The following is a 68,658-nucleotide window of genomic DNA, read 5'->3' as shown; positions in this document are numbered from 1 at the left end:
TTCCCAACACCTGTCCTGTTTCATTCCCCAAGTCAGCCTTATTTTTCCATGTTAGCACTCCTCACTACAAGCCATGGTAGTTATTCACTTGTTTACCTGGTTTGCTATGTTTATTGACCTATTTATCTTGTTTATTGCCTGCTTATCAACCTATTTATCTTATTGTCTGTTGATTTATGACATACAGTATCTCTTTTTGCCCTCTGCTCATCCTAAGAGCCAGGAACAGTGCCTGGAACATAGCAGGTGCTCGACAAGTCTGTTGAGTGAATATATATGGAGGCAGGTGGCGTGGGGAGGAGCTCACCTCCATGCGGTCAAGGGTAGTGCGGCTGCTGCGGACGATGCTGTTGCTATAGGCACGAGCACTGCCTGGCTCAGAGAGGGGCCCGTAGCGCTGGCCCAGCAGCTGCCCACGCAGCCTCAGGTACTGCCGACGCAATGCTGGAGGGTGCCCAGCCTTGGCATTCTCCCGCAGTAGCTGGCTGCGCCGTCGGATATATTGTGTCCGAAACTGTGGAAACGTTGGTGTGCGGTACGCATTGTACCTGCGATGGCAGGAGGCAAGGCGGGCAGCAGGCACAGGACAGAGGGAATCAATCAGCTCAGGGGATAGGGAAGGAGAATGAGGTGTGTGGCAGTGATAGGTCAGGATGGCAAGTGATCAGCAGTGGTGATGGGGGTCACTCTAGTGTTGTGATAAGGGTGTGTCCGCAGTAATAATGGGCATGGCAATGAGGGCAGTGTGGGCACAATGGAGGCAGTCTGCAGTTCTGCTGGAATTGGTATGGGGTGACTGAGTCAGTGTAGACAATAGGGACCAATCTGACATGGTGACGGAGGTTAGCATGGGGCAATGGTGGGTCAGTATGGCGATTGGGTCAGACTGGGGAAGTGATGGTAAGAGAAGTCTGGGGGCAAAAGTGGGGAACAGGATGTCACCAGCATGGGCTCTATCACCCCCCCCACCGACAAAGGCTCCAATACCACAGACTCTGCGCATGCCCACATGTGACTGCATTAACCTAGCATGCTGTTTAACAACCCTCGCTTGCCAGTCATTCCCTGCGGGCAAGCCCCACACCCTGCTACTGCGCATGCTCACCTCCAGCAAGCCCACTCAGCTGCATAAGGCAAGTTCTCCGCCCAGCCTCATTTATCGCCATTGCGCATGCACCACGTAACTTCCGCTCCCGCGAGCTTCGACCCCACGCCTCACCTCGCGTCTACTGCTAAGACCTGCTGCCACACCGCCGCCATTCCCCGGCCTCCTCTTCCGGCGCGTCCGCCCGCGGGAGCCTGCGGGACAAGGGCCTGGAATGTCAGCGTCTCAAGTGAAGAGATCTAGATCCGCCCCTTCCGCCAGGCGATCGTTGCCATAGACACGGAGTCCCTCCAGTCCAGGATGTCACGATATCCCACCCGGCTCTTAGCATGGTCACCACCCCAGTCCTGCCCTTCCCAGGCAGCGCCCAGATGATTCACAGCAGACCTGGCCCCGCCCCTCCCCGGTCACCATAGCAACGCCCCTCCTCCCGCCGCCTAGCAATCCTTGTTGGCATTCTCCACCCATCTTGCCCCCACCGCCCCCCGCCTTCCCTTCTCGGGTCCAAGAGCAGGACCCGGGATTAGGGACCACCTCCGGGGCTGCCTCCCGCTCTTGAGGCTCCCGGGGCGGCCCTGAAACCAGTGTCACCCTTCTCTCCTCTCTCAAGCTCCAGCAAGATGGCCGCCTGCTGCCAGGAAGAACTTCCGAGCGCAGAACAGATCGATAGGAATCCTCCCCAGGGCGTGGGAGAACCACGCAAGCGCATTAAGGGACAGTAGCTTCTGACACAAGGATGGAGGCTCCGCCCTTTTAAGTTCTATCCAGCCTCAGTCCCTAATGGCATTTTTTTGTGTACACAAGAACAATGTCCAGGGACCACAGGGACAGGGGCTAGTATGCGAATCACTCACTGAAAATCAGAACTATGACTTTCAAAAAAAAAAAAAAACGAAAGGACTTTTTTTGAAAGAGTGGTATAAGCTGCTTTTTAGCAGCACCATCTTGGCCAAGCAAGATTTGAAGTGCAGAATAAAAAATAATCAAACATGCAGAGGCCCCCAGAAAATTCTCCAGTTCCTAGGTGACTGATGGGCCTTCAGGCACGCCCAGAGTAAGAAGAGTCCTTTCTGTGTGTCTGTGTTGGGGTGGGTGGCTTGGATACTCCCAGGGAGCTTGGTCTGGGCGTGAGTCTCTGAAGCCAGAAGATATAAATAGGTACAACAAGCTTTGGGGTTTGGATCCCAGGAGGCTATCTGAAATCATCCTTATTTCAACTCCAACAAGAAGCTGCATCTCTATTCATCTTAAGGTGACCAGGATATACAATGTACGAAGTTGGAACACAATGTTTAGTAGCTTCCTTTCGGATCTTGACTTTGACACAATTCTCATTATTGTTCAGATTATTGTATGTGTTATAAAAAGTGTTATTTTCACACTATTTTTATTTTTATTTATTTTTAAAATAAATTTATTTTTTGGCTGCGTTGGGTCTTTGTTGCCTTGCGTGGGCTTTTCTCTAGTTGCGGCGAGCGGGGCTACTCTTTGCTGCGGTGTGCGGGCTTCTCATTGCGGTGGCTTCTCTTTGTTGCAGAGCACAGGCTCTAGGCATGTGGGCTCCACGGCATGTGGGATCTTCCCGGACCAGGACTCAAACCCGTGTCCCCTGCATTGGCAGGTGGATTCTTAACCAATGCACCACCAGGGAAGTCCCCACACTATTTTTATAATACAATAATCTGAACAGTATTTTTTAAAGCAACCTTAAATGAGACACGGCCAAAAACGTATTGCCCTTTGTATTCTAACAAAAATAGACCACACTGTACTGTACTAATGCAGCAACCTCCCTTGTCCATGTAACTAAGCTATGGGTGGTCTTTTCAGGATATTGAACACTCTTTTGTTTCACGATTGCTAAAGAATAAACTTTGCACAAACGTGTAACCACTAACATTTATAGGACAATGTGCTGGACACTGTTTAAGGTGATTTACATGTATTATCCACTTAATCCTAATAGCTGAATGTTGTGGGTCCATTACTACCTCCTTTTTACAGATAAGGAAACCTGAAGCCCAGGAAGTTCAAGGGTGACATTTTGTTGAACTGGACCCCTATCTGTGACCAGCATTGGGTTTACAGTTGGCCCTTGAACAACACAGGTTTGAACTCCACGGGTCCACTTACACACAGATTTTTTTCAATAAATATTACAGTATTACACCATCTGTGGTTGGTTGAATCCGCATATGCATAACTGCGGATACGGAGGACCAATTATGGGATTTGAGCATCTGCGGATTCTGGTATCCATGGTAGGTCCTAAAACCCATCGGCCACAGACACTGATGAACAACTGTATTTCTTTTTTTTTTTTTTTTTTGCCGTAAAGGATGATACAATCAATGCCTTTCCCATTCACCTTGACCCTCCCAGGACAGAACCCCACCCCTTCACCCCACCATTCAGCTTCCAAAGAAACGTGGTGAGGGGACTTTTCTGGTGGTCCAATGGTTAAGACTCCACGCTCCCAATGCAGAGGGCCCGGGTTCGATCCCTGGTCAGGGAACTAGATCCTGCATGCTGCAACTAAGAGCCCACATGCCACAACTAAAAGATCCCGCGTGCCACAACTAAGACCCGGTGCAGCCAAAAAACAAACAAACAAAACAAAGAAACGTAGTGGGAAGAAATCACAGGAGTCAGCAATACCAAGGAGATCTACTGTCTCACTGCCAGAATTGATTTTTTGTTCTTGTTTTTACAATATTCATGTTAAAATTTCAAAAATTATTTTAAAAACCTCATTCCTAGAAGACTATATATAAGATACTATATATAAGATACTAATGACAGGGTTGTTATAAATATGAATTAGCTATTAATGCAGAGAAAGTGTTCAGAACGACACCTGTTGCGAGAACATTTGCTGTCATTCCAGGAAGTAGTACAGTACTTTTCAGAAGGCAGTATAACCTGGCCACTGCCACAGGCTCTGACAACTATGTGGTCTTGGGCAGGTCACTTAACCCCTTTGTGACTCAGCCTCCTCATCTGAAAAAAACTGCCTCATAGACTTAGTGTGAGGACTAAATGAGTTAATATTTTTAAAGTTTAGACAAGCATCTGGAACAGAGAAGATATCCACTAAATGCTGACTACTGTTAGTTGTTTTAATAACTTTTCCCAATAACAGATCCATCTGCCAGAGGTAAATCTGGTACAGAATAATGTGAATGAGAATGACCACAGCCACCTCTTACATTTATGTGCTCTGCATTTTTTCAATTTTTGTTTTTAAACATTTACACACTCTTACTGGATTAAAAATGGGTTTTGAACAACAAGCTGATGACAGAAGGCACTTTGTTTGTTGGGAGCCTGGAGAGAAAGGGGCAGAATTTATGTACATGAATGGCAGGTCAGTGGGTGGGGAAAGAAGGGTCTCAGGCCTGGGAGTATCAAGTCACCAGAAGCAGCTCCTGGAGGTTGTGAGTGACCTTGGTTACAATCATGATATCTGAAAAAGCTCAAGTCCATGGGGGACCACAAGTCCCACCCACTCTAACAGAGTCTGGGGTTATTTTACTGTCAGAGTGATGGTTGAGGGTCCTAGCTGAATGAACAAACAAAAACACATTTGGACAGAAAAGACAGGTAAGCCAGAGCAGTTTAAAGATAATGCCACATCACAATAGTAACTTAAGTGACGGCAGAAACAGGCAGGGGCCATGTCTTTTTTAGGACTCCTTTCTTCATGTGCCTCCTGCCTATTTGGCCTCCAGAGTTTATAACTGCAAAGGCGAGCATTGGACCCCACCGGCTGTGTCTGCTTTTCATTACTATCACAGGCTGAAATGAAACCTGAAGTTGGGCCTCATCCTCAGGAACTAAAAGGAGCACCATTTGAGGGAAAGCTCAGGTGGCTTGGGGTGACAGGGGTGTGCTAAGAATCAAGGCCAGAGAGCAAAGTGGGAGGACACACGGAGCTGAGGCGTAACTGGCGTGTAGACCCTGAGTCCTTATTCACTTATCTCATCCCTGAGGTTTCTTCCCAAACTGGAGAAGTGGGGGTTGGGACACAAGATCATAATTTAAATCTGACCATTTCCTGATAGGAAAATGTTTGCCTCTGAAGCCAAAGTTCTCACAATCCCCAAAGTCTTAATGGTGACAACTTTCCATGGTCTGAGTCAGAAACCAGATTCCTACACTTGGGAAAAGCCTCACAGACCATTTGAGCAGCCTCCAGCAAGCTGCAATAGCAAGCCAGCTTTCCGACAAATATTTATCAAGCCCCTATTAGGTGCCAGGTACTGGAAAAACAGCAGTAACTCAGACAAAAGGTCCCCACTCTCATGGTACTGCCATTTTAGCTAGAAAGATAATTGATAAATAAGATCACTTTTTTAAATTGGTGCTATCATTAAAATAGTAGTTTGGTTAGCATTGCTGAGCGGTGGGTGAAGGGGGCAGGGATGAGAAATAAATTCAAGCTGGTCACAACACTGTAAATCAACTACACTTCAATAAAATAAAATTTTTTAAAATAAAACAATTTAAGCTGGAACCTGAATGAAAAGGAGCCAAATACGCAAAGCTCTGGACAGTGAATGTGTGGATAAGGCCAGTGAGGCCAGGAAGTGATTGATGCAGAAGAGAAATCACTTCACAGGGCTAGAACTGGAGTCACACTTCTCTTTTCCTTTTTTTTTTAAAAAAATTTATTTATTTATGGCTGCATTGGGTCTTTGTTGCTGCGCGGTGCTTTCTCTAGTTGCAGGGAGCAGGGGCTACTTTTTCCTGCGGTGCGTGGACTTCTCATTGCAGTGGCTTCCCTTGTTGCGGAGCACAGGCTCTAGGTGCGTGGGCTTCAGTAGTTGTGGCACACAGGCTCAGCACTTGTGGCACACGAGCTTAGTTGCTCCGCGGCATGTGGGATCTTCCCGGACCAGGTCTTGAACCCGTGTCCCCTACATTGGCAGACGGATTCTTAACCACTGCACCACCAGGGAAGCCCCACTCTACTCTTAAGATCTCAATTGCATTTACCCAGTGAGTGATTCAGGGCCAAACTGAGGGCCTGAGCAAGACTGGACCCTGGGGGCTTCCCTGGTGGCGCAGTGGCTGAGAGTCCGCCTGCTGATGCAGGGGACGAGGGTTTGTGCCCCGGTCCAGGAGGATCCCACATGCCGCGGAGCGGCTGGGCCCGTGAGCCATGGCCGCTGAGCCTGCGAGTCCAGGGCCTGTGCTCTGCAACGGGAGAGGCCACAACAGTGAGAGGCCCGCGTATCGCAAAAAACAAAACAAAACAAAACAAAACTGGACCCTGGGTTTGGTACCTCAGTCTCAGGTGATATAGCTACATGGGCACAGCCCTTGATTCGTCTCATTTTTTTCTGTTAATACACTGACCTACATCTGGTTGCTTTTTAAATATTAAGCCATCCTTGCTTTCTTGGGGTACGTTTCACTTGGTTTTGGTGACCGCCTGCATTTACCAAGCTCTTACAATATCCATCTTATAGAACTGTCACAACAGCCCTAATGAGGTAGGTGCAACATTTAGCCCCACTTTGAAGATGAGGAAAGTGAACCCTGGAGGGGTTTACTGTCCATGGCCACAGACATAGAAAATATTAAAACTAGCATTTGGACCCAGGCAGGAAGTAGAACTGGACTGTTTCTTATCCTGGATACCAGAAACTACCACCTCCGATAACTAGCCAGGAGTGTTGACAACAGTACCCTATCCCTCTCTCACCTCTCTGTATGTGCCCCCACCCACCCCCCATCCCCGCATCAAGTCCCAAATCAATTTCCACTCCTGTCTCTCTTCTGACCTTCTGCACTGGTAGATCGGCCCTGAAATCTACAACAGCTTCCAGTTGCTGTGAGAAGCCGACCTCTTTAGGCCTCCTCTCCAACTTCATCCCCTGTTGCTCTTACTCTATCTGGTTATGTTCCAGTTACACTGGCTTTCTTGCACATCCTTTTCAAACTGCACAAATTGTTCCTGAGATCTGGAACACTCTCTTCTGTGCCTGCAAACAAATACTTCTACTCATCCTACGCTAACATTACTGATAACAAAGCACTTTGTGCCAGACACTGTTCGAAATATTTTACATAGAAAACCTTCTTTAGTACTCACAACAACCCTATGAAGTTGGTACTATTATCCCATGTCACAAATCAGGAAATGAAGACAAAAAGATGAAGTAACCTGCCCAATGCTGCACAGCCAGTAAACAATGGAGTTGGATTTACACCCAGGCCACCTGGTTCCAGAATCCTTGCTCTTAACCACTACACTATTTAACACCAATTCCCAAGTTAGTGTGAGGTTCTCCAGTGTGGATTCCTAACAATTTCTCTCTCATCCCACCCCCTTTGCTTTTGATCTGTCAGCAAATCCTGTCGGTTCTACCTTCAGAACGTAACCAGAATCCAACCTCTCCTCTCCACATCCACTGCCGCCACCACCACTGCTGGCCTGGACTACTGTGGTGGCCTCCTCACTGCTTCTGCCCTTGCCCCCCTCCCCTAGTCTGTCCTCACAGTTGCCAGAGGGTCCTGTTACAACCCAAGTCAGCCCATGGCCCTCCCTCCTCTGCTCAGACCCCTGCTCCATCTCTCTCAGAGAAAAAGCCAAAGTCCTCCCCGTGGCCAGAGAGGCCCTACAGAAGCAGGCCCCGTCACCTCTCCGACCTCACCTCCTGTCACTAGTCCCCTCACTCACTCTGCTCTGGCTGCACTGACCTTCTTGCTGTTCCTCACACACACCAAGCAAGCTCCCAACTCAGGGCCTTTGCACTTACTTGCTTTTTCTTCTGCCTCTAATTCTCCTCTTCCAGATGTCAAGGAAAGGCAAGGCTGAGATATTTGGCTGGTAAAGAAACATACCCTGGTTCGATTCAGATGTTTGCTACTTACATAGCAGAAACAAGAAGAGCCACAGATGCCAGCTCATGTCCCTCATGCAGGGTAACGCAGAAATAAAAAGGGGCCAGATGACTGCAGCACGGGTGGTAGGATACTGTGTTGCCAAGAAGCTAGTACATGCTAAGCAGTTCTATAACCTTAAATTGGGGGAGAGAAGGAACAGAAAGCCTCATACCTCACCAGAACCTCGGGAGATGAGAAACCGTCTCATGGCAGTCTCCTTGGTAGAGAGGGTGTTAATGAGAAATGGCCACGTAGCCTCTCATGCTCTGTGTTCCAAGGATCACAGGGCGTTCTCCCAATACTTAGATCAGCTTGCCTACGTGGCCTATGAGGAGACATGTTAGGGAGCCAGAGCACCGTGGCGGACCCATTCCCCTACCATTCTCCCTCTTAATTTCAAGTCTCTGTTGTAAGGTCACCTCCTTCGAGTCGCCTTCCCTAAACCATCTTGTGTAAGACCCCCACACTCTTCATTCCCTCTGCTTTATTCTCCTTAATGCTTGTCACTTTTTAACATTACATCACATACCAATTTATTACTTTATCATCCGTAGACCCCAATATGTGATCCCTAAGCAAAGAAATTTGTCATTATGTTGCTGTGTTCCTACTATTATTATCTGGCACACATAACAAATGCTTGGTAACATTTATTGACTACACGTAACTACCAGACACTGTTCTAGGTATTTCCCATGTCTTGACTCATTCAATGGGTATGATCCCCATTTTACCCTTAAGGAGAAAGGTTTCTAAGTGGTCCTGGGTTTTGAAGGAAGGCAGGACCTCTGGTGCTGGGCAAAGAATGATCCATCTGCCTGGAGAAGCCAGAGGGGTCCTGAGGGCTGTGATTGGTGGGGAGAGGCAGGAAGGGGTTCTAAGACCTGTATCTGGTTTTGTTTTTTTGGCCATGCAGCATGGCATACAGGATCTTAGTTCCCTGACCAGGGATTGAACCCGTGACCTCTGAAGTGGAAGTGCAGAGTCCCAACCACTGGACCACCAGGGAATTCCCTAGGACCAGCATCTGGAAAGTATTGTCAGATGTCAAGAAATACAAGCTAGCATTGCAGGGTTTCTTGAGGCCCTTGGAATAGAGATTCCTGTAACAATGGAGAAGGCTTTGGGGAACAGGGGCAAGCCAGCCAAAAATAGCTGACAGCCATCCACTTCCCATGCCAACGCAAAGGTCTAACAAACCACACCCCTAACAGTTTTCTTTTGAACTTTTTATTATGGAAAGTCTCAAACTTACAATAGTAGTGATTTAATATACTTCCATGTACCTATCACCCAGGTTCAACAATTATAATAAACACACTGCATTTTCTAAACTGCAGGCTCCATAAGCATTTCAGTGGTTTGGAGCCAACTGTTTTTGTTAACAAAAATATAACTAGAAAACATCAGGGCATTTTGCACATTTAATTCATTAAACCTTTCTTCCACTTAAATAGACAAATGGGTAGACTGTATCCCAATTTAAAAAAATGTACTTCTTACTAAGGATTGCAGTCAAAGTTTAAAATGGAGACCACAAGTACTGTGCTTGAATGACTATTAAGTAGACAGAGTAAAGAAAACTTTCTGAATTTTACTTGAAGGAAGCTTAAAACTGAATTTAGAACAGCATATTAGAAATGTTTACGCAGAACAATGCCACAGATTGTTTTCAACAACTTAGAAGCCTTAGGTTTCTTTGTGCCTTCACTGGTTATGTTAGAACCCATGTCCCATAGACTCCAGGGCAGTTCTCCATAACCTAACACTAATACTTCTGCAGTGTATTGCATACATATTCACACTAAGTGGGAAAAATAAAGATTATGAAAAGCTTCAGGTCTTGTCACTGAATTTGAAATAAAATGACTTTTAGTTTTGCAGATATCTGTGCACTTCGAATTATAAGGGATCATGCTAGCCTGGAGTGGGGTGAGAGGTGGAAGAGGAATGCAGCTAGGCAGGAACTGTGGCATGCTTTGTCTCCAAAAGCAGGAGTGGAAGGAACACTGCCCACTGTTACCCGATATGCTTTCTTACATACCTAAGTATTTACAGCAACTTATTTTAAAAAGCTTTTTGAAAGTTTACATCCCTCAAAACAGAATGTAGGGCAAGGTTTGGGGGTAGCATCACAGACCTACCTTGTTCTAAATGTCACCTCCAGTACCGCTCTGTGAGGTGGCACTATTATTCCCATTTTGCACGTTGAACCTGAGGCAGATAAAAAAACTAAGCTAGGAAGCAGGGTCTGTGAGATGTTCGTATCAAGTTTGGTGGGGGGTAGGCAAGATAAATACAAATACCTGTAGGCCAGGAGTCTGGTCTTCACAGGCTTTGGGACACAGGTTCTCAAAGAACCTTTGAATGTGCTTGTGGTCTCAGTGGGTTCTCGGGAAACATGCACACTAGTGAGATGCTGGTCAAAGTGAAGAGGACTAAGAAGCTTTTAATAAGGGTTTTCAATCTCAAGTCCAGAAATTGTATTGCTGAGTATGTGCCAAAGAAAACTGTGTCTTCTAGGCCCCTTCCTTAGAGCAGGTAAACAAGAGACTGGGCCTCCGAAGGCTGGATTACTAAACAGCACCTTCTGAAAGGACGTTTATGGTTTTTGTTGATGTCACTTGGGGGATCATTTTGTTGCAGAACTTTGTGATTATGGGATCCTGTCTCAGGCCACATTGTGAGACGGACATTTTACTTCCTGAGAGGTAGGATGCAGAGGTGCCCCCCGCCCTAGACAGTAACAGTGGTGGTCCTGCCAGATCCCACAGCCTTAACTCCCTGGAGGCCCAGCACAGAATGCCTTAGACTGAGTACTCAACCAGTAAGGAGTAGCCACAATGTCCCTTTACCTGGGCCTGGATCAGCAGTCCAGGCAGGTCTCTGAAGTTCTCGTCTCCATCCACCTGGCAAAACAAATTCATGACTGGATGGGAGGAATGGTCCTGGGGCCTGTCTCAACTAGCTGGGAGGCACAGGCCATCAATACTGGAACTCTCACAATACAGGGACCCACGTAACCTATCAGCTCTGGTTGCCATTTAACAGCACCATACACTGGGTGGTTTATAAACAGAAATCTCCCGTACTTCTCGAGGCTGGAGTCCTAGATCAGGGTGCCAGCATGTCCAAGCTCTCCTGGGGGAGAACTTTCTAGATTGCAGACTGCCAACTTCTTGTTGCATCCTCACATGGCGGAGAGCAGGAGACTGAAGCAAGCTTTCTTAGTGACTATTATAAGGGCACTAATCCCATCATGACAGTGGAGCCTTCATGACCTCATCTAACCCTAATAACTCCCCACAAAGGCCTCATCTCCTAATACCATCACATTGGGGAGTACACTATCAGTCCATTAACACCTGCCCCATGAATGAGTGAATAAGGCAGTTTAGGATGTCCTGAAACTTACAATCTGGTGGTACTTGGCTCAGTATCTGCCAATTAGAAGCAATGGACATAACTGATCAGAAACTCTAAAGAGAGACAGAGCCCATGGGACTCCAATGCAGGCACCAGAACCATGACTAAAGGGAGTTAAAACTGAGGAACTACCACTTTACCACTGAAGACCCTCACACCACCATGGAAGACTGAACGCCTGTGGTTGATGCCTTTGCCAACTGTTTTTAACAGCTATAAACATGCTTATTAAATGCACTTGACCCCCCCCCCCAACAGAAAATGTAAATTGTCCATGAGGCTGAAAGACATGTTAAATGACCCACCGAAGGTCAAATAAGTGGAAAGCAGCAGAGCCTGGATTTGAATCCTGGAATCAGAAGCCAGAGGCTGTGCTCCTAGAACCCTGTTTTCAAACCAGGATTCTCCTGTGTCCCTCACACCAAGGTGAGTTTACTATACCTGCCCCCACCCCCAGTATTTCAGGAGGAGGAGCTGGCACCACTGTTTACAGCAGGATTTAGCCTACATTCTCAGAACAATCTTGTGAGAAGGGCACCTACCTGATGCTCAAAGACAGGGAGATTCAAACCCAAGCAGTCATTCCAAAGGTGACACCGAGATGATCACAACAGGACCAAGAGACCATCTCAGGAAACCCAATTCCAGCCATGAGGGGATTTCACCTGGACTCCCCACCCTTCCCACAAGCCTTATGTATACCAAAACCAATCCCAAACTCAACCAAACTTTGAACTCAAGGTCTCTACCCCTTCGGCAGTCCCTGCCCACCCCCTAACTAAATCCTCTTCTCAGTCTCCCTCTTGAACTTCTTCTATTTTTAATTTGTAATAAGCCTCTATACCTTAATTTGAGTAAGGAAAAAGCACTATCAATATCGATTTGTTTTCATCTTTTTAATCAACTCGTTGAAAGACATCCTAAACACTACATGAAACACAACAGAATATTTTTTTCTTCCAGTATTAAAAAAAATGACACAAATATTTTTAAGAAACTTCTATATAATCAAGGCAGAGATCTGGAGTAAAAAACACCTCTAAGTAATCATGTTCTTCGTTTCTTATAGTTACAGAGATTGCTTCCTAATCATAATTAAACATTGTGTTCAAAATGTTCCTAAATGCACATTATTAAAAAAAAAAATCAGTCTGGCCAAACATTTTTTTGCCAGAACCAACATTCCTGAGAGCCTGAACTAAAAAACTGGTAAAAAAAAAAAAAGGAAAATATATCCAGACTCCACAAATGTCTCAGAATTTGTCTTTAAATGGGAGAAAAATTTAACAAAAAAACACACGGAACTTTCTGAAAGGTCTTTAACAAGCTACCTTGGGAGCTCTACTCAAAAAAAGAAGTTGACGTAACTAAAACAGATGTTTCAGTGCAGCTCCAAAAATCTTTATAAATACAGCCATATGGAGGGATGGTCCTGGATCAGAAGAAGTTTTATTCCTTGTGTATCTGAGAACAGTAAGAAGGGGGAGAATTGTGATGTTGGGAATAGGCCAACATGCTCACTTCCCAGGGCTGATGAGGATGCTGAAAGGCTAGACAACAGGGACACCCCTCCACCTCTTCCATGCTCAATAGGAGTAGATGATTATAGACAAGACAGGTTTGAACACCCCCACCCCCCCCCACCCCCCGCCAAAGCAGACTAGCCTTTAACAGGCACCTGAGAGCAAGGGAGGCCTAGGAATGGTGCCAGGTGGGCTTGTTGAGGTATGCATAGGCAGGAGAAAAGTGAGAGGGACAGGACTGGTACATAGAAGTCTGCTCGGTGGCAACACAGAAGCCTCACCTACATTAGGTGTGCATGCCTCATCTCAGTTGTCATAATTATCCCTGTAATTTCCTCCTGAGTAGCGGTCATAACCACCCTGGCTTCTGGGAAAAAACACATAGTATCACAGGAACATCTTATATACACCTTCTGATAATACTAAAAACCATGTATACTTACAAATCCTGTCACATTTTTATGTACTATAATATAAACTTTAACGTGTAAAATGAGATGTTAAACGTGAACACCAAGTAAACATCAAATAATCACATTATGTATAACTTACGTACAGCATTTTAAACCATGTTAAACATTAATAGAATACACACAATTAACCAAGACAGTACAATAAACGTGTGTCACTATCTACTGCACACTGCAATTATATGACCTAATATCTTATTGTTATATTTAACCCAAATTATCGTTTCACACTTATTTTGTAGTTTCATTATAATGTGTAAAAACAAACACTAGTATAGCACCACAGTAAGAAATGTATGAATACTCAGGCAGCCGAGCTGAGATCTTGGGGAGAGGGAAGAGCACCACCAGAGTACCCCAACCCCTTGGCTACCCACCTGCCGCCATAGTCTCTGGACCTTCCATATCCATATCCATATCCTCCAGGTCGGCTATCATACCTGCCACTTCCATAGCCCTGGTCCCCACCACCTACAGCAGATAAAAAATATTCAAGTGACAATTGTCCAGACATAGGCTAACAGGCAACTCTCCTCCATATCCCATTATCAAACTTACCACTGCACTTACCTCTAGAGTAGCTGCGACCACGCCCATAGGCCCCAAAGGCACCCCCTCTTGTTCCCCGGGCCGACTTGCCCGCGTGGTCCACACGGATCTGACGACCGTCCAGAGACTAGGTGTGGGGAGACACAAGGAGGATGGATGGGTTGGTGGTCAAACAGAGCAGGGATGAGGTAAGAGCGGGCTGGGCAGGTGGGCAAAAGAGCCCAGAAATTCCTGCTGGGCACCAGGTTCTGGGTACCACATTCCAGAACAAGCTCCTTTGACCAGAATGGCTTTATCAGGAGCTACAGAATCCCACAAAATGACCTGAATCCACCGTGTTCCCCCTGCTACTACTTACATCTTGACTGAACTCAGGTTGAGTTCTCCTCCCCACTCCTCTAAGCTGCCCGACTATTAGGGCTAGATAGACACCTCTCTTGGTTTGAGGCTTCAGAGTCCATCCCAGAAGACTCACGAGGTCCTCTCCGGGCCAGGCCCGCAGGTCTGCAGACTCTACTACCTAAGCCCAGAGCAGGTCAACCATCCACAGGTGGCTTCTCGGCCTCATGCAGGACCAGTCGTCGCCTCCCAGGCAGCCCGGCTCTGTCTGCCGCTGCCCTCCACCCCCTAGAACAGAAGGCAGTCACGCTCCTGTGAGTGGGCACTGCGGAGCTTGGTGGCCGCGCTGCCCCTAGCAGACACAGAGGGAAAAACAGAAAGAATGGTCGAAGTGACAGATAGGAGCAGGGCCCCTATGCAGGTAGGCGGCCTCACCTCTCCATTCATGGCTCTCATGGCATCTGAGGCATGCTCTGGATTGGTGAAGGTGATGAAGCCAAAACCCCGGGATCGCTGAGTGTCCCGGTCCTTGACAACAACCACTGGAAAAGGGAGAGGGGAGAGAGGTAAGAGGACAAGTGGCAAAGGGTGTTGGACCCTCCTCCCACCAATCCTGAATGGAAAGTTATCGAGTTCTCAGTCTTATACCTAGGAACAAAAGCAGGAGGAGTAATGTAAAGGCCTGGGGTCCTGACCCTTTTCTCCCGTTTCCTGAAATGCATGGGCCCCAAACTTCCTTCCACACCCCCCCATCACGTGTCTGGCCCATGTCTCACCCTCAGAAATAGGTCCGAAGCTGCTGAAGTGGTCTTCCAGAGCCTGCTCATCAGTGTTGAAGTTGAGCCCTCCCACGAAGAGCTTCCCTTCTTCAGAGGACATGGCGGTAAATTCAAGTCCTGTGGAGAGAATATGGAAAAGAGTAGAAGAAGCAGCGTAGTTGGGAGAAAGAGATTGGAGAAATGAGAAAAGATAAAGAGAAGAGAAAACACAGAAGAGACAAAAGGAACAAAATAAGGGGTAACTATGGAGAAACACAGAAAGGCCAAACCGGCGGGAATCTACGGGGCGAACTCAGCGAGGTAGCCATTTGGGGGCCGCCTTCGCGCATGCCCACAACATCCCCCGCCACCGCGCCCGTCATTTTGTGCGGCCGCGCATGCCCAGAACACCCTTGCGCTCCCTCCTCACCCGCAAAACAAGATGGCGGCGGTAACGTAAGAAAACCCCCCCACCCCCACCCAGGCCTCCGCTGTCGCGCGGTCACTGCCACCAGCCACGCCGCCAGCCCTCCCGGCATTCCTCGCAATTAGATAGAGCGCGCCAACCTCACACCAAACAAAGTGTCACCTCCGAACACGGGACCCACTCGCCCCGGAGAAGCCCAAGCCTACGTGTCAAAAGCCGGTACTCTCCCCACTCGCGCACCTCGCTCTTGCCCGGCGTGGCACACGTCAGTGGGGCGAGAAGCGGTTGCTCCGCAAAACATGCTGCTTACCTGGAAATTAAGTAAAAGGCCGACGACACAGCTACCGCCAAGAAGCCGAGAGACTGGGAAGGGCGCCGCGCGGGAAGACTCCTGATAAAGCGTACGTAGCGGTACGTCACGGGTCGTCCGTCACGCGTGCCGGCGTGCGCGCTCATTGGCTGACGCCAGTGAGGGGGCGGGGTGGGAGGAAGGGACGGCGATGCAAAGGGATCGATGCGCTCAGTACGCTTCCGGAAATGGAGGCGTGGCTTGTGTAGTTGTTTCCGCCTGGCATCAGCGTCTTTCCACTGGCCCCAGCCGTCTTCATCCCTTACACGCACGAGCGTTTTTCCTGTCACACCCATTTCCGTCCCGGACATCACCCTCACCATCTTTGACGTCGTCTCCCCCATTGGTTTTGACGTCTTCCTCTAGGTCCCTGAGGACATAATTACCGTCCTCTGATAACTTCTGTCACCTTCTAGTCCTCCAACCTCATACCTCTCGAGGCCTCGATGTTTTATCTCCCCACTGTCCCTGACGTCATCGCCCTTCACAGTCCTTAACATCAGACCCTTTGTTTCTTAGTCCCTGACCCTGACCCCTACGTTTCCTTCTCTGTGCCCAACATCTAGCCACTTGTTATGGGACCCTTTTCCCTGGCATCGTTCCTTCTCATTTATAACTTCAGCCCTCATCCTTATCTGACAGCCTCCTGAAGCCAGTTTCTCGAATTCCCTACCATTGGACCACCTGAGGTGCCTTCTACAGAAGAGGATGCTTCAATCTTCAGAAGGAGTAAATCCCAATCCAACAGAACGATTATTTGCTGTCACTCAGAGTTGCTGAACCCTTGATCCACAGAAAGGACTTTCACAAAACATAATGGACTTATCCAAAGCAAAGAGTGTCTGAGCCCACTCCCCACAGTTTGTTCTTGTTCAGCCTTCTGAGTGTCTGAGCTACTTTTACAATGAATGGATTTGACAGACTTTTCGTTTCTGAACTCCCCATCAAGGAAGAATGGGTTAGTTTTCCCTCAGAGACTCTAAATATGTCATCCATAGAATGGACTTGTCCAGCCTGCTAAGGGTGAGCACCCCAAACACAGACTAGATTTAACTTTTGGAGTACAGTATGGCATGCATCCACAAAATGGACTTGTCTGGCTTTTGCCATATCCAGACTTCTATGCCCAGGATGGACGTGAAGAGATTTCACATTGTCCACACATGTGCTAGTCTTAGCCCTCTGATAATCTGAGCCCCCATGCAAAAATTAGAGGTACTTATTTACCTCTCAAGGTGTCTGCGCTCTGATCATATTTCACAGTTCGTGACACATCGTCATGGTTGTTCTATGCAAAGCCTCTCATTTTATTTATTCTTTTATTCCTGCACCCAACTATCATTCTCTTCCTCCCACCGTTAACTATTTTATTGGGTTTAATGTTATCTCTTGGTGTGATTTCATATAAAATGTGCATTTTTGTGTATGCTTTTTTAAAAATGTATTTATTTAGGCTGTGCTGGGTCTTAGTTGTGGCATACAGGATCTTAGTTGCAGCATGCAGACTTCTTGGTTGGGGCATGCGAACTCTTTAGTTGCAGCATGCATGCAGGATCTAGTTCCCTGACCAGGGATCGGACCCAGGCCCCCTGAATTGGGAGCACAGAGTCTTACCCATTGGACCACCACGGAAGTCCCTTGGTATGCTTTTAATTTAAATGGTAGTGTCATTTGTTTTTGTTTTTTTTTACTCTTTTTTTCAACCAGCATTATATTTTTATTCCATCTGTGGGAATTCCCTGGTGGTCCAGTGGTTAATACTCTGTGCTTTCATTCCTGGGGCCCAGGTTCGATCCCTGGTCGGGGAACTAAGATCCCACAAGCTGTGCAGTGTGGCCAAAACAAAAAACAAACAAAAGAACAAACAAAAAAAAACATTAATGGGAGTTTTGTTGGGATTGCATTGAATTAATAGATTTGGGGCAAAATAATATCTTAATAATATTACCTGTGGAGGTTTTAAAATATGTTCACAAACTCTTTGAGAATGCCCCCTTCAAGAGTTGGAGCCTAGTTCCCTTTCCCTTGAGGGTAGGCTGGACTTTTGACTCACTTGTAATGCACAGAATGAGCACATCACTTCCAAAACTAGGTCATAAAAGGCACTTCGGGGCTTCCCTGGTGGCGCAGTGGTTGAGAGTCTGCCTGCCAATGCAGGGGACACGGGTTCATGCCCCAGTCCAGGAGGATCCCACATGCCCGGAGTGGCTGGGCCTGTGAGCCATGGCCGCTGAGCCTGCGCGTCCGGAGCCTGTGCTCCACAACGGGAGTGGCCGCAATAGTGAGAGGCCTGCGTACCGTAAAAAAAAAAAGAAAAGGCACTTCAGTTTCCTGCTTTCACACAGACTGCTTTCTCTATGGGACGGTACCTGGTACTTCATGCAGCAGCCCTATGGAGGAACTGAAGCCTCCTGCTAACAGCTATGTGAGTGGGCCTTCTTGGAAGTGGAGTCAAGCCTTCAGATGACTGCAGGCCCCTTCCGCATCCTGACTGCAACCTCATAAGAGACTCAGCTTCAGAACCACCCAGCTAAGCCACTCCCAGAATTCTGACCCTCTGAAACTGAGATAATGATTATTGTTTTAAGTCTGGGAGTAATTTGTTGCCAATACATAGCTAATACATCACGAAATCTTCCCAGCAAAGAGCATGAGATGTCTCTCCTTTTATTCAGATCACCTACAATATTTGTTATTAGAGTTAAAAAAATTTTTTAATAGATTTTATTATTTTTTGGCTGCGTTGGGTCTTCGTTGCTGCGCGCGGGCTTTCTCTAGTTGCGGCGAGTGGGGGCTACTCTTCGTTGCGGTGCGAGGGCTTCTCACAGCGGTGGCTTCTCTTGTTGCGGAGCACAGGCCCTAGGCGCGCAGGCTTCCGTAGTTGTGGCACGCGGGCTTCAGTAGTTGTGGCTCACGGGCTCTAGAGCGCAGGCTCAGTAGTTGTGGTGCACGGGCTTAGTTGCTCCGCGGCCTGTGGGATCTTCCCGGAGCAGGGCTCGAACCTGTGTCCCGTGTTGACAGGTGGATTCTTAACCACTGCGCCACCAGGGAAGCCCCCCAATTTTTTTTCTTATAGAAGTCTTTTGTATTGGTTAAATTCTTTCCTAGATACTTTATTTTCTTATTGTAGAGAAATGGTTTTTATAGGTTGATCTGGAAACCTTGCCGAACTGTCTTATTGGTCCTAACAGTTTTTCTGGTCATTGTTAGTTCCTTAAGGTAGTCAGTCATATCATTTACAAATGGGTTTTTATCAATTCCTTCCAAAACTTACATCTCATTTCTTTTTCTTTCCTTACAGCACTGGCCAGCTGTATGTTAAGTAGCAATATTGAGAGGGAACATCATTGCCTTATTCCTGATCTTAGAGGGAAAATGTGTTTAAATTTTCTCTGTTAGGCATTTTGTTTGTTGTTTTCTTTCTTTTAAAAAAATTTGGTTTTGTTTTTTACTATTGGGCATTTTTGCTCTTTTTGCCACATAACCTTTATCAAGTCAAAGATGTTCTCTTCTACTCTTATTTTGTTTGCTCAGTTATTTTTTTAATATCATAAACAAGTGCTGAATTTTATCAAATTTTTTTTCTGCTTTGTGACTATCATATGATTTCTCCTCCTTATTAATGTGGTAGTTCACTCATTAATTTTCTAATTTGGATTATGTTTGAATTCCTGTGATAAGCCCTACTTATGATTTTTTTTAAACTAACACTGTTGAACTCAGGTAGCTAATATTTTATTAGAATTTTTGCATCTATATTCATAAGTGAAATGGGTCTATAACTTTATTGTCTTGTATGTTCCTTATCTGGTTTTAGAATCAAGACTATACTAGCCTCAAAAAATGAGTTGGGCAGCTTTTGCTTTTTTCCTAGTTTCTGGAACGATTTGCATATTTGGGAATTAACAGTTCCTTGGAAGTTTGATGAACTACATCTGCAAAACCATCTGGGTCTGGGCCTGAAGCTTTTTGTTACAATGAGATGGAGTGTCTTTTTTTTTTTTTTTTTTTTTTTTAGCGGTACACGGGCCTCTCACTGTTGTGGAGCACAGGCTCCGGATGCGCAGGCCCAGCGGCCATGGCTCACGGGCCCAGCTGCTCCGCGGCATGTGGGATCTTCCTGGACTGGGGCACGAACCCGTGTCCCCTGCATCGGCAGGTGGACTCTCAACCACTGCGCCACCAGGGAAGCCCGAGATGGAGTATCTTTAACTATCATTTCAAATTTTCTTAAAACTTGTTATATTTCTCAATTTCTTTTTGCATCAGTCTGAGCACATTTTAATTTTTCCAGAAACTTAAGCCTTTCATCAAGGTTTTCGAATGTATTAGCTTCCAATATTGAGCCTTTTTGTGTCTATAATTTCCCTTTTTCTGTGTTGTATTTTGCATTCTTTTAAAGCAGTCTTGGCAGAGGCCTATCATTAATATTTTAAAAGAACCAGCTTTTCATTTTGCTATTCTTTATCATTACTTTAAAAATTCTCTTTGGCACTTATGTCCTTCCTTAACGATATTTCCTTCATGACTCATGGAATCATGGGTTTGTTCCTCTGCTGTTTTCCCAACTTCTTGATTTGAATGCTAGGTCATTTATTTTTCAACCTTTCTTCTCTCCTGATAAATGTACTTAAAGCTATGTATTTTCTTTTAATAACTGATTTTTCTGTGTCCTAGAAATTTTGCATGTAGTGTTTTTACTGTTTAGTTCTAAGTATTTCTAAAGTTCCTTTATTTCTTCCTTTACCCAGGGGTTATTTAGTGATGCTAGTTTCCAAAACTGGGGACCTTTTTTTTTTTTTTTTTTGGCCGTGCTGTGTGGGATATCAGTTTCCCAACCAATGATTGATCCCAGACCATGGTAGTGAAAGCCCAGAATCCTAACTAGTAGGCCACCAGGGAACTCCTGGGCCCTTTTTTTAAATTGCTTTTCATTATTGCTAATTTTATTGCATTGTGGCCAGAGAACATGGTTGATATTGATACTTTTGAATTCACTGAGGCTTTCTTTTTGCCCTAACAGGGTCTGTTTTTTGTAATTAAGTGTAAGCATAAAAGGAGTCTTCTCCATTTGTTAAGTGGAGGGTTATATAGGAATGTGTGTCATATATATGAAATTATATATCAAGCTTAAAAATGTATTGTTCAGGTCTCCTTAGGAGTATATGTGTTTATGGTAGGCATATATTCTTTGTTAATGAGTATATGTCCTTCTTTGTTTTTTGCGATCTGAAATTTCATTTTGTTAGTTATTAAGATGTCTCTCCCAGCTTTCTTTGGGCTTTTATTAGTCTGCTATATATTTTCTTCATCCTTTCATTTTCAACATCCCTGTGTGTGTGTGTGTGTGTGTGTGTGTGTACAGTTGGACCTTTTTTAAAAAAAACAAAATCCATTGAGGGTGGTGTTCTAAATGTTTTTTGTACTTACTATTATATTAAAACTTGACATCTCATTTCATCCTCCATTTACAGTATCTTTGTTTCTTTTTTCTACCATCATACTCATACCTTATTTTGTTTTGAGTCCTTTTTCTATTTCTTGTTCCTGTTTTATATTTTCTCCCTTATTGTACTTATTTAAAAGTCTTCATCTGTATGTCCCAGTATTTCTGCTTCAGATATTGTATGTCACCCAGTGTGGTAGCCAGTCTGATATAGCCCCCAATGAGCCCTGCCTCCTGATGTTCACATCCTGCGTGGTTCCCCTCCATGTTTTACTAGGGCCTAGTAAAACACATAGGCCTATGTGACCAAGAAAATACAACAAAAGTGACGGTATGCCATTTCTGAGGTTAAGTTATAATAGACATTGCAGTTCTGTCTTGGTTATGATCTCTTGCCTGCCTGCTGGGACCACGTGTTGTTTGGAGCCCCATGGAGAGGCTCACGTGGTGAAAAACTGAAGCCTCCTACCAATAGCTCTGTGAGTGGGCCACGTTAGTGTTGGGTCGTTCAGCCAAGTCATGCCTTCAGCTGACTGCAGTCCTGGCTGACAACTTGACTGAAACCTCAGAAGAGACCCTGAGCCAAAACCTCATGGCTAAGCTGCTCCCAGACTCCTGACCCTCAGAAACTGAGAAAATAAATATTTGTTGTTTTAAGCTAAGTTTGGGGGTGATTTGTTATACAGCAATAGATAACGAATACATCCAGTTTATTTTTCACTGGAGGTCATTATACTGCCCGGGTGTCTTGTTCTTTTGGCAGTGAGCTCATATTCCCCTGATGTGAGCAGCTGTTCTGGCTGGTAACTGTACTGAGGGAAGGCTGAAGGCCAGACTTGACTCTGGTTAATCACCTGGAGTCCAAGGGGTAAAGGGGTGTGAGGGGAGATGAGCCAAAGGGTGGAGAGTCCCAGGCACCACACAAGTAGAGCTCTTACTCCCATCTACGATCACACCACCCAACAATTCTGCTGGTAGGTTTCATCCTTAAACCCTAAGAGGGGGGGTCATCTCCCAGGTGTTACCACTAGCCCTGGTGTCTGGAGGGGGACAGTGGGGGAGTAATCACTCCTCTGGCTGCTCATTTCCTCCCCTCAGCAGGGTTCTTGATACCCTGATACTAGCCCCCCCACCAGACACCTGTACCAGTGGTTTGGATGATTTCTGCAATGAGGGGGCAGGCAAGGCAACATGGGGGAGAGGCACCAGCCAGAACTTAAATCTCTAACCTGTCCTGTATTTGTTGCCTCCAGCCATCTACCACTCAAAACACAGGTCAGTTAAAGATAACCTTCCATCTCCTCATAGGTCTTCATAGCTGTGCTAGTTTCTGGAACTCATGTTTCCCTCTGTAGTTTCTCCAGAGTAGTTTTTGGGCAAGGGAATCAGTGGCTTGTGCTGTCTGCCATCTTAGCAGGAACCAGAAGTCCCAAGTAACTTCGGAAACTAATAGAGATTTCTGTCCTTCAGGTTATCTGAGCCTCCTGTTCACAGAAAGGACTCCTCTGGCCTTCAGAGGTCCCAAGCTGCCATACACAGAATTGAGTTGTCTGACTTCTCAAATATCTACGCTCATAAATCACAGAATACACCCAGAGGGTGTCAGCTGGTTACTGACAAAGGGGACATTTCAGGTCCTCAGAGGGCCAGATTCTCCCATATCTTGGATGGCCCCTGGGGCCAGCGTGCCTGAGCCCCTTATCCGCACTTGTTAGACCCACAGTCTTGGAGACCCTAGGCACAGAATGGTCTTGTCCTGCCTCCGGTGACTGAGCCCTCATCTGAGGAGTGGTCAGCCTCCTGTCCAATACTGGGGGGTGATGGGAGCCTTTTAAGAGTTAACTCCAGCTTTATATGACATTGTTTTGGGAGAGACAGATGAGAGGATAGCTGCCCTCGTGCCCCTCACCTGTCAGTATTGCCTAGGGCAGCAACTTCTGGCCAGAACCTGGCACAGTGAGGCCACGACCTGAAGGACCCCAAGTTACTTCATCCATCATCTGCCATGTCTTCTGTGGAGGGACAACTCGGCCTGTGAGAGAATCTGCCTTCTGAGAAGGTAAGTGGGAAAAATGAACTTCTTTTGGATCATTATCCTCCACACAGGCAGGTGACTCCTTTTAGGGCCTGAGCTTTATCAGTGCTTGATTTGTTTGTCCACAGTAGTGGGATGGAGAAGGCAAATAAATGGTTTCTATTGTTGAAATGGTTAAGACAGGTATCCATGAGCTGGAAACCCAGTTTAGTGCTGACAGCCTGAGGCATGGCAAGGCCATAGTCCCTTAAGCTGTCCCCAGAGCAAGTGACGAGAATAGGAACCTTAGACCCCTGTCCAGGACCACTAGCATTAGTGCATAAGACTCACAGAGGAGGGGCTGGATCCTAGAAATGGTGACGTGTGGAATGCTAGAGGTAGCTGGCCCAATGTTTCTAAGTAGCCCATACTTCCCAGTCTTTGTAACGAATCTTGCCCTTTCTGAATCAGGAACTCTCTCTCCCATCCCTCATTCAAAGGGCCTGTCCTAAAAACTTACATTCACAGACATCATCCAGACCCTTACAGGCAGACAGATGTACGACAAAACAGCCTCAGGCCTCCTCAAGCAGTCCTCGACCTGGGCTCACCTTCTAGAACTGATTTCTCAGCATCCATTCTCCTGCCACTGGGGAAGCAGGAGCCGCCCTTTACCTGAAATGGGAAGTATTTCAGCTCCAGCAGGTAAAGAGGCCCTGGGGACTCCATCCACAACAAAAACCAGGGAGAAGGCAGAGAAATACACAGACCACAGTGACCTTCATGTGTGCAAAGTACAATTGTTAAAAACAAAACAACAAAAACAGAAAAAAGAGGCCGTGGTTGCCATGGGGCAGTACTGAAGCAGAGCCCCATACTCTCAGACCTGGGGAGAGAGGGCACTATGCTCCCACATGTCTAGGGCTGGCAGGCAGGGAGGTGGGGTCTCATGTGTAGGCCCTCTTGGCAAAGAACGGATATCTGGTGGGGCTGACAGTGGGCTGGAGGGAGTCTGATCAAGATGGGGCTGTGGCCTCGGCCCCCTCCTCTGAGTCCCACACCTCTGACTGCAGGTAATCAGCGAAGAGAGCCTTGGCCCGGCGTAGGACGCGCCCCAGGTGGTGTTTTCGCACGAGGCGGTCAAAGTGCATGGCCAGCTCGTTGTAATCCAGCCCGTTGCGCATGATATGGTCGCGGTGCTCCAGCAGGATGGCGAGGCACAGGAAAAGCATGAATGGGTTCCCTCGGCCAAACTCCTGGGGCGGGGGCAGGCCCAGTGGGGGTGGGGGTGGCAGGGACTTCCCAGGGTCTTGTGGGGAGCCCACCTCTGGCATCAAGGGGGATCCTGCAGCCATGTCACCAGTGGGAGAGGCGTCCTGGGTGGATGGCGGAGATGAAGACGATGGGGAATCAGGGTGGGAAGAGGAGGAAAGCAGTGGGTCTGAGGAGTTCAGCAAGGGCTCAGAGAGAGACTTGGAGCTGATGAGGGCAGCTGGGTGGGGCAGCTGGACCAGAAGGTCCCTCCTGGGGCCTGTGTTATCCCTGAGTTGCTGGAGGTCATCCAGACTGGCCTGTCTCAGGAGACGCCCTCCACCACCAGGCCCCTGGCTGGTGGTGGCCAAGTGGTCAACAGCATCTTCAAAAGCACCATCTCCTCCACCGGCGGGCCTCAGCATGTGCCTCTGCCGCACGGGCCGTCCCCTGTGGCCCCCAAAGCCAGTGTCTGCCACCAGGCTGGGGGGGCCCACGAGCTCTACCTCATGCTCGGGAGGGTCAGGGGGCAGTGAGCTCCAGGTGACCTCCAGCATGCGGAGAGCGTCGTCAAAGGCGAACTCGCGCTTGAGCTCGAGCAGCAGCCAGCGGTAACAGAAGAAGAGGTCGTCAGCACCGGCTTCCTGCAAGTACTGGTAGAAGTCAGGGTCGGCGTGTCGCAGCAGCAGCTTGAGGTGAGCGAACTTGGTGGCCATGGCGCGGCCATCAGGGTGGAAGTTCGCAGCCAGGCGCTTCATGATGCCACAAAAGCAGACAAAGGCATGGCCCTCGTGGTCCATGACGGCAAGGATGGGCGAGGCCAGGTCGCTCATGCCCTGGCAGTAGGACACCTGTGGGTGGGTAACGGCGTAAGTGGTGAGCAGGTCGTGCAGAGCCCGCAGGTGTGGGCCGTCCTCGGGCCCTGCGAAGTAGGGGTGGGCCCGGTCGGTACGCAGCACGTCCTTGAGGACCGTGCTGCGGATGAACTCCAGGTCCTCGGGGCTCACTCGCTGGGCCCACTCGCTCTTGAGCTGCTCATACTCGCGGCTCTTGCGTTTCATGTAGTCCATCCGCTCACGGCCTGTCAGCCCGTCTGGGTACACGTTCAGAAGGTACCTCCACACCACCTGGCCAGGGATGAAAGGGATGAGGCTGAGGGTCTACAGATGAGCTGCCACACCCTCGTGTGGATCCATCACCACCCAGCCACCCTGGGCCTCTGCCCTCCTTTGGAAAAGCCTGCCCCTCCTGAAGGTAAGCCTGCTGTGCTGGAATACTTCCACGCCATCCGCCGAGAGTGTGGCCCACCGCATGTGTCTCTTGAGCTATTCATGACTGCTGTGATGGATCCAATGAGTGACCAAGAAGGCTCACCTTTCGCAGGGAGGGCTCAACACCACCATGGTAGATCCGCAGGCGCAACTCCTCGGGGCGTGAGAGCTGGCCCTCGTGGTTCAGGTATGTGTGAAACTCCGCATCGCTTAGGGGAGGCTTGAAGGGCTTGACGTCTTCCCCATATGACCAGCTCAGCACCTGCTGGACCTTGGACAAGGTGCGGCCCACCTGTGAAGGAAGGAGGGAGGGAGGCCACCACTCAGCTGGGCAGGCCAGGGGCAGGTACCAACCGGCATGCTCGGAATCGGGGGTGCCAGGGATGCCCTGCCCTCCAATCACAGCTGGGCCCCGTGGCTCCCTGAAAGCACCTGAGAGAGGATGGACTGTGTGAAGGGAAGGGCAGCTGTCGTCAGCGATGACCGCTTCTCAGCCAGCAGCATGTCGGAGCCAATGACATCCTTGGGGCTGATTATGTCCCAGTCTTCCAGCAGCGGGCCTGGGCACACAGAATGACGCCGTATGAGAATGCGGATGAGAACCCCAGACCTCAGGGCCGGGTTCCTCTCCCTCCAAAGCCAGGCCACCCACAGGGCAATGAGCCACTCCACTCTCCCTTCCCATGTCATCCCAATCACGTAAAAAATAAAACCATGAATAATCCTCTTGTGGAAACTGTCTCACAGAATGGCTGAGCAGACTCTAATAGTAGTATTTTAATGATATAAGGTAATATTTATCAAGCACTTACTATGTGCCAGGCACTGTGACAGGGCTTAACGTCATTATAAACAATAAGAACGGTAGACAACACTTCCATACGGCTAAGTGCCAGGAAGCGTTCTGAGCCCTTTGCAAATATTAACTCATTTAATATTCACATCCATCCTCTAAGTTAGGCACTATTATTATCGCCACTCTATGTGGAAACATGCAGAGTCAGGACTAGAAGTTGCCCAAGGCCCCACAGCAAGTGGGTGAAAGAACCGAAATTTGAAGGCCAGGCCCAAAGCTCAAAAGCCCAAACTCTTTTAATCTTATATTCCTGCTAGTTTTCCTCCCACAATTGGTGTAGATTACCATTATCATTCTTATTTTGCAGACCATGACAAACAGCTTGGAACAGTTAGTAAGTGGCCAAGGAAATGGTAGGGCTGGGATGTGAATCTCATTTACCTTACTCCAGGGCCCAGATAAAGTTTAGCAAAAGTATTTGTAGAACAGGTATGCCATGCATGTTAGACAGAAGAAACAATGCTATGCTTGATATTACCCAATTCTGGCCCTTGGAACATCAGCAGAAGTCTGTCCCTTCTCTCTCTTCTTTACTCCCCCTTGCATCCTTTCTGCCCACCTCAAATGTCATGTGGCTGAACCAGCAGTGGCCACCTGAATAAGTTCGAGAGACTTAAGAGATGTCGGCCCTGGCGCCCCAGAGCTGCTAAGCTGACAACAGCAAAGACCAGTAGCTTTCAAACTCTATTATACGAAACAAATCAACTGGGATTTGTTCAAGCCATTGTCATTTGCAGGCAAATGCCGTCACTAAGCAACATTTCCATGAAGTCCACTGTACTTTCTCCCACAGAGCTGAGGGGGAAGCAAACCCTGGGCCACAAGTGGATGTCACTGCCTCTCCTTAGGTGTCCCATGGGGCACTGTAAACCTAAGGGGTCCAAAAGGGGAGCCCAAGATCCACTCTAGACATAACCTCCTCCTCCGCTCCTCATGTGAGTGAACAGTGTCTCTACCTGTTCAGTTGCTTAAGTCCCACACCTCACAGATGTCCTTGCCACCTCCCACTCTCTCAATTCCCAGGGCCAAACCATCGCCAAGCTCCATAGCTTCTGCATGCAGAACACACTTCAATTCCACCTCTTCTCTCAGCTCACACCACGCCTCTCACCTGAAACTGCCTCCCAACCAGTCCCTGCCTCCCCTTTGCCCCTCTGCACCCTCTCCCAACAGCTGCCAGAGTGGGCTTTCTAAAACATGAAAACACATAAAATAAAGAAGGTTGCACTACTCAACAGGTAAAATAAAGAAGGTCACACCAATGGTCTGAAATACCAAAGAGAGGAGCCCCTGTCAAGGCACAGAGCTAAAGCTTGATGATTTGAGAGGAAAGCAGAGAGACCTGGAGGACAAGTCCAGGAGACCTGACAATGCAAACCCTAAGAAATGCAGGAGGAGCAAAGGGGTCAGGTGGAGACAGAATTACCCAGATATGAAGGAAACTGTCCCTGAGATGAAGAAGTGGCTCGGCAGGTCTCAGGTAGGATGAATCAACGAACAGCACAGACCACGGGCTCCCCCAACTCTATTCGCCTGCTGGCGAAGTGCCCACATTCTAAGAATGAAGACAAATTCTTGCCAGCTTCCAAAGATGAAGAACAGGCTGCTTACAACTTAAAGAAGGTCCGATTGCCGATGGGCTTCTGTTCCACAACTCTGGAAGCAAGACAGTGGCTTGCAGCACCCACGGAGTACTGACAAGAGAGGCCTGAGATCCAAGGGTCCCACATCCAGCCAACCCAGTACGTATCCACCACGACTGAAGTTTCTGATCATTAGCATACATCTAACGCATGCACCTTACTGGAGGAGAACAAAGTTCTCTAAGAAATGACTACTGAATGACTACAAGGGCTCAAGGTGGGTGGGGGAAGGCAAAAGGGAGGGTAAATGGGGACAGGCCACAAGTTTTTAATATATACAGTTAAACATAAAATGACAAAGAGACTGTGACTGGGAGTTTGTAACATTGTTACGTTAGGATTCCTGAAACATAAGCGAGTGACTCTAAAGAAAAGATAATGATAGACTGGAATTCAAAAAGAGAAAAAATTACTGTTGGAGCAAAGCCCAGAAGTTAAGGGTTAGGGAGCAGGAGAAGGATGAGAATGAGAAGTGTTCCAAAGCTTCCATTTCACGGGCTACGGAGGGTGGGGGAGACCGGAGGGGAAAAGTGCTCAAAAGATTTCACTGTCAATTGTGTAAAAAAGCATAAATCCAGCTACGGAGATTTTGTGAGAGACATACTAAAACTAGGTGACAAAGAAAGGTTAAAAATTGAAGAAACATGAAGGTATACCTGGCAAACACAAGCAGAAAGCAAGAGCAGCCATGTGAATATCAGAAAAAGCACCGCTCAACACCAAAAACACGGGACTTCCCTGGTGGCGCAGGGGCTAAGACTCGGCGCTCCCAATGCAGGGGGCCCCAGTTTGATCCCTGGTCAGGGAACTAGATCCCACATGCAGGCCACAACTAAGAGTTCACATGCTGCAACTGAGGAGCCTGTGAGCCGCAACTAAGACTCGGTGCAACCAAATTAAAAAATAAATAAAGTGTATAACTCAGTGAGTTTAAAATAAAAGACAAAACACATGACAGGAAAAGAGAGATATTCTATATTCACTTTTAAAAGAAAGAAAGAACCTGTTAATAAAATGGACAAAGGATTTCTACAAGCCCAAACTCATCTAGTGGCAAAACCGGATCTGAACTGACGTGTGACTATATGTAGTCTTTTTTTTTAAATAAATTACTTTATTTATTTATTTTTGGCTGCGTTGGGTGTTCGTTGCTGTGCGTGGGCTATCTCTAGCTGTGGTGAGCACTCTTTGGTGCGGTGCGCGGGCTTCTCACTGCAGTGGCTTCTCTTGTTGCAGAGCATGGGCTCTAGGTGCGTGGGCTTCAGCAGTTGTGGCGCACGGGCTCAGTAGTTGTGGCACGTGGGCTTCAGTAGTTGTGGCTCATGGGCTTTAGGGCGCAGGCTCAGTAGTTGTGGTGCAAGGGCTTAGTTGCTCCGCGGCATGTGGGATCTTCCCAGACCAGGGCTCAAACCCGTGTCCCCTGCATTGGCGGGCAGATTCTTAACCACTGCACCATCAGGGAAACCCTATATCTGGTCTTTATGTAACTCACTAAGTGTGAATATGCACACACTTCTCTGAAGAAACATGCACGTTTCATTATGGTGTGCTGCCCCAGGCCCTTCTTGCAGTATTACACAATATGTACTATACATACTGCACCTCCTTACCATAAAATTGTCAAGCCTCCCAAATCCTAAATTATATATGTTGTGCAATGCCAATCAGTGATGTAGTGGGTTTTTTCCTGGAACTGGATAAAATTATTTTAAGGTTCATATGAAAGAATTCACATTTAAGAATAGTTAAGGGCTTCCCTGGTGGCGCAGTGGTTGAGAGTCCGCCTGCCGATGCAGGGGGCATGGGTTCGTGCCCCGGTCCGGGAAGATCCCACATGCCGCGGAGCGGCTGGGCCCGTGAGCCATGGCCGCTGAGCCTGCGCCTCCGGAGCCTGTGCTCCACAACGGGAGAGGCCCCAACAGTGAGAAGCCCGCGTACCGCAAAAAAAAAAAAAAAAAAAAAGAATAGTTAAGAAAAAGGAGAGCCCAAAAAAAAAGAATAGTGGGAGGAAGGCAATGCTTGCCTTATTAAAATGTATCAGAAAACCACTGTGATAAAAATATGGTGTTAGCATAGCATGAGACAAACAGAGCCAACTGGTGGAATTCAATATAGAAAGCCCAGAAATAAATCCAAGGACATATGGGAACTCAGTACATGACAAAAGTGGCATTTCAAATCAGTGTAGAAAAAGTGGTTATTTAATAAATGATGCTGACATACCTATTTGTCTGGAATTTTTTTTTTAAAGCTAGGTCTACTAATCACAATGCTGACAGAGATTTATGTGTAGAAAAGAAAATAATAAGCATATTAGAAGAAAATGTAAGAGAATATCTGTATAAGCTTGTGGATGGGGAGGATGTTCCAAAGTAAGGAGAAATTCAGAAATCATAAAGAAAAAGACAGATATATGTATAAGACTGCATACATATTTTAGTTTTTGATAGGATCAGAAAAGCACCATAAACAAAGCCATAAAACAAAAAGATAAGCTTGGAAAAAACTATCTGCAATACATATGACAGAAAGAGGATTCATATCACAAATGCACAGATTGGTTGATGGTCTAGGCTTGGTAATCTTCCAACTGTAGAGGTGACAGAAACTGACTTCTTCCCTGAAAGAGGGACTGGGCCATCTAAGTGGTCACAACATGCCTGTTGCTTTCACAGTCATGAACACGATCCCAAGAATTCCATTAATAATATTTGTAACAGCTCCATCGATTGGACACATACTTACCTTTTTTTTTTTTTTTTTTTGCAGTACGCGGGCCTCTCACTGTTGTGGCCTCTCCCGTTGCGGAGCACAGGCTCCAGACGCGCAGGCTGAGCAGCCATGGCTCACGGGCCCAGCCACTCCGCGGCATGTGGGATCTTCCCGGACCGGGGCATGAACCCGTGTCCCCTGCATCGGCAGGCGGACTCTCAACCACTGCACCACCAGGGAAGCCCTTACTTACCTATTAATGTATAGCATGATACCATTAATGTTAAACACATACCGTCTGTGTATATATACAAATATGAATACACTTACGTATCTCTATATGTAGATTAATTTGTCTGTGTGTATGTGTGTGTGAATAAATAAAGGACCTGTAAGGTTATACATCAAACTGATCAAAGTAGCTCCTGCAGGGCAAAAGGGTAGGGGAACAAGATTAGGCACAGTGGGGGCTTCCCTGGTGGTGCAGTGGTTAAGAATCCGCCTGACAATGCAGGAGACACAGGTTTGAGCCCTGGTCCAGGAAGATCCCACATGCCGCGGAGCAACTAAGCCCATGAACCACAACTACTGAGTCTGCACTCTAGAGCTTGCGAGCCACAACTACTGAGCCCGTGTGCCACAACTACTGAAGCCCGTGAGCCCAGAGCCCGTGCTCCCAACAAGAGAAGCCACCACAATGAGAAGCCCGCGCACTGCAACAAAGAGTAGCCCCTGCTTGCAGCAACCATAGAAAAGCCTGCGTGCAGCAACGAAGACCCAATGCAGCCAAAAATAAAATAAATAAAATAAATAAATTTTAAAAAAAAGATTAGGCACACTGGTTCCAGGAGACTTCAGCGTTATTTATAATAAGGAGAATGTATTTACTGGATAATTAAAGATTAGTTTCATTAGGGAATTCCCTGGCGGTCCGGTGGTTAGGACTCTGTGCTTTCACTGTGGAGGGCCTGGGTTCAGTCCCTGGTCGGGGAACTAAGATACCGCAAGCCACGTGGTGCAGCTAAAAAAAAAAAAAAATAGTTTCATTAAAAAATGCAACTCCATGGAATTCTCTGGCGGTCCACTGGTTAGGACTTGGCACTTTCACTGCCGTGGGCCCAGGTTCACTGGGTTCCATTCCTGGTCAGGGAACTAAGTAAGATCCTGCAAGCTGTGTGGCACAGCCCCCCCAAAAAAAGCAGCTCCAATCAAATTCCCATCAGGATTTTAATGAAATGATAAGCTAATTCTATTAAATGAAAAGAACAGTGGGACTTCCCTGGTGGTGCAGTGGTTAAGAATCCACCTGCCAGTGCAGGGGACATGGGTTCGAGCCCTGGTCTGGGAAGATTCCACATGCCACGGAGCAACTAAGCCTGTGCGCTACAACTACTGAGCCTGCGTGCCACAACTGCTGAAGCTCACGCACCCTAGAGCCCATGCTCTGCAACAAGAGAAGCCACCACAATGAGAAGCCCATGCACCACAATGAAGAGTAGCCCCCACTTGCCACAACTAGAGAAAGCCCGTGCGTAGCAACCAAGACCCAACGCATACAAAAAAAAAATAAATAATTTTTAAAAAAAGAACAGTAAGTGCGTGAGAATATTCAAGAAAAAATTTTAAAAGGAGAACATTAAAACATATCATAAAGCTACATGATTAAGACAACATAGAATTGGCTTAGGGTTGAACAAAGAGATCAGTGTAAGGGGATCAGGAATTCAGAAACAAACTCGTGTATTTGCAGGAGTTTGGGAAACAAGACAATGGTAGGAACAGAACTAACTCATCAGTAACTGGAAAGTTGATTCTCTTTAAAAAGATAACTTTTAAATGTCCTTTTGCCAAACTGATGGGTGTGTGTCTCTCTGTGTAATTTGCATTCCTCTCAGTTCTTGTGCAGTTGGGGTTTTCTTCACATGTTTATTAGTGGGGCAGATTTTATTTCTTTACTGAAATAGTGCTATTGTGTCTATTTTATAGGTGAGGAAATGGAGGCTTGGGGACTTAGCTAAGTGACTGACACATAGTAGCACATAGGGCTGCTCAGTGCAGAGGTTCCTGTGTTTCTGGCTACCTGTCTTTTCCCATTTGTCTCTCTGCCTGTCTCTGTCACTATCTTTCCCTCTGACTCTTGTTTCTCTCTCTCTCCCTCTGCCTATCTTTTTTTCTAGTTTCTTTTTCTTAACAAGCCCCACATTTTGTAGAGTTAAATGGTTAAAAGCAAGGACTCTGAAGACAGTTCAGCCACCACCTGGGTTCAAATCCTGCTCCTCCACTTACTGTCTGTGTCACATGGACAAGTCCTGTCCCCTCTATGAGCCTCAGTTTCCCCATTTATAACGTGGGGATAACGACTGTCCCTACCCTGTAGAATTGTTTTGACAATCCAATGAATAAACATTATGTGTGCAGAATGGCCCCAAGTGTTTGACACATGTTAGCTATTTATATGTTATTATGACATCAATAAAATGCCTCAGGACTTCCCTGGTGGCTCGGCAGTTAAGACTCTGTGCCCCCAATGCAGGGGACCCGGGTTCAATTCCTGGTCAGGGAACTAGATCCCACATGCATGCCACAACTAAGGAGCTGGCAAGCCGCAACTAAGGAGCCCGCGAGCCGCAACTAAGACCTGGCACAACCAAATAAATAAATAAATATTAAAAATAAATAAATAAAGTAAAATAAAATGCCTCAGTCACCCCAAATAGGCACTGTGAATTCCCCGAGGCTGGCAACCGTGTCTTCCACTCCACAACTTTTTATTTTAAAAAAATTTCAAATCTATGACAAAGTTAAAAGATGAATACATTGACCATCCACATGTCCTTCATCTAGCTCCCCCAACTGTTCACATTTTGCCACATTTGCTTCATCTTGCTCTCTCCATATATATATACATTTAAAATTTTTTTTTATTTTTTTAACATCTTTATTGGAGTATAATTGCTTTACAATGGTGTGTTAGTTTCTGCTTTATAACAAAGTGAATCAGTTATACATATACATATGTTCCCATATCTTTCCCCTCTTGCGTCTCCCTCCCTCCCACCCTCCCTATCCCACCCCTCTAGGTGGTCACAAAGCACTGAGCTGATCTCCCTGTGCTATGCAGCTGCTTCCCACTAGCTATCTGTTTTACGTTTGGTAGTGTGTATATGTCCATGCCACTCTCTCACTTTGTCACAGCTTATCCTTCCCCCTCCCCATATCCTCAAGTCCATGCTCTAGTAGGTCTGTGTCTTTATTCCCGTCTTACCCCTAGGTTCTTCATGACCTTTTTTTTCCCCTTAGATTCCATATATATGTGTTAGCATACGGTATTCGTTTTTCTCTTTCTGACTTACTTCACTCTGTATGACAGACTCTAGGTCCATCCACCTCACTACAAATAACTCAATTTCGTTTCTTTTTATGGCTGAGTAATATTCCATTGTATATTTTTTTGCTGAATTATTTGCAGATATCATGATGCTTTACCCCTTAATACTTAACTGTGTTTTTCCCGAGAACAAGGATATTTTCCTTCTATAACCATGATACCGTTACCATACCCAGGAACTTTAACACTGACACACTATTATTTTCTAATGTATGCTCCATAATCAAATTTTGGGGACTGTGTCTTAATTTATCTGTGGGCTCTCAGGGACCAGTACAGGTAAGACTAGGGGAACAAATATGAGAAGACTGGAAGTGGCTGAGAGATAAAAGGAACAAACAAATGAATATGAGTGCAGGGTGAGTGAATGAATAAATACAATTACCATGACTATAATCAGCATTGTTATATTTACAATATTATTATAACTGAAACATATAATACTCACTCCATGCTCTATTATTATATTGCATTATACAGTTATATATTACTACATTATATGCTATAATAAATGTGATCATTATTGTTATTAGAGATAATACTTTTTGAGCATTCACTATGCAGCCATGCACCTTTCCAGGTTTTTTTTTTTTTTTTTTTTTTTTTTTTTTTTTTTTTTTTTTTTTTATGCGTTACGCGGGCCTCTCACTGTTGTGGCCTCTCCCGTTGCGGAGGACAGGCTCCGGACGCGCAGGCTCAGCGGCCATGGCTCACGGGCCCAGCCGCTCCGCGGCATGTGGGATCTTCCCAGACCGGGACACGAACCCGCGTCCCCTGCATCGGCAGGCAGACTCCCAACCACTGCGCCACCAGGGAAGCCCCCTTTCCAGGTTTTTTACATGAATTTCCCTGTTTAATCATCATGATGGCCCTAAGATACCCTTATCTCTACTTTACAGATAAAGAAATTGAGGGCCAGTGGCCAAGCCAGGATTTGGACCCAGGATTCCTTGCTCCCTAGCCCACTGTGAGGGAGTGCATTGTGAGGAGTGGAGTCATCCCACGGGGAAAGGGGGGCATCCCAGAGCAGTGCCCGCGAGGCACCAGGTACTCACTATCCTCAGTGGGCCGAATATCTACACGCAACTGCAGGTAAGGTTTGGAGGCGGTGGCGAAGGCCGTGCTGAGGTCCCAGTCAGACAGGAGTGAGAGATAAGCTTCCTGCCCCAGTCGATCCCGGCCCAGGTAGCTGATACCAAAATTCTTCTTCCTGGACAGAGGAGACATGGCATCTTTCAGTGCCCCAGTGCCCTGGAGGCCTCAGGGACAGTTTCCAAAAGAAGCCGAGGAGGACAGATGGTTTTGAAAACAACTTCCTACTGTGTGCTGGGCACTGTGCTAAGGATTTCGGGCAGCCTGAGGTCAGATCGTTTTTTTCTATTTTGTTTCACAAACAGAAGCAGATACACACGGGCTTGTATCTGGAGAGCACATTGGGAACTGGTAACCTGGTCCCCTCTAGGGAGGGTAACAGAGTAGCTGAGGGACAGAAGTGGGAAGAAAGCAGCCTCGTGCATAAAAAAAAAAGCAATCTGTATGTTTGTTATATTTCACAACAAAAAATGTTTATGCACAAAAAGTCAAATAACAACTAAGAATTTGTTCTTCAGATACACCTGTGCAACTATGCAAAGAAGTATGTTGTGTGGTAACTATTGTAACCATGGAAACATCCTAAATACCCATCACTTTTGTATTATTTGAGTTTGTTACCATGTGCATTCGTCCAAAATAACAACGACAACAAAATAACCATCACATCTGCCTCATCTATCAGGTTGGCAAATTTTCCAATGTTTTCTAGTAGCCAGTGTTTGTGAGGGTGTGAGGGAAACAGGAATTTTATGGGCTGCTGGTGAGACCGTAAATTGGTAATACCTACCTGGAGAACATTTTGGAAACATCTGTTGAAGTTTTAAAAAAGCATACACCGTTTAACTCAGCAATATTACTCCTATGACTAGATTTCCCCAAATATTCCAAGATATGTATGTGGCTGTTTGTTCACTGTGGGATTATTTCAATAATAATAATAATAGTAATAATAACAAGAAAACAACCTCCCCCTTTACCAAACAACAACAAGAAAAATGCCAAACAACCGCTGTCGAGGTGGGTGGCCCAATGGCTTTCCCCAGCATCCCGTTACTCACCCATTCAAGTCAAAGGCTCGGATGAGGATGTGCTGTAACACATCGAGTGAGGTGATCTGGGGGTCCACAGCAAAAGAGCGAAACTCAGGTGGCAAGAAGCTCTCACATTTCTGGGGAGAGAAGACAGGGGTAGGCCATCAGGGGTCACATCATCATGCTGACATGGAGTGAGTAGCAGGGACCAGATCAAGGCGGGAGTTCTGAGCCATGGGGAGAACTGTTGTTTTTGCTCTGAATGGAGGGTGGGGGAGGCTTGGGAGGGTTCTGAGCAGAGGAGGGATGTGGTCTGACTCAGGATTTAACAGGATCCTTCTGGCTGCTCTGTGAACAGTCTGTGGGGGACAAAGGAGAAAGGAGTGTTCCAGTGAGGGGGCTACTGCAATAGTCCAGGCACCCAATCCTTCTTCTACATCCCCTCAATGATGGTTGCCTGGATCACCATGTCCAGTCTGGCCCTCACTAAACCAGTCCTCCGCGCTGCAACCAATCTAGCACATCTATCTACAATACTCCCCTGCTTAAATCTCTTCAAAGGGAACCCCAGGATCCCCAACAGGTGGGCCTATAGGACCCCAGCCAGCCTCTCTCCAGTTAGCTTTTTTTTTTTTTTTTTCAGTCAGCTTTTTTGAACTTTACACTCTGGTACTACCAAACTCCTGGAAGTTATACTCTGAATACATTCTGGCTCCAGGCCTTTGCTTATGCAGATCCCCCAGTCTGGTACGTCCTTCCCACTTTCTTCAGCTGGCTCACTCACAGCTCAGGCATCTTCTCTTTTCTGAACTCCCAAACCTCTACCTTTGAGCTTCCTCTATTACACTGAAGTGATCTGTTTACTTCTCACCAGAATCTACCCTCTTCTCATCACCACCAGTGCCACCACCCTAGTCTGAGCCACCATCACTGACTACCTGCTGGAACTACTGCAACAGCTTTCTTACTTAAGAGTACATGCCAAAGGCCCTTCACAATCTGCCCCTCTCTTACCTCTCCGATTCACCTCCTACCACTCTTCCCCTCACTCTCTGGGCTCCAGCAACATGGGAACCTAAGGGAACATGCCAAGCTCATCCCCACCTCCCAGCCTTTGCCCTTGCTGTTCCCTCTATCTAGAACACTTTTCCCCCCTGATATGCACATGCCTGACTCCTTTTTATTTGCGTCTCTGCTCCTTCAGTACCTCTCTGGGGATTTCCCTGTACGACCTTGGCTAAAGTAACTCCCTAGTTCCGAACCTTTTTCGTTATTTCCCCATGACATCTACCAGTGTCTGAAGCATCTCATTTACTGAGCTGTTTGTCTCCCCGACGAGTATGTCCGCTCATCCAGGGTGGGGACTTGCACAAAAGTGCACTCTCAACACATATGTTGACTGATGTCAGAGGCTCCTTTTCAGACAGCAACAGCCTCCCTCATTTCTCAAGGCCCCACTCAACTATTAAGGCCCCTCCTCCAGCCCTATAGCCCCTCCTCTCTACCCACAATCTCCACCCATCCATTCCAGAGGCCTCTACCTTTTCATTTGCAGTCCTCACGCCCCATGCCCTGCCCTCGCATTCCCAGGTCCAGCCTCTCCCCCACCCTCCACTCACGCCACCATCACTCTGCCCTCAAGCCTCGCCCCTCACGTAACACCCCAATTCTCAGGTCCCGCCCTCCAGCCTAGGACAGCCACCGCCTTCCCTTCCCCCGGGAGCTCGGGGCGGGCTGGACGACGGGCCGCCAGCCTCACCTTGACTCGGACCCGCACCACCTCTCGCTCTTCCTCCTCAGCTGCCGCTTGGGCTCCCCCACCAGGCGGGGGCGCTGCGGAGCCGGCCAAGTCCGAGGATCCAGAGGCCGTCGCCATCCCTCCACCACCCGCCTCCGGGTGACAGCTGACCGTTGCCCCCTACCCTTGCGCACACCCCAGAATGCGGGCGCCTGCGGCCCCACCTTGCGCCCGGGCGCAGGCGCAGAGGGCGCCACGGGACCCTACCCCCCCCACCACCTGGCACAGGGTGGAGGTCGCCTCTGCGCACGCGCACGGTGTGCTGTTGCCAGGAGCCCCGCCCCCCAAAGCCCGGCATTTTGCCTCACTTTAGCCAGTGTGCAGGCGCCTATTGAGGGCCCGCCCCGCCCTTGTCCTTGGTTTGGTTGTTTGGGCAGTTTGCTTCCGGGTTCACCTAGGTGCGTGTTAAAGTGACGACCTATTCAGGCGAGAGAAGTGGGCGGGGAAAGGAAGCTGCTGCGCGACGACGTCAAGCCTCCACATCCCGCCCCAAGTCGCCTCGCGTCTCAGCTTAGAGATGATGTCATCTATTTCAAACGCCTGTGATCGTCACTTCAAATGAATCCAATGAACGGAAGAATAATCCTTTTTCCAGAATCTTTTAAAAAATAGTTTACACGTTGTGAAAATTCATGGAGCTGTACATTTATGATTTTTGCAGTTTCTGCCCGCATGTTATACTTCAATAAGTAATTTACCCAAAAAAGCCATTTGTATGCTCTCTGGAGGTCCTAGCTTTTTAAAGTTTGCCTTTGTTTTCATTGAATCCTTACAACACGTTGAGATCGGTCCTGTTATTAAATGGTGTGTGTCCACCAAATACCAGCTGAATACTGGACATAGCTTAGACTCCTTTGAGAAACTTTATGCACCACAAAATGCAAAAAGGCATTCTCCTCACTTTACTGTATAACATCTATATGGTTTGGACAAAATACAGGCTGCCCTTACAAATGTAACTTCTCACAAAGGAGTCCTGTAAGTTACCTGGACTCCAGCCGTTGCTGCAGTATTGTATGGATGCTACCCTTAACGTTACCTTTTTAGAGAAGACTGCAATTCTAAAACACTTCTGTGGCACTGCTGGATTTTCTGATGGAAACAGGGAGTTTGAAAATCTGTTTCTCATTAAAATTACCATAGGGTGGAATGAGCAAAACATTAGCCTAGAGCTTGGAGTTTTATCCTGTAGGCCCTGGAGCACAGGTTTTAGATGGGGGTATGATGTGATCAGATGTCCCTGTCTTGGTTGTGGAGAGAGCCCCGGAAGGAAAGATACTGGAAGCAAGGAATTCAAAAAGGAGGTCCTTGCCATAGTGCTGGGGAGAACTTTCTCTTTCATTTGTTCATTGTTCCATTCAACAAAGTGTATGCCAGATAGTCTAAATATATTAATTCCTTTAATCTGCATAAAAACCCTATGAGATAGGTACTATTATTATAAGCATTTTACAGATGAAAGCACTGATTGAAAGGGGAAAACATGCTCTAGACCAAAGCGATAGTAAATGGCACAGAGAGCAGACAGTGCAATGGACCGAAGGTGGGCCTGTGCCTGGTGTGTCTGAGGAAGAGCACAGAGGCCAGCATGCCTTAAGTAAACCATGAGGTAAGTGATGGATCTGAGGTGAGAAAGTGAAGCACGGCCTTAACAGTGAGGCATTTGTCAAAAGCTACACTGTAGGCTTGAGCGGAACCAGGATTTAAAATGAAGTCCTGCTCTGCACAGGTTACCTGGAGCCAGTCTCCAGGTATCTGCAGTTTTATTATTCATTCTTTGTCATCTCCTCAAAATTCCTCAAGTACCCATTTGTTTTATGACTGAAGGTCTATGAGGTTAATGACAGAGAGTGCAGGATGAGTGATGGGGGTCTGTAGGGTGAAGAGTATCTGTGGGTACATGATAGGTGGTCTGTGGGGTTGAGTGATAGGATATGGGGTAAGTGATGGAAGATCTGTAGGGTAATTGGGGATCTATAGGGTGAGTGATGGGGTATGTAAGGTAAGTGATGGATTCTGCAGGGTGAGTTATGGGGAGTTTATAGGGTGGTGATAGGGGATCTGTATGGTGAGTGATAAGAGGCCTATGGGGTAAATGATAGGGGGTTTGTGGGGAGAGTGAGAGGGTTTGTGTGACACGATAGGGAGTCTATGAGGTGAGTCTTGGAGTTGTACGTGATGGGAGGTCTGTTGGGGCAAGTGATGGGGTCTGTGGTGTGAGTGACAGAGGTCTGTGAGGTGAATGATGGTCTGTCTATGGAGCAAATGAAAGGCTGTGGGGAGGGCTGCCCTGGTGGCGCAGTGGTTGAGAGTCCGCCTGCCGATGCAGGGGACACCGGTTCATGCCCCTGTCTGGGAAGATCCCACATGCTGCAGAGCGGCTGGGCCCGTGAGCCATGGCCGCTGAGCCTGTGCATCCGGAGTCTGTGCTCCACAACGGGAGAGGCCACAACAGTGAGAGGCCCGCATACAGAAAAAAAAAAAAAAAAAAGGCTGTGGGGAGAGTGATGGGTATCTTAGTTGTTAATGGAGTATGTGGTGTGAGTGATGGGAGGGTGGTGGAGTGAGTTTTGTGGGGTCTCTGGTGTGAGTGATGGGATGGTTAGGGTAGTGATGGGGGTCTTTGGAGTAATGAGGGGTCTGTGGAGTTAGTGATGGGGTAGTTGTGCGGTACCTGATCAGGAGACAAGAGGTTAGTAAACTGAAGAACTTGGATTTGGAAAATTCTCAGCCTGTCCATATTGCAAAAAGAGAGGTGTGTTCTGGAGAGAACGCCAAGGGCGTGGGTGGATGATCACACCTTAAAAGAGCTGACAGGTGTGATTCATGGATCTAATCAGCCATCAGAGGAATCTGTGGGGTCAGTGATGGGGATTTGTGAGGTCATAGATTCGAGGTCTACATGATGATGATGGCAGTCTATGGCTGAGAGAATGGTGGTCTGTGGAATGAGTGCTGGAGGGGTCTATGGGGTCAGTCATGGGGCATCTCTGGGGTTAGTCATTAAAGATCTCTCAGCATAGGGTCAAGATCTTTATTTCCTGATTTAAAAAAACTGTCCCCATCACAGACTTCCAAGGTTCTCTTGTACCTTTGTCCCAACAGCTCCTGACAGTAGCTCCACACAGCTCCTTTCTTCCCCCTGTTCACCCATCAGCCTGAGTTTGACAGATCAATTTGATTTGTCCTTCCAACCCGTGAGAGCAAGGATTGGAATCTTCTGGCAGGTGGAGAGTTCCTCAATAGCCAGTGTTCAAGCCCAGTTCATCACTCATTAGTTCTGCTTGCTCTTGGCTTTTGTGGCTTTGGTGTCCAGCATGCTCTGGGCACGAGCAAGTTGCTTTATAGAATCAAGCACGAGGATTCCGGGCAGCACCAGCCACAGGGCGTTCAAGAAGACAAAGTAAAACCAGAAGTAGAGAGGGTGGCCCAGCTCCCCATGCTGGAATCCCTCACGGTGCTCGGTCAGGAAATATAGCACATCCCCGTATATCTGACCTGTGAGAGAGATAGAAGGGGAAGAAGGAAAGCCTGTAAGGAGGGGGAACAATTCCAAGCCATTTTCCAAGTCATCAGAGCTCAAGATTCCCAAATTCAGAGACCTAAGTGTTCTGCAATTATATGGCTGAGGATTTCAGAAAACACAAGTGAGATTTCCAGAAATCAGAAGCTAAGATTTTCTGAACTCAGGAGAGTTCATATCTCTAGAGTTTAAGGAAGCTCAAAATCCTTTCATTCAAGACATCTCAGGATTCCAGGACTAGAGAGAACTCACATTTCCAGAAAGTTAACAAAGTAAGAACATAAGAGGACTGAATCTCAGATGAAGGAAACTCAGAATCTTGCTCCTGGAGGATCCGGGGGCCTCCCACCATCATGGGTCACCTCATGTAACCGTAACCTTCATGGGAGACTTTGTGATGGAGTGGGAGGAGAAACGAACCCTCCTCGCTTGAGAATGCAGGCAAAGAGGGGCATGGCTGTTCCAGAACCTCAGGGAGTTTGTCATTCAGTCTGACTCAGCCCTGGATGGGCACATTGAGAGGTCCCACCTGCAGGGATGCCCCTATGTCTGTGGATCCCCCATCAAGCCCTCAAGCACCCAGTGTGGGCCCTCTCCTCACCCACAGAGACCACAAGCTGTAGGACAAAGCGGAGGGGCTGCTGGCGGAGAAAGGCGATCACCACCCATAGGCTGAGTGGTCCCCACAAGCAAGCTGTGATGGTCTCCATGCATATCATGAAGCTGTCATTCCTGCAAGAGAAAGGATTGGGGGGCACTGGCATCACTGTGCTCTCCCCACAAGGCACCCCATTAGTGGTCCCTGACTCACCACCCCTCCAAAACACAGGTCTCCCTTGACAGAGGCAAACACTTACAGGATGTATCGGCTGTCTCCCTTGGCATACTCTTTCCCTGAAGAAGACGAGAGACATACATGAAGAATATCATCAGGAAAAGGAACTCAGACTAACTTCCCCATGCCTCAGTTTCCTCATCTGTGAAATGGGGTAGTTGTTTGGACTCTAGGGTTAATATATGTATACAAGATAATGTGTGCAAACCTGGCACAGAACAATAAGTGTTGCTGTGATTGTCTGGTATTCAATAAATGTTTGTGGAGTAAAATGAGGCAAGTGTAAATGATGGAGTGAGGGACGTAGCCAATGAGTGAGTGACAGCGAGAGAGAGAGAGAGAGAGAGAGAAGGTGAACAGATGAGTAAATGAAAGAGTGAGCAGAGAATCAAGAAAAAGACAGATCACCCAATGTAAAAATAGGAGACTGGAATAGGCTTTTCACAAAAGAGGATTTCCAAATGGTCAGTAAACACATGAAAGCTACTCAAACTTTTGTTAGTCATTAAGGGAAAGCAAATTAAAACCATAATGAGATATCACTCACATCCACTGGAAGGACTAAAATTTAAGAAACACCTGACCACACCAAGTGTCAGTGAGGATGTGGGAAACTAGAACTCTCATATACTGCCGGTGGGAATATAAAATGGCGCAGCCATTTTTTTATTTTTTTGGTGCAGCCATTCTTGAAAAGTTTGGCAGTTTTTCATAAAGGTAAACACACATCTACCATGTGACCCAGCCATTCCACTCCTCCATATTTACCCTAGAGAGATAAAAGCAGATCTCCACACGGAGATCTTGCAGAAGAATGTTCTACCAGATTTATTCTTGAGGCCAAAAAGGAGTATTGTTTGTAACAGCAAAATATTGGTGGAAAATGCTATCAATACTGGAAAAGTCAAATAGTTCTGTAAGTGTCCTCATTTAAAAAAAGCAAAGTTCAGGGCTTCCCTGGTGGCGCAGTGGTTGAGAGTCCGCCTGCCGATGCAGGAGACCCGGGTTCGTGCCCCGGTCCGGGAAGATCCCACATGCCGCGGAGCGGCTGGGCCCGTGAGCCATGGCGGCTGAGCCTGCGCGTCTGGAGCCTGTGCTCCGCAATAGGAGAGGCCACGACAGTGAGAGGCCCGCGTACCGCAAAAAAAAAAAACAAAAAAACAACAACAAAAAAAAAACAACAAAAAAAAGCAAAGTTCAGAAGCGTATATAGCATGTTACCATTTACACAAAAGAAAAAGTAAAAATGATGATGATGATGATAATAAGTAATATGGCATCTACTATCTGCCAAACACTGTTCTAGGTGTCTTACATATATTTGGATATGACTTATTATCCCTCTTTTATAATTGAGCAAACTGAGGCTTATGTGTGTTAATTTATGTGTAAAACCCTGAAAAGAAACATATGCAATTATTTGGGGAAACTTGGTGGATAGAACGCAGATTTTCACTGCATACCTCTTTAAATTGTTTAGTTTTGGATCCATGTGAATATATATGCAACAAAAAGTTAAATAAATTTTAAAATTTTATTTAAAATGAATGGAAAAGAGTTGGTGGGTGGGTAAACATCTAAGCCAATCCCTGCCCAGGAAATTCCCTTCCACAGCACACTGAAGAACTCAGGACTCACAGAGTTGAGACAAGATGGCTTGGTCTCCGAGAAGGTCCTCGTGGTAGAGGCTGAACCAGCCCTCAATCACCAAGTGAATGAACCCACACACTGCAAACCAGCACAGGGACAGTCTCCGCCAAGTCCCCAGTGGGATGACCGCAGCACGACCTGACAACAGCCATGTGGTCGCAACTAAGACCCCAGAGATGGAGAAGAGGCCAGCCAGGAGATGCCAGGTGGGGCAGTCATTAGGCACAAAGTTGTCCAGCCTCAGGTGCCGAGGCCAGTATGGGTGCACGGGGCTGGCATTGGTGGTCATGTCTTTGTAGGCTGATGGAGGTGTGTGGATATGTAGAAAGGAGAATAAAAGGAAAGGAAAAACCTGAACAAATAGAGAGCACAGAATGAGATCATAAAATCAAATCCAAATAGTTTATTATGACAAGAAATGTAAATGGACTCAATTAACCAATTAATACAGACATGATTAAAATAATCTAATTATTTACTGTTTTAAAAAACATGACTATAAGGCCACAGAAAGACTGAAAGCTTGTTCCAGCCCTCCGGGAGCCATAGGATACGGTAGACACAGGAACTAGAACAGGTCCCAGCCCTCATTGGTCAGTTTGCTGGGGAAGATAGGAACCAGGCCCAGTCTCTGCCCTCATTGGTCACAGTCTGGTGGGCAGACACAAGAATCATACTAGGTCCCAGCCCTCATTGGTCACGCTTTGGTGGGGGAGCCACCTGATCCCCGCCCTCAGGGGTCACAGTCGGCTGGGGGAGACACAACGACCAGGTAAGGTCCCATTTGCAGGGGTCACTGTCTTGCATCATGCAACGGAAAGCTATTACCCTCCCCGTAGTCCTGGAAGCTGCAAGACAGAAGAGAGAAGACTAATCAGAACGACGACCCTCAGGTTCAGTGTGTGGGATCGCCCGACTCCTCCCGAAATTGCGCAGCCTGCGGCTAACCTGCAACAAAGAGGAGCCTTGCGCGGGGCGCTAAAGAGAAAAAGGAGGGTCAAATACAGAGACCACCAATCAGAACTAGAACCCCCTAGTTCAGCTGCCCAATGAGAAGGCGGATCTTCTGTCGTCCGGACGACCGCGCGGTAGCCGGGGGTCCTGCGCAGGCGCGTGGGGGTGGCGGGGGGGTGGGGTGGGACGGCGCGGGGGGGGGGAAGGGTAGGGTCTCGCGCAGGCGCGCCGAGGGCTGGCCGTTTTGCAATTGAGAACTAAGGGATGGAGTGGCAGGCCAGGCGGAGGGAACTCACCCAGCAGCGCGGCTGCAGCGGCCTCTCCCACCGGCTCCGGGGTCTCTCTAGGATCGGTCGCTGGCTCCGAAATATCCCTAGTTCAAACCCAACCCCTCACAGGTTCCGCCTTACGGAACTGGCCAATGGAGGGGCTGGGAAGGAGGCCAGTGCCGCTCCCAACCAATAGTAATTCTCTGTGCCGCCGACCCCGCCCTCACGCGTTGGTACCATTTTCGCTGTTGGTTGAGATCCAGTCAGGCGTGGAAGAGGCTGGGAGGGCCAAGGTTGGTGGGCGTTTTCGGCGGAAGCCAACCTGCAGCGAGTCGCGGCTTCAGTTTCCTATCCCCTTATAAATCACATCGGAAATCGGGTGTTTCTGTGCTGTTGCATCAGCATTGCGTTGTGTCTTCTCACCTTTGCCCTCATTTTCAAAGGCAGAGCAACGAAATCTTTTCCCAGACCAATCTTCAATCCTAATCCCCGAATGGGCAAGGAAACTTAATACAACAGGCAGATCAATCCTACACGCTGCCTCTGCCTCTCCCTCAGGCCATCTTCACCTCTCCTGACTTCAAGTCAGAAGAACCAATCAAAACCCAGGCCCTTCAGCCTTGTTGGCCAATTGGCATGGAGACCCTCAATCTCCCCCTGCCAACTCTAAAGAACCAATCAGGACTCCATAACTCTAACCCAGTGGGCACCCAGACTAAGTCAGTATCAAGATCCAACCCAGGCCTCCTATCCAATTAGAACCCACAGCCCTCAGTCCTAAGGACCAATAAGCATCAGCTCTTCATCAGTCTTTCCCTCCTCTGTCCCAGTCAGGGCAACCAAACCGAATGGGGATCCCTCAGTTTTTCTAGCCAGTTAGTATCAGGCCTCCCCTACATCCAAGTATCCAATCTGTCCTGGCCCCACTCAAATCAAGCAGTGCTATCCTCAGGCTCATCATCCAATCATGAATGATAATAAACCATGAACCAATCACAACCTCCCTCTTCACGGTTTCTAGCTTCCAAACCTTTATCCATGCTGTGCCCCCTTCCTCACTCACTTCTATTCCCCACTGAGCAGTGAAGAGCGAGCCTTTTGTATACTTCCTACTTTTATTTGATAATAACAAACTCTATATAAAAAGGGTCAAGGAAGGCGGGGAGGCCCTGGATCTCCCCCTCTCTGCTTCCCCAAGTATCCCCCGCCCCTAGGCCCCAGCAGGGACCACTCCCTTCCCGCCTTGTGGTGGGGTGGGGATTGACAGGCATGGAAATGGTGTGTGTGTGTGTGTGTGTGTGTGTGTGTGTGTGTGTGTATGGGTGTTGGGGGGGTCAAGGATGGAGAGAGGGTCAAGAATTAGAGAGAGGGCCTTCCCTCATCCCCCATCAGAGCTGGCACCCTGAGGAGGGGTCTTGAGAGAGTTGTGAGGGTCCACAGATGTGCCTCAGCCTATGAGACGGTAGAAGATCCAGCATCCAAAAGTGACCCAGTGACTGGCCCAGCTGAGCTCTGACCATTTGTGGACAGTGTATGCCATGCCGTAGCCCTGTGGGAGAGAAAGCGGTGATGGTCGGTCCCACTCAGCAAGAACAAAGAAGGTCTCAGGAAAACCTATCCTTTGCTCAAGGATGTTTCTGTGACTCCACTGCAACCCTGAGTGAGGCCCCAGAGAAGAGATTGGGTACATATGAAAGGTAGGCATATTTAGTTTTTTTCTTTTGTATTTTCTTCTCTTTCAAAAATTTAAAAAAACAAGACAAGGCAATCCCACTCTCTGACCTGTACTCTCCCGTATATATAAAGAGCTCCTAGAAATTGATTTTTTAAAAAGACAAAAATTAGCAAAGGAGGTGAGTAGGCCATTTTCAGTAAAGGAAAAAAAAAACCCAAATGGCTCTTAAATATACGAAAAAATACTCAGCCTCACTCATCATCTTCCTCCACTCAAACTGGCAAACATATCCACGAGGTGTGAGAGGCACTCTGTTGTCGGGGCGTCAAGCACGATCACATACTGCTGGTGGGAGGGCAAAAAGGTAACTTCTACATTGCTGTCAAGACTAGATCCTACAGCTCTGTCTGCACCTATGTGAATCCACGTGGATGTGAGGGTATTACTTGCTGCAGCACCACTTACCATAGGAAAAGAGTGGGAATCACCTGGGTGTCCACCAATAAGGGACAAACTACATTGTGTCACAATGGAAAAAAATGAACGAGGACACTCTATGTCTTCATGTGGAAGGTTTTCAGGAATTATGTGAAAAAAGCAACATGCAGCACAGTGTCATTCATGTGTTACCTTTAGGGTAAAAAGCAGGGGGCAGGGAATTAAAATATATTTTTATATCTGCTTATTATGATTCAATTTTAGAAGGATAGTTTAATAAAATGAATAAAAGTGGTTACCTGTAAGAGGGTGGGGGTAAGACGGCAGGAATAAGACTCTCCCCTGAATATCTTGAATACTGTTTGGTTTTTCAACCACGTGATATGCATTAACTTTTTTTTTTTTTTTTTTTTGGTCATGCCGCGTGGCTTGAGGGATCTTAGTTCCCCGACCAGGGATTGAACCCTGGCCCCCGCAGTGAAAGCGCCGAGTCCTAACCACTGGACAGCCAGGGAATTTCCTTAAATTTTTAATTGAAAATAAAACTTTATATTATTTTATATTTTGTCATTAAAAACAATTTTTAATTTTTTATTCAGGTTGAATGTGCAAAATCTGGGTTTTGCTTCTTTTTAAATAAAATTTTTGTTTTATTTTTATTAAAACTTTAAAAATAGTTAATGCAGGGTATTCCCTGGCCGTCCAGTGGTTAGGACTCGGCGCTTTCACTGTGGGGGCCAGGGTTCAATCCCTGGTCGGGGAACTAAGATCCCGAAAGCCGCCTGGAATGGCCAAAAAAAAGAAAAAGAAAAAAAATGAACTGAAAGAGAAGCTCAACCGGGATCCGCTAGTGCCATATGAATAAACATTATTTTGAAATTGTTTTTCATTTAAAAAGGAGTAAAACCTGGAACGTGCACACTCCACCTGCATAAAACTAGTATATACATTTTAACATACACTTTTTTTTTTTTTTTTTTTTTTTGCAATACGCGGGCCTCTCACTGTTGTGGCCTCTCCTATTGCGGAGCACAGGCTCCAGACGCGCAGGCTCAGCAGCCATGGCTCATGGGCCCAGCCGCTCCGCGGCATGTGGGATCTTCCCTGACCGGGGCACGAACCCGTGTCCCCTGCATCGGCAGGCGGACTCTCAATCACTGCACCACCAGGGAAGCCCGAAATACACTTTTTAAGTAGAATCCAGGATTTGCACAATCAATGTAAGTAAAACTATTTTTTTAACAAATTAAAGAAATCTTGTGAATTCTACCTAAATAAAAATATGATGAAATAATTAACTTTAAAAAAAGTAAAACCTGAAAAAAAAAAAAAAAGTAAAACCTGGATTTTGCACTCCATCTCTAGAAAATAAATTTTATAAGTAAAATAAATGTATTTTGCACACTTCACCCAAGTAAAAGACCCAACAGTATGAATCAACCAGAGGGACAAGGGGACAGAAGGACAGTAGAGCAGTGGCTACACAAGCTGGAGACAGATGACACAAGGTTCCCATGCCTTGGCCTCCCCACCTTTGTCCTCATGGTTCCCATGAATAGGTAGCATATCCCTGGGTAACCCTGAGCCCAGGGCCCCACCTCACCTGCTCCTCTGTGGTGTCGTCCACATCAACATCGAACAGGGAGCCCAGGTAGGCCAGGTGGAAGATGGCCAGGGCCCCAAAGAACAGGTTTAAGGCTCGCACCCCCAGGCCCTGTGGGGGACAGATGGATATGCTTGGCAGCTGGACCTAATCACCACCCCCCAGCCCCACTTGGGCAGGGGCACACAGGGAAATGCACAAGGCACAGGAATGAGGATGTCCAGGGCACCCACCCCCAGGGTAGGAAAGAGATGGTTCTGATCCTCCTATGGGCGCTCAAGGGGTATCCAAGGATGAGGGTACTGTTAGCATGAGAGCGTCCAGGTTGGGGGACATGTGAGTATTCAGGCAGAGGAGGAAAAATGGTGGGTAGGGCTTTGAGTTGGGGGTTTATGGTAATAAACATTGGTTGTCGGGTGGGAGGAAAATCTGAAATTCTCCATACTTCTTGTTGCAAAAAGAATGAGAAAAAGAAAAAGACTCAAACGAAAGCAAATCCCCACTGTGACGTACAGGGCCCACCTCTCCCTGTCTCACTCACTCTGCTCAAGCCATACCGGCCTCCTTCACTGTTCCTCAAATATTCCAGGCCCTCTCCCATCTCAGGGCCTTTACACTGGTTGTTGCCTTTGCCTGGAATGCTTCCCTCCCTCACCACCTTCAGTTAAAGAACTCAAAAGTCACCTCTCCATTTAAACTTGAAACCACTCAGCCCCTGATACTTCCCTTTCTCTTTCTCTTATGTATTTTCTCCTTGGCACTAATCACAGTCTAACAAACTATTATACTTTACTTATTTTTTATTTACTGTCTTCCCTGTTAAAATGTTTGTCCCAGAGGGCTGGGACTTTGGTCTGTTTTGTTCACCACTGTGTCTCCAGCACCTTGAACAATGCCTGATACCAGCAGGTGCTCAACAGATGTTCACTGGGGAAAATAAACGCTAGGTGGGTATATAGCAGTTGCTTGATAAATGTTCGTTAGATAAATGGATGCCAGTGAATAGAGATGAGGTTATGGGGGTGGATCGGGCACTGGAAGAGGAAGCTGGGCACCCTGAGACAGATATAAGATGGAGACAGAAGTAATTTTTGAGGGAGAGAGTTGGACAAAAGGCTGCCTAGGCTGAACCCTCACCAAGCGATGCTGGTGTGAACAGTCTGCTGGGCACCGTTTCGACAAGATGCAGGCACTGAGGATCCGAGCCAGGCGCTTTCGGAGGACTAGGGCAGATGCGGGGTTGGCGGGGCAGAGGTAAGGGCGTCAGGTTAGCCTCAGGGGACGGTGGTTCCAGCCCGCCACCAACCTTCCATCCCATCTACTGGGCTGGGTTCCGCCCTCACCGTGCTCCACATAAGTGATAAACGCCAGGGACAGCAGCACTGCAGCCAGGTGGAAGCTGAAGCCCTGGGGTGGGGGTGGGGGGCAATGAGGTGAGTGAGGAGGAGGCCCTACCACCCCCATCCAGCTACCACCCTGGTCCCGCTCCGCCCTGCTCACGTGCAGGAGGGCGCTGGCTGCATAGGTGACCAGCACAGCTGAGAAGGTCCCCAGGCGGAGAGCATTCTTGAAAACATCTGCAGCGGGGAGATGTGGGGCAAAGTGTCTCCTGAGATTCCCCCCTGCCCTTCCTGGAGGGCCATAGGGCAGGGTGAGGATACCCACAACCTCTTGGGGCCCCCAGGATGAAGTCTCTTTATAATGGCCTCCAACTTCACATTGTCTAAAAGTTAGCTCCTGATCTTCCCTCCCAACCTGCTCCTCCTATATAGTCTTTCCCAAGTGCAGCCAGTGTCAACTACACCCTTCCAGTTCCTCAGGACAAAAGCCTCACTATCACCCTTGATCTGCCCCCCCACCCCCAACGCCCATAACCAAACTCAGCAAATCCTGTCAGTTCTATCTTCAGAGTTTATCCAGAATCTGACCTCTCCTCCCCATTTCCACTCTGCCCTCCCCGACTCCCTGTCTGTCCTCACAGTAGCCAGAGGGTCCTGGTACAACCTAAGTCAGCCCATGGCCCTCCTCTGCTCAGAACCCTGCTCTGAGATCTCTCTCAGAGAAAAAGCCAAAGTCCTCCCCGTGGCCAGAGAGGCCCTGCAGAACCAGGCCCTGTCACCTCTCCGAACTCACTTCCTGCCACTGGTCCCCTCGCTCACTCTGATCCCACCACACTGGTCTCCTCACTGTTTTTCAAATGTGCCAGGTATGCTCCTGCCTCAGGGCCTTTGCACTTGCTGTTCCTTCCATGTGTTAAATTCCTCCCCTACATGTTTGCATTGATTGCTCTCTCACCTTCTTCAGGTCTTTGCTCAAACGGTTAGCTCTTCAGTGAGACTTGCTCTGGATGATGTATTTAAAATTGCATCCACCCCTACTCACACACTCCTAACACTCCCAGGTCATCTTTACCTGCTTTATTTATTTATTTTTTACCATAGCACTTATCACTACCTGAACTATTGTCTATTTTCTTTTTATTATACTGCTACCCCCACAAAAATGTCAACTCCACAAGGGCAGGAATTTGGGAGATTTTTTGGTCCCTACTATCTTCAGCTTGTTGTATGAATGTGTGAAAGGGGTGTGGGTTGAGGACTGCCAACTCTCTTGGAGTGGTGACTTGGTGACTCACAGTTATTTAGCCAATAAGACATGGGCAGGTTCCAGCTTGTGACAACTTCCACCATGGACCGGGGCAGCTCCACGTTCAGTGGCTTAGAGACCGTCAGGTCCCTGTGGGCAAAAGAGACACACAAACTCATTTGGGATTTCAACCCACCTGATGGCCACACTTTTGTTCTTGGCTGTTCCCTCCCCCAGGAACACCCCCCTCCTCCCTGCAGCTCCTCTAGGCAGCACCCTGTGGGAGATGGGGCTCCCCAGCCCTCCCCACCATTCCAGGTGATCCTTCTCCTCGGTGAAGCCAGCCCCTGCCAACGTGGCCGTGGCCTCGGACAGAAAGCCCACAAAATAGTTGCTGAAGTGGAAGGAGACAGCGCTCTCATAGGCTCGCAGCCACCTGCAGGAAAGGAGCCAGGGAGAGAGAGGCATCACGCCCAGGCCCCAGCATGACACCCCACCATGTGCCAGCATCCCTGGCCCCTCTGTAGACTCACCTTACCATGGTGCCCCTAGGGGTCAGGAAGGCAGCAGAGAAGAAAGGAAAGAGAGTCAGAGAGGCCCTGGAGGCTGGCCTGAGTTGTTCATCAACAAGACAGACAAATATGGCGGCAAAAGAGGTGCGCTGTGATAGTCCCACACATCTATCCATCCGTACACCATCAGTTAGTTTCAGGTAGCTCAAATGGATGTGTGAGCTGCCCTATACTATGACATGGTCCCGCAGCTTCACGTGGCCAGACATCCAGACCCAGGGACTGTTAGAGGCTGACCTCACAGCCACATGGCCAGACACACATACTATCAGACTCCAAGCTCTCTGACCTGATTCGGTGACCATAAGATACCCGGAAGTCCTTCAGTTAGGCACAGAGACCATCAAGCACCCTGTTATTCATGCACACACAATTCTGCACTCAGATAGTCATCCTGTCAGTTGTACAGTCAGACACGGTCAAAGACAGGCAGCGTCTTACACTGGAAAAAGCATAGGATTCAGGCCTGGGATTAGTGCCTGGCTGCTTAGTTGGGTGACACTGGGCAAGTCATTCCACCCTTCAGAGCCTCATTCAGCATCAGACACAATCAGCGGCCAATGAGTAGGGGAGAAGGTCATACAGTCAAATAGCTGGATGAAATCCTAGTCACACCCGGGGTGGATGGTCGGTTCTGCCCCTCAGCTAGGCAATACCAAGGAGCCAGAGAAGGCAGACCCACAGGCAGAATCCATCACAGACATGCGCACAACACGCGACAGTCAGACAGCCAGAACTCCAGTCCCACACAGGAGTCCCTGGCTGATAGGTAAACAACCTATACAAACCCCTAGCTAGAGTCACAGACAGGTCAGTGTCACCCACCAACACATACTTGTGGCACTGCAGTCACATAACTTGCTTCTGATGGTGAAATAGCAGAACAGACGGACAGCCAGGCACAGTATGTGACGGAGTATCCATTGTACACGGAGTCATAGGGCCAATCTTGGTCAAACCACAGCCACAGACACTCAGTCTCTGTCTAGTCACTGGGTGGATGGTCAGACAGTCTCAGACTCACAGAACCAATCAGTCACAGACTGTGCACCCGCCCCCATTCAGCCCCACTCGCCCTCAGCACCTGCCCTCATTTACCTGGCTTTGCGTTTCTTGCTGTAGTAACAGAAGACAGACAGAAGCATTAAGAGACAACTCGGAGCTGGGGAGACCCCAGGTCCCTCCCCAACCCCCTCACTGCTGGGCAGAGGCCTCGAAGGCTGTGCTCACTTGCGAAGGAGGCGGTCACCATCAAGGGGGATGAAGTACGGGAAGAGGTAGGGGCCCACACAGGTGGACAGCACAAGGCACAGCAGGGCCAGCGCCAGACTCCGGGCCACCTTCTGCAGCCATCGGCGGCTCTGTGGGGATCAAGGCTCCATGAACACTGCCCCACGGTGGCTTCCCATGGTCCCTGCCCACCTGTCCACCCAGGACCTCACCAGCGAGCGGCCTTGGACGGCCTGTAGGTAGCTGTGGAAGGATATCCAGGGCCCAAAGACGATGGTGCCCACGAAGTAGAGGTAGCCCATGAACTCCACGGGCGAGGGCACTGCACCCACCTCACCCCGGTCCAGGTCGAAGCCCAGAGACACCGCCTTCATGGCCACAATCATCTGGGCCCCTAGGTGTGGTGCCCATGGTCAAGTGGATGAGCAGAGAGCAGGTCATCATGGGGTATGGGGAACACCAGGTGAGAGGTGGTAAGAAAGAAGAGCAAGTGTGGAGAGGTGGGCATGGGGCCAGACAGGCAGCTGAGCAGGTAGGCCCAGGACTGGCAGATGTCTTGACTCAAGAGAGTCAGGCATGGACATGAGATGGGACAGACAGATGGGGAAGAGACACGGTAGAGAGAAACACAGATGTAAGGGGAATCTAAGGGCTGCGTGTCCAGTGGGCTAGGCAGATGAGGGAGAAAAGCGGGGAAGGAAAGACAGGGTGGGGGGAGTTAGGAGATGTGGAGTGGGGCTGGAGGGCTGGGGCAGGGGAGAGGGCCAGGGCTGCCTACCTCTCATCTTGTGCCATGTCACGGTGTCCACCATGTGCATCTCACTGAGGAAAAAGGTGGTGGTCTTGGCCCTATGACTCCTCTGGCCTCAGATACCACAAAGGGGGGAAACCAAGGTGCAGAGAGGGTATACCCTTCCCTGCCCTGCACAACCTCATGGAGGAATAGTTCTCCAGGGCTCCCTCCTCCAGGGGGAGCTCAAGTCCAGCCTGTTCTGTGTAGCCTTCGGAAAGAACAAGTCTCCCAGATTTCCATCCCCTCCAGAAACACCCCACGTCCTCCCTGCCTGGGGATCCCCCCACCCTTCTGCTGACAGCGTGGGGATGAGGACATACACCCATACCCCATGAGTAGGTAGATGAGGATGGTGACAGAGAGGAAGACGCCGCGATGGGAGGAATGTCGGCAGAGGAACAGCACGAGGTAGCACAGGAGGCTGAGCAGTACGACCCAAACCATGTGCAGCTGGAAGAAGTGGTAGAGGCTGAAGAACCCGCCTGCCACGGTGCTTGCATGCTTCAGGTAGGATGGCAACCCTGTGGGTGAGAGAAAAAGAAAGGGAATTAGAGCAGGGCTGGTAGAAGGGCAGCCTGGGCAGAGGACGTAGCTCAGGCAAAGGCTTAGAGGTTGGAACGTGGTGGGATTGCAGGGGGCCCAAAGCAGGTGTTGGGGAGCTGGGGAGGTGGCAGGGCTTGGGTTTAAAGAAAAGAGACATCTATAAAGGTCACTTTGGGAACCCTGGAGGAAATTTGAATAACTTATATTGAATAATATTATGGCATCAAGATTAAATTTCCTGAGGGGTGATGGTTGAGGCTATGGCTGTGGGGGGAAGATGTCTTTGTTCTTGGGGGACACACACAAGAGGATTTGGGATGACGTGTCAGCAGGTTATTCAAGTGATTCAGGAAGATGATAGATAGATAGGCAGATGGACGGATGGATAGGTAGGTAGATAGATAGGTAGATAGAGCAAGCTAATGTGGCAAGATGTTGACAGTTGGAGAATCGGGTGATGCATATATGGGTGTTCATTGTACTATTCTTTCAACTTAGCTTTTCAGTAACTTTGAAACTTTTCAAAATGATAAACCTGGGGAAAAAATAAAACATCCATTTAAAATAAAAGAACAAGAAAAAAGAAAGTGTAGAACTTCTGAATCTCAGATTTCCAAAATTCTCAGCATCCCATGGGGATCTCGGGTACTTGGGATCTTGTTGTTTGGATATAGGCTTGCCACGATTTGTGGAAACATTCCAGAATCCTAGAATCCAGAGATTTTATCATGCCTTGATTCCAGAAATCCAGAATGCCAGCATTTTGGAAGCCTGGAATGTGAGAATTTCAACTTGTCAGAATCCCCAAACCCCATAACACGGCACTTTGGGATACATGGTACTTTCCATAACCCTGTGACATCAGCATTTCAGAATCTTATAACCTTGGGATGTAGGCATTTCAGGATCCCAAGATTCAAGAACCTCAGCTTTCAACAGTCCCAGAACCCAGGAATACAGAAAGGTATGGCTTGGCATGGCAGGATGTGGCTTGGTGTGGTGTAGCATGGGGTGGCTGGGTTAGTGGGACGTGGTGTGGTAGAATGGCGCTTAGCCTGGTGGGCTGTGGTAGGCTGGACGTGTACGAGCCTGGCTTGGCTTGGCAAGATGTGGCAGGATAAAGTGGGGCTTGGTACGGATGAACGTGGCAGGTGTGATTTGGCCTGGCGTGGTGGCCCATGGTGTGGCAGGCACTTACCAAGCCTCCACAGGAGGCGGCAGGCGAGGCAGATGGCAAGGAGCAGCCAGATCTGGTCAAGGCCCTGCTGGGCAGTAGGCAGGAGACAGCCCTGCAGCAGCTGCTGGAAAAATTCCTGGCGGCTGAAGGTGGCCATTGTGGACCCCCACGGATGGATGGACTGATGGATAGACCTGCCAAAGGGGGGACATAGAAGGAGCTTAGTTGGGATGTCCACGGGGCAGACGATGCTCAAGAGATGGACTTGAGCGCTCAGATTTGTCTGGGGCTGTCCAACCCTTGTAGAGACAGGGTACTGGGGGGCTGAGGGAGGGTGTGAGTGTCAGGTACATCAGATTGAGCTGCCAGCTGTGTGTGTGTGGGTGTTCTGGGTGCACACACACAGCCCATGACCTGCGGTGAATGAAGGACCTGTGTTTCTTGTATGCTGGGAAGAGTCCGGGTCCGATAGTGATTGAATGGTGTACATTGTAGGCCTGTATATCAAAGTGGGGGGCTCCCTGGTTTCCGAGGTAGAGTCACTCAGTGTGGAGGGCAGAGAGGGAGATCCTGTGACACTTGGGGGCCGTGTGCATCTCTCCTTGAACGGATGTGGGGGGTGTCCTGTATCCCCCGCGCGCCCCATCCCACCCCCACCCGGCCTCTCCCGGCCGCCAACAAAGCCCTGCCCAGGCCCGGGGGCTGCAGGGAGGTGGAGGTGGTGGAAAGGGACACAGCAGAAGGGAGAGTTGGAAAGGTGATGGAGAGGGGGCCCTAGCACACGCGCTGCAGACCCGCAAGGGGAGGCCGGCTCAGGATGCGAGCGGGAGAGCCGTACGTGCACTACCGGCGACCTACCTGGCAGTAAGAAAGCTGCGGTCCAGGGGGCCGGGGACGTACAGCCGCCGCCTCCTCCGGGCAGCCTCCCCCGCAGGCCGCAAGGCCGGGACCAGCTGCGGCTCCCAGGGCGGCGCGGAGAGCGGGCCCTTTAAATCCCGGGGAGGCCCGGCCGGCCCGCTCGGCCAATAAGAGGACAGGAGCGGGGCGGGGACGGAGGAGGAGGGGAGCGGGAGGATTGAGGGAAGGAGGAGCGGGAGGTTGAGAGGAGCCGGGCGCGGGAGGACGTCGGCGTGTGGAACGTTGGATCCCGCACCTTTCCGACCTCTTGGTGTGCCAGTCCCTGAAGGGTCGCGTCGGGAGGTCTTCTGGCCGTCCAAGAACAAACTGTCCAAACGCCAAATTCCTAATCCTTGGAAGCCGAGATGGGAAAGATGGGGGAGGGAGGAGAGAAAGTCCGTTTCCCCAGCCATCAGCCTCGCCCCCGAAACTGCCCACCCGCGCACGTCTTCGTGTCACTGTTGTGCCCCCTTTTCACAGATGGGAAAATAAACCGAGGTCTCCTTTCCCATCCTTTGAAGGAGCTATGGGAATTTCCAACCCTCTCCAGCACCAGGGACCGGCCAGAAACACCAGTACTGTCACCTAGGAGCAAGAATTAGGCGCCTGTGCTTTCCCCTAGGGACTCCTTCCGGAGGCTAGTACGGAGCACCGATTGGGAGCATTTATAAAGCACTTACAGCGTCCCCAACAATGGTTTGTATTGGGCCCTATCTGCACCAACTCTGAGGATTTATGCAGCACTTGCTGTCTGCCTACCCTACCCTGCAGTGTCTGGACACTCCGCTCTGTCCCTAGGCTGATGAAGGGCCTTTTTCCAAAGGAGCATTTATTGGGCATGGACTGCATACTTACTTAGCTATCAGGTGGAAGGGAGAAGGAAGCCAAGGTCAAGCTGGACCCCACCCTGACCTGAGGAGCTAAGGAAAACAGGTTCTAATCAGATTAATGCCTGCCTGTATGGAGCCGGGCAAGCCATGCCCACTCCCTGGGCTTCAGTGTCCCTTTCTGTTAAACAAAAGAGTGGGATTAGCAATTCTTTGCTTGGAAATACCAATGGCAATTGAAGAGAAATGCATGTCTCCTCTCTTTAAAAAAATGTTAACATGAAGTTAAATGGAGTTTTACCTCATAAATGAATATGCATATATTACAAATGAAAAATATTTAACAGTTGACCCTTGAACAACGCAGGTTTGAACTGCACAATCCACTGATAGGTGGATATTTTTCAATAGTAAATACTACGGTACTACACAGTCCTTGTTTGGTTGATTCCTGGGATGCAGAGGAACTGTGGGTATGGAGGGCCGGCTATGAATTATACACGGATTGAGACCCTCCCCAGTTGTTCAGTGGTCAACTGTAATGGATAATTACATAGGCCAGATGCACAAATATTAATTCCTTTCCTTAACAGCAGAATACAGGCCATACATTTTATGACTTAGACTTCATTCTAATTTTTTCCTCAGTTTTCAAACATACTCAAATCGAGTCAACAATGACCCACAGCACAAGCAAGAAATATTTCCTTTGGTTGCAAGACCTGGCATTTAAAACTGGAAGATCCTCACTATGTGTACCCTGAGCTTCACAGACTTGATTGTTTCCATCTAGTCTTTTGATGTGTGTGACAAAGAACTAGTCTCTAGATTCTAGGACATATAAAGGGCATCTACAAATCAATAAGAAAAGGACAAACAATACACTAGAAAATGGACAGTAGACATGAATAGGTAATCCACGGCAGAAGGCACCTGAAATGGCCAGTACGTATAATATATGAAAAGATAACTCAATCTCTTTATCAGGGAAATGCAAAATTAAAACAACAGATATGATTTCATATCTACTAGGTGTGATGTTTCATATTTTTACCGCTGGAGCTTAGTAGAGAGTGGGCACTCAATAAATATCTGTCAGACTTTATAGCCTTTGTAGTCATTCTGGGTTATAGATTCTAGGACATTTTAAATGGTCTCCCTATAATTAAATATGAAAATTAAGACAAAGAGATCCCATTCTTTGCTTATTAGATTGACAAAAAAAATTGCCAAGCCTCAGAATAATGTTTTCTCTCTCTCATTTTGTCTCTCTTTTTCTCTCAGTATATCTCTATCTATCTATCTATCTATCTATAATTTTTTCTAAAGTATTTGATCGTAGTTGCAGGTGTGATGCCCTTTCAACGAAATACTTCAGTATAAAATTTCTAAGAACAAGGATATTTTCTTACGTTCCTGCCAGCAGAGTATGAGGGTTCCAATTTCTCCACATCTTCACAAACACTTTGTCATCTGATTCTAGCCATCCTAGTGGGTGTGCCAATACTGTCCTTTTATAGGAAAAGGAAATCCTAGGTCACGAGCTTCATTCCTTTATCAGGTCTTTTTGGTCTCTTTCAATCTGGAACAATGTCTCCATCTTCCATTAACTTTCGCGATCTTGATGTTTTCGAAGAGCACAGGTCAGTGCTTTGGAAGAATGTCCTTAAATTTGGGTTTATCTGATGTTTCCTCAAGATTAGATTTGGATTATGCATTTCGGGCAGGAATTCCACAGAAGTGACGCTGTGTTCTCCTCAGTGTAACCGGAAGCACAAAGCATTGGTTAATTCCAAATTGTTGGTATTAGCTTTGATCATTCGATTAAGGTGGTGTTTTCCAGGTTTCTCCACCGAAATGTACTCTTTCCCCTTTGTAATTAATAAGTATCTTGTAGGGACATACTTTGAGATTATGTATCTTTCCTATTTTTCGTCAAACTTCCACTCACCAGTTTAGCATCCATTGGTGATTCTTGCCTGAAGCAATTACTACTATGATGGTGGCCATATAATGATTTTCTTTTACATGGATAGCTGGGATTCTACTGTGAGAAAGAGCTTTCTCTTCTTCCCCATGTATTTATTTATTCATTTGTTTATTTGTATCAGTGTGGGACTCATAATTTACAGGTTAAAATCAGTTACTATCATTTTAAAATTAATTTATTAATTAATTTATTTTTGGCTGCGTTGGGTCTTCGTTGCTGCACGTGGGCTTTCTCTAGTTGCGGCGAGCGGGGGCTAGTCTTCATTGTGTGGCTTCTCTTGTTGTGGAGCACGGGCTCTAGGTGCGGGGGCTTCAGTAGTTGTGGTGCACGGGCTTAGTTGCTCCACGGCATGGGGGATCTTCCTGGACCAGGGCTCGAACCCGTGTCCCCTGTATTGGCAGGTGGATTCTTAACCACTGCACCACCAGGGAAGTCCCAGTTACTATCTTTATGTAGTTATAAAAGTAGCTTAATTGAGATACAATTTACATACCATAAAATTCACCCAAGTAAGTTGTACAAGGCAATGGTAGTTAGTGTATTTATAGGCTTGTGCAAAAATCACCACAATCTAATTTTAGGATATTTCAATCACCCCAAAAAGAAACCCTGTGACTGTTAGCATTCACTCCCTATCTGTCTCTGACAGCCCTAGGCAACCACTAATCTCATTCTGGATTTGCTTATTCTGGACATTTCATATAAATGAAATCATACAATCACAAATCTTTTGTGTCTTGTTTCTTTCACTGAACATAATTTTTAAAACTGTGATAAAATACACATAACATAAAGTTTAACATCTTAACCATTTAAAAAATAATACATTTATTTATTTATTTTTGGCTGCATTGGGTCTTCGATGCTGCGCGCGGGCTTTCTCTAGTTGTGGCGAGCAGGGGCTACTGTTTGTTGCGGTGCACGGGCTTCTCATTGCGGTGGCTTCTCTTGTTGTGGAGCATGGGCTCTAGGCGCACAGGCTTCAGTAGTTTTGGCATGTGGGCTCAGTAGTTGTGGCTCGTGGGCTCTAGAGCACAGGCTCAGCAGTTGTGGCGCACGGGCTTAGTTGCTCCTCAGCATGTGGAATCTTCCTGGACCAGGGCTCGAACCCATGTCCCCTGCGTTGGCAGGCAGATTCTTAACCACTGCACCACCAGGGAAGCCCATCTTAACCATTTTTAAGTGTACAGTTCAGTGGCATTAAATACATTCACATTGCTGTTCAATCAACACCACCATCCGTCTCCAGAACTTTTTTCATCTTTCCAAACTTAAACTCCATACTTGTTAAACATAAAATCCCCTCCCCTCGTCCCCCAACCCCTGGCAACCACCATTTTACTTTCTGTTTCTATGAATTTGGCTACTCTAAGTACCTCATGTAAATGGAAGCATACAGTATTCGCCCTTTTGTGACTGGCTTATTTCACTTAGCATAATGTCCTCAAGGTTCATCCATATTGTAGCATGTGTCAGAATCTCCTTCTTTTTAAAGACTGGATAGTGTTCCATTATATGTATATGCCACATTTTGTTTATCCATTCATCCATTGGTGAACACTTGGGTTGCTTCCACCTTTTGGCCATTATGAATAATGCTACTATGAACACAGGTGTACAGATGCCTCTCTGAGAGCCTGCTTTCAATTCTTTTGGTTATATGTCCAGAAATGGAATTGCTGTATCATATGGTAATTCTATTCTTAGTTTTCTGAGGAACCACCATATTGTTTTCTGCAGTGACTGCAGGATTTTACATTCCAACCAACAGTGCACAAGAGTTCCAACAAGGTTATCCTAACCAGCCCTTGTTATTTTTTATTTTATTTATTTATTTATTTTTATAGTAGTCACCCTAATGGGTATGAGGTGTATCTCACTGTGTGTGTTTTTTTTAAAAATAAATTTATTTGTTTATTAGTTTTGGCTGCATTGGGTCTTTGCTGCCCACAGACTTTCTTTAATTGCGGCGAGCGGGGGCTACTCTTTGTTGCAGTGCATGGGCTTCTCGTTGCGGTGGCTTCTCTTGTTGTAGAGCACCGGCTCTAGGTGCAAGGGCTTCAGTAGTTGTGGCACGCGGGCTCAGTAGCTGTGGCTCACGGGCTTAGTTGCTCCGCGGCATGTGGGATCTTCCCGAACCAGGGCTCGAACCCGTGTCCCCTGCCTTGGCAGGCGGATTCTTAACCACTGCGCCACCGGGGAAGCCCCTCACTGTGGTTTTGACTTGTATTTCCCTAATGATTAGTGATGTTTATAATCTTTTCATGTGGTTATTGGCCTCATTTGTATATATTCTTTGGAGAAATGTCTATTCAAGTCCTTTGCTCATTTGAAAATGGTGGTTGTTGTCGAGTTGTAGGGGTTCTTTGTATGTTCTGGATATTAGCCCCTTATCAGATATATGATTTGTAAATATTCTTTCCCATTCCATGGATTGCCTTTTCACTCTGTTGATTGTGTCCTTTGATGCACAGAAGTTCTTAATTTTGACATAGCCGACTTACCTATTTTTTCTTTTGTTGCCTATGCTTTTGGTGTCATATCCAAGAAATCATTACCAAATCCAATGTCATGAAGCTTTCCCTCTGTTTTCTTCCAAGAGTTTTATAGTTTTAGGTCTAACATTTATATGTTTGATCCATTGTGAGTTAATTTTTGTATATGATATGACCCAACTTCATTCTTTTGCATGTGGATATACAGTTTTCCCAACACCATTTTTTAAAAGAACTGTGATTATTCATTTTAATGCTCAAATTGTTCTAGTTTTGGCCAGTGGGAGTCTCTTCGAGCTGGCTCCTGTGTCCTTTTGACATGTCTCCATCATTTTTTTAAGCACATCTTTCCTTTAGATCACATCAAGATGTTTCAGGCTCATCTTGTACTTTCCCAGTCCTGGCCCTGGACTCAGACATTTCTCCAGAGAAGCTTCGTTTTCTTTGAGTGGATAATGGCACTTAGGACACAAAGATCTGGGAACTAGAAGTGCTCATTGCTTCTGTAGCGTTGCTGATTCTAGGCCCTCTCCGTGGACAGAGTTAGGATATAATATGGATGCGTATATGTTGTGAATCCATATACACATATGTATGTAAATCCATGCACACATCTATCTTTCTACTTATACATTAAAATCCATGAGTTCCTACTGACATCTATTGTACAATACCAATCCAACACCAGAGTGTTCATCCGAGCCTTTCTCTGTTTCCCTTTCTGTTTGTAACTCCCTTCTCCAACAGTGAGAAACCTGATTCTCATTAGCCACAAGAATTTTACTTATTTGCTCAGTCCTAAAGTACACATTCAGTAGTTTCAGATTCACTAACCTGATTCACTGTGGAAGAGAAGTCCACCAACAAGAGGTCAGTATTTGTTACAGTCCATTTTGTCTGTAGCCTGATGGATACCTTGTTCAAAAGTTACTTCAATTTGGGAATTCCCTTGAGGTCCAGTGGTTAGGACTCTGTGCTTCCACTGCAGGGGGCATGGGTTCAATCCCTGGTAGGATTTTTTTCCCACAGCTTTTAGAAAGTTTTTTATTGGTTGCAATGATATAAAATGCATCATTTGAATTCCCCCCTGTCATTAAGTGCTTGCTAGCAACAGCATAAGAAAACTTTCTGTACATCTGACAAGCTCAAATGATTTATTTCATGCTGGAAGGGGAAAAATAGCAAACACCACTCTTAACTTGTCTGTCTATAATTAACCTCTCTCTCTCTCAAGGCTACTTTGGTTAAAATCAACAGACAACCCCTTTTGTATGTCAATTTGTAAATTTTAATGTTTTCATCAGAATAGTCTTTTATATCACTCTCTAACAAGAAACAATAAAATTACTAACAGCAAACTTCAATACAAGAACACTCTCCAGATTAACAACTCAAACAGAATGTAAATCACGTATAACACAATTGAAGCATCCAAAACAATTTAAATAATTTTAAATATTTTATTTTTAAACTGCTACAAACGCTTTATACAATATTTCAACATAAAGTCCCCATAACAGAAATGTAACAAAATGGGAATGATAGTGAAAGGGTTAAAGTGGCACAAATTCACCAAACAAGTATTAAACTACAAATTTTAAGAGGTAGATTACTTTTAAAGTTGAGAACAACAACAACAAAAAAAACACGAATAAACAGCCATTTTCCACTAACTCAGTCATTAATTAGAGGGAAGGCATATAATAATGCACGGAGAAATGACACTTGTATACTCAGATATAGGCCAATTCGTTGGGTTTTTAAAATCTCTATTAGAGACTGATGTGTAAAACCTGATAAGTAAATTCATTTACCCTTAGGTGTAGGCATACATCTATACGGGCCTGTGATGCATCCCGGGCACGGATATATTGCTACCGTCTCCGATAATATAACAGTTATAAGTTAGTGCCAGATAATAATCTGAGAGGATAATGTCCATTTGGATATATAAACATGACACTGGAAGAGGCATAAAAAAGAGTCCATATCCAATCTGGTTTCCTCTCCATTATGCTGGCAATCGGCTTGTGGTAAAAAACAACAAACAAACAACAAAAAAAAACAGGCTAAGAAAGAAGCTAAATCCCTCTGTCTACAATTCATTTAAAGGAAAGGCATCAAGGGCTGGTGGGACCAAAACATTATAAAACGAGTGCATCAGAATCCGTCATCCCTGAAATCTACAACAAACTATTGATAAAACAGCGAACTTGCTTTGCAAGATTAGGTTCAACTCATTCCTTTCTCTGCTCTGTGCCAAAAGGCAGGGCCACGCTCAGGTCTGAGTTACCAGTCCCGTGAAGAGGAGCCAGGTCAGCTAGCCCAACCTATAGCGCCCTCCTCTGTGCATCTCAATCCCCTGCGAGCCCAGCACGTGTGTTGGGCGCCAGCGAAGAAGCGGATGCCTGACTCTAACCAGGGCAACAAGAAGCCCGCTGGCAATCGGCTGTGTGTTAGGGTTTCTGAGTCAGCTTCAACTGGTCTTGCAAGCTTGGTAGATTTCGTATGCTTTGCCTTAGTGCTTATCCTAAGTTGAGCATGCATTATCTTTATTTAGTCAATTAAGGTTTGTTTTGTTTGGGGGGCTTTTTCTACAGGAAGTTCCTAGAAAGTAAGAAAACTGAAGATAAATGACAACATAGCACAACCTTATATGAACTGACCATGTTAAAGGAAAGGTGGGAAGACCATGGGACAAATGTTAAGACAGCAACAGGATGACTCGGAAGGTGTGTGGGAACGTGGGTGTCCCATGCAAAGGAGACATGCTGGGAGGGACACAGACAGTCTCCTTGGAGTGATGTGGCAGAGATGGTATGTGAGAAATCAGCACCATTTTGTTTTTTTAACCAATTTCATGGTAAATGGAAAAGCTTGGTCTGGAATTTCGTTTTGCTTCTCCATCACTTATTTACATGTCCTTAACTGGCTGCAGTGGGAATATAGTATTCAACAACAACAACAACGAAAGCGGCTCTAAAAGCAGCATTGAAGAATGTAAAAATGCCTTGGGATTTACAAAGATCAAAGATAGGTAAGAAGGGAGTAGAAAATGTACCTCTTTCCTTATCTTTCTGTCTTACAGTCCATGGAAATGAGCCCTCAGCAACAGCTCTAAATGCAGTCCCACCGACAAGCCACAGGTGGGCTCCAACCCGACCCGTGGAAGGTGAGCCCGACACAGCATTCGCTGGGTTAAGAGCTGTAACAGGAGAATCTAGTTGGTGGTATGCCTCTGCGGCTTTGTCCTAAGAAAAGGATTTGGAGCACATGCCTTTTTCACACCCAGATTGGCACAATGGCTTGTGCTACAGGAAATGACCAAATGGCAAATTCTGCTGAGCTCTCAGTGTAGAATGGAAAACTGACGTCGTTCTCACGACTGACTGCAAGTGTATACTTGAAAATGTGGAATCCTAAACTGGCATTTGAATGTAAAACGTCTGAGTGCTGAGGACTAGCCCTTAATCACAGTTATGATGAAACACACAGGAAAAGGGTGTGCTGCCAGTTCGGGGATAAGTCCTGGAACATGCAATGGGGCAAGGACAGCGAAATCACTGAAAACCAGAGTGAAAGTGGATATTTCCAAACCTGTGCTATGAAATCACCCCTGAATAAAATTTACAAATAGAAATATACTGAAAAGGGAAGAAGACTAGTTAAAACAACTCCTTGGGCTTCCCTGGTGGTGCAGTGGTTGAGAATCTGCCTGCCGATGCAGGGGACACGGGTTCGAGCCCTGGTCTGGGAAGATCCCACATGCCGCGGAGCAACTAGGCCCGTGAGCCACAACTACTGAGCCTGCGCATCTGGAGCCTGTGCTCCACAACAAGAGAGGCCAAGATAGTGAGAGGCCCGCGCACCGTGATGAAGAGTGGCCCCCGCTTGTCGCAACTGGAGAAAGCCCTCGCACAGAAACAAAGACCCAACACAGCCAAAAATAAATAAATAAACAAACCAATGAACCGACATTAAAAAACAAAACAAAACAAAAACAACTCCTTGCCAGTGTAATACAACAAACATGGAAAATGACGAAGCCTCCACTAAGAGCCCTGGGCTGACACCAATGGACCATCACATCCCCAGGCCTGCACCTAGGATCCCGGCTTTATACCAAATTCACTACAAGGTACTAAGACGACCACAGCTCTCTGAAGAAACTCCCACTCTTCTGCCCAGATGATCAAAATATGATGTCCCACTGAACGCTCATTTTGTAATTTCCAAAAATACTTCCCAAGTTTATGGTCATGGAAGCCTGCTGCTACCATCTACAGTCAGAATAATACCCGTGTCTTCTTAACTGATTCTTCCTTGTTTCCTTTTAGGCCAAATTTCATTCCAGCAATGTTAACTTTCAAACAAAGCAAAATAATTAAAACTAACTGGAGCAAAGAATAGAGACACAATTTTGTTAGGCACTTCAGTCCTTTGCAGTCTTTAGGGTTCTTCAAAAGCACTGGATGAACTTCACCCAGAGAGTTTTCCTTTATAATAAGTTAATTTTTTTTTTTTTTTTGTGGTACGCAGGCCTCTCACTGTTGTGGCCTCTCCCGCTGCGGAGCACAGGCTCCCGACGCGCAGGCTCAGCGGCCACGGCTCACGGGCCCAGCTGCTCCGCGGCGTGTGGGGTCCTCCCGGACTGGGGCACGAACCCGTGTCCCCTGCATCGGCAGGCAGACTCTCAACCACTGCGCCACCAGGGAAGCCCCAGTAAGTTAATTTTTTCATATCAACTTTACCCTTGAACTGTATAAATGGGATCCAGTACAAAATAAGTGATTCTTTCAGATACTATCGGAAACAAAGGAGAATACACATATACATTCTGAAGCATCAACCACCTGGGAAATGTTTTTTAGTACAGTCCATGAAAACGACGGCATGTTCTAGGTTCTTTAACCCTGAAAAGGAGAGTTCGAGATATTAAAAAAAAAAGTTACTTGAGCTAGTTCTTCCTGGTCGCCTTCAGTGAAGCTGTGTTTGAAATATGATTAAGATTCATTTGTTTCTGTCTGTATTCCATTTTAGGATTTTACCCCATCCTTGTTAACTTCATTTATTTTTTTAAGTATGTGAAACATTAACATGGTTTCAAAAGTCAGAACTTTATCAACAAGTATGTTGTTGTGACAACAAGCAGTGTCACTTCTCTGTCCCATTTCTTCTAGCTGGCCCTCACCCAGCCCTCTAGGCAACCAATCTCAATATGTGCTGGTTTAGCCTTTGTATGTTTCTTTTTTGTAAAGGTAAGCAAACATACATATGTTTTCTTATATCATCTTGTTTATTACACGAAGGGTTGCATACCCTTTTATGCACTTGGCTTTTTTCCATTTAACAGTATGTCCTGGAAATCACTCCTCATCCATCCACAGCTTTCCTCCTCGATCTTTTTACAGCTGCATAGGACTCCCTTGTGTGACTGTACCACTGTTTTATTCGACTACTGTCTATGTATAGGAACTGACATTGTTGCCAATATTTTGCAATTATGAATCATGCTGCAGTGAATACCTTGTGCATGTGTATTTTCACATTGTTGGAAGTGTATCTTCAGGGCCAATTGCTGGAAGTGGGATTGCTGGGGCAAATGAGAAACACATATGCATTTTTGTTAGATGTCATATTCCCCGGCATTGGAATTGTAAAAAGGACATTTTTAAAAGCACGAAGAAGAAAAGCTGCTATTCACAAGAGAAACCAAACAGTCTTTCTTACTGCCATTCAATGGTCCATGTTGGTTTTAAGATTGAGGGATTTAATTTCACAGAGACTGGTTTTAAGAGAGTGATTTAATTTCACCAACATTGTCGGAGCCTCTGCGGGTGGCTGCACCCTCCCCCACACAACCTGATGCTGCTATAAGAGCCGCTCATTTCCCAGAGGCAGCAACTGAGGTCACATATGATAAGCCACATGAGGGGCCATCTTGGACAGGCGATTCAAAGCCTGTCTGGGCTCTAAGCGATTTTAGAATTTACGCGTTTGTTTCTTTGTGAGATCCCAGATCTCCCAGAAAATCTGATTAAAGCCCTCTCCTTAGGAGCACACAGAGAAAGAGAAAAGCAGGCCCCATATCCAAGAGCTGGCATCCAACTCACAAACAGAACTTGGTGTGTCCCCCCACCTCCCACCCCCGCCCCCCGCGTTGAATGTGAACAGTTTTGTAGCACATCAGACTCAGGCAAGGCCACTCTGCAGCCGCCATAGATCAAGACAAAAACAAGACCAATCCATAATTACG

The 68,658-nt window shown here is 47.1% G+C and overlaps 5 protein-coding genes across 24 annotated transcripts in view; all 5 read right to left on the bottom strand.

The window, feature by feature from the left end:
- WDR13 (WD repeat domain 13) overlaps positions 1-1,841 on the bottom strand; it is a 6,308-nt gene extending 4,467 nt beyond the window's left edge. For 3 of the 9 annotated variants that reach the window (XR_004348135.1, XM_032620554.1, XM_032620549.1), the window contains exons 1-3: positions 1,640-1,841; positions 1,220-1,299; positions 308-514 (exon numbers count right to left, since the gene is read on the bottom strand). Coding sequence is in view for 8 of the 9 variants with exons in the window: in XM_032620554.1 (XP_032476445.1) it covers positions 308-514; positions 1,220-1,299; positions 1,640-1,814 (462 nt within the window). In the remaining variant the exon portion in view is untranslated. Of the gene's footprint in view, positions 1-307; positions 549-1,105; positions 1,498-1,639 lie in introns of those variants that run through there. The other 6 variants (XM_032620550.1, XM_032620552.1, XM_032620557.1 and 3 more) reach the window with 6 other exon arrangements.
- Positions 1,842-12,302: 10,461 nt separating this feature from the next.
- RBM3 (RNA binding motif protein 3) lies at positions 12,303-15,913 on the bottom strand. Of its 4 annotated transcripts, none has more exons than XM_032620765.1 (7): positions 15,802-15,913; positions 15,083-15,202; positions 14,742-14,848; positions 13,989-14,094; positions 13,796-13,889; positions 13,230-13,312; positions 12,303-12,889 (listed from the first exon to the last, which is right to left on the bottom strand). In XM_032620765.1, the coding sequence occupies exons 2-6, from the start codon at positions 15,183-15,185 to the stop codon at positions 13,255-13,257; spliced, it is 468 nt and encodes a 155-aa protein (XP_032476656.1). In that variant the 5' UTR covers positions 15,186-15,202; positions 15,802-15,913; the 3' UTR covers positions 12,303-12,889; positions 13,230-13,254. The 4 variants fall into 4 exon arrangements, 3 of the variants coding, with proteins under 3 accessions (XP_032476656.1, XP_032476654.1, XP_032476655.1); XM_032620764.1 differs by having other exon boundaries at positions 12,617-12,889; positions 13,230-13,315; XR_004348154.1 differs by having other exon boundaries at positions 13,230-13,889.
- An 8,167-nt stretch (positions 15,914-24,080) lies between these two features.
- Positions 24,081-38,550, bottom strand: TBC1D25 (TBC1 domain family member 25). The gene is made up of 6 exons (XM_032620614.1): positions 38,307-38,550; positions 36,575-36,684; positions 35,477-35,631; positions 26,255-26,382; positions 25,926-26,114; positions 24,081-25,678 (listed from the first exon to the last, which is right to left on the bottom strand). The coding sequence occupies exons 1-6, from the start codon at positions 38,421-38,423 to the stop codon at positions 24,317-24,319; spliced, it is 2,061 nt and encodes a 686-aa protein (XP_032476505.1). The 5' UTR covers positions 38,424-38,550; the 3' UTR covers positions 24,081-24,316.
- Positions 38,551-41,364: 2,814 nt separating this feature from the next.
- On the bottom strand, positions 41,365-45,715 carry EBP (EBP cholestenol delta-isomerase). 4 transcript variants are annotated; one of them, XM_032620593.1, is made up of 6 exons: positions 45,604-45,703; positions 45,182-45,301; positions 44,342-44,705; positions 42,726-42,762; positions 42,470-42,600; positions 41,365-41,843 (listed from the first exon to the last, which is right to left on the bottom strand). In XM_032620593.1, the coding sequence occupies exons 3-6, from the start codon at positions 44,640-44,642 to the stop codon at positions 41,620-41,622; spliced, it is 693 nt and encodes a 230-aa protein (XP_032476484.1). In that variant the 5' UTR covers positions 44,643-44,705; positions 45,182-45,301; positions 45,604-45,703; the 3' UTR covers positions 41,365-41,619. The 4 variants fall into 4 exon arrangements, with proteins under 4 accessions (XP_032476484.1, XP_032476486.1, XP_032476483.1 ...); XM_032620595.1 differs by having other exon boundaries at positions 45,182-45,201; positions 45,604-45,685; XM_032620592.1 differs by having other exon boundaries at positions 45,182-45,331; positions 45,604-45,673.
- PORCN (porcupine O-acyltransferase) lies at positions 44,729-57,169 on the bottom strand. Of its 6 annotated transcripts, none has more exons than XM_032620587.1 (16): positions 57,052-57,161; positions 56,215-56,387; positions 54,802-54,994; positions 54,459-54,502; positions 53,893-54,074; positions 53,681-53,811; positions 53,549-53,566; positions 52,412-52,426; positions 52,189-52,314; positions 51,928-52,028; positions 50,793-50,869; positions 50,636-50,699; positions 50,430-50,515; positions 49,293-49,403; positions 45,604-47,125; positions 44,729-45,331 (listed from the first exon to the last, which is right to left on the bottom strand). In XM_032620587.1, exons 2-15 carry the CDS (start codon positions 56,348-56,350, stop codon positions 47,024-47,026), a joined length of 1,386 nt encoding a protein of 461 aa, XP_032476478.1. In that variant the 5' UTR covers positions 56,351-56,387; positions 57,052-57,161; the 3' UTR covers positions 44,729-45,331; positions 45,604-47,023. The 6 variants fall into 6 exon arrangements, with proteins under 6 accessions (XP_032476478.1, XP_032476479.1, XP_032476477.1 ...); XM_032620588.1 differs by having other exon boundaries at positions 44,729-45,301; XM_032620586.1 differs by having other exon boundaries at positions 44,729-45,201.
- Positions 57,170-68,658: the final 11,489 nt, after the last annotated feature.

The sequence above is a fragment of the Phocoena sinus genome, chromosome X (assembly GCF_008692025.1).
Source record: "Phocoena sinus isolate mPhoSin1 chromosome X, mPhoSin1.pri, whole genome shotgun sequence".
NCBI classification, from domain to species: domain Eukaryota; kingdom Metazoa; phylum Chordata; class Mammalia; order Artiodactyla; family Phocoenidae; genus Phocoena; species Phocoena sinus.
This window is presented reverse-complemented; position numbering and strand designations above follow the sequence as displayed.

Excerpts from the sequence above, each read along its gene's own strand:
- PORCN (XM_032620587.1), bottom strand. The coding sequence starts at position 56,350 with ATGGCCACCTTCAGCCGCCAGGAATTTTTCCAGCAGCTGCTGCAGGGC. Across the intron at positions 53,812-53,892 it reads CCGTCCAAGGCCGCTCGCTG|AGCCGCCGATGGCTGCAGAA; the intron begins GTGAGGTCCTGG and ends TGATCCCCACAG. Across the intron at positions 50,700-50,792 it reads CAGCCAGCGCCCTCCTGCAC|GGCTTCAGCTTCCACCTGGC; the intron begins GTGAGCAGGGCG and ends CCCCCACCCCAG.
- RBM3 (XM_032620763.1), bottom strand. The coding sequence starts at position 15,185 with ATGTCCTCTGAAGAAGGGAAGCTCTTCGTGGGAGGGCTCAACTTCAAC. Across the intron at positions 14,095-14,741 it reads TGAGAGCCATGAATGGAGAG|TCTCTGGACGGTCGTCAGAT; the intron begins GTGAGGCCGCCT and ends CCCCACACCTAG. Across the intron at positions 13,890-13,988 it reads TGGTCGCAGCTACTCTAGAG|GTGGTGGGGACCAGGGCTAT; the intron begins GTAAGTGCAGTG and ends TATCTGCTGTAG.
- EBP (XM_032620594.1), bottom strand. The coding sequence starts at position 44,642 with ATGACCACCAATGCCAGCCCCGTGCACCCATACTGGCCTCGGCACCTG. Across the intron at positions 42,763-44,341 it reads AGCCATCTTGTCTCAACTCT|GGAAAGAGTATGCCAAGGGA; the intron begins GTGAGTCCTGAG and ends CGTCTTCTTCAG. Across the intron at positions 41,844-42,469 it reads ACAGCTTGTGGTCTCTGTGG|GTCAGATATACGGGGATGTG; the intron begins GTGAGGAGAGGG and ends TCTCTCTCACAG.
- TBC1D25 (XM_032620614.1), bottom strand. The coding sequence starts at position 38,423 with ATGGCGACGGCCTCTGGATCCTCGGACTTGGCCGGCTCCGCAGCGCCC. Across the intron at positions 26,383-35,476 it reads TATTCGGCCCACTGAGGATA|GCCCGCTGCTGGAAGACTGG; the intron begins GTGAGTACCTGG and ends CTGTGTGCCCAG. Across the intron at positions 26,115-26,254 it reads CACAGTCCATCCTCTCTCAG|GTGGGCCGCACCTTGTCCAA; the intron begins GTGCTTTCAGGG and ends CTTCCTTCACAG.